The sequence below is a fragment of the Eurosta solidaginis genome, chromosome X, assembly GCF_040869045.1.
Source record: "Eurosta solidaginis isolate ZX-2024a chromosome X, ASM4086904v1, whole genome shotgun sequence".
NCBI classification, from domain to species: Eukaryota; Metazoa; Arthropoda; class Insecta; order Diptera; family Tephritidae; genus Eurosta; species Eurosta solidaginis.
Window position 1 is genome coordinate 76,315,598 of NC_090324.1, and position 72,089 is coordinate 76,387,686.

The 72,089-nt window shown below is 42.5% G+C and overlaps 1 long non-coding RNA gene across 1 annotated transcript; it reads right to left on the bottom strand.

Annotated features, from left to right (window-relative positions):
* Nucleotides 1-33,079: 33,079 nt before the first annotated feature.
* Nucleotides 33,080-40,913, bottom strand: LOC137235411 (uncharacterized). Its single transcript, XR_010947883.1, has 5 exons — nt 40,589-40,913; nt 40,023-40,196; nt 39,720-39,950; nt 34,444-34,624; nt 33,080-34,373 (listed from the first exon to the last, which is right to left on the bottom strand). It is a non-coding gene; the product is annotated as an uncharacterized lncRNA (long non-coding RNA).
* Nucleotides 40,914-72,089: the final 31,176 nt, after the last annotated feature.

Below are 72,089 nucleotides of genomic sequence, written 5' to 3' on the forward strand. Positions count from 1 at the left end.
CTATTTTCAAAAATGTTCATTATTATTCAACTTTGCATCATTTTCTTTTAAATAATTTTCGTGTGAATATTAATTTTAATAAAAATAAAGGATCCTACACTATATACGATTAATAAAAATAGTTTGAAATTACTATTATGTAGCAAACAAGTAGAAGGTGAACACAAAAGCTTAGGTTTCAAACAATTTTCTTCTAATTCGGTACAGCGTCAACAACAAATATCTATTCGCTTCAAAATTAGATACACAACGAAAATTTCGACAGATATTATCTGTCATAATCCAATTTCAAATTCGCTTTTCGATGTTCGATAGCCAGCGAAGATCGAAAATCGAAAAATGCTCATAATAGGGGCCATAGTTAATAAATTCCCTATAAAATTTAAAAAAAAATTTCTAAGGAATTATGCAGTTCAATACTTATCCGGTATTTGTAAACTGATTGCTTCCTATTTCTACTACTAATAACTTTCCAAAATTTGCAAAGAAACAACACAGTTAACGGATGTCAATTCCGTTTGGGAGCAAAATGGCCGCAATTGTCAAAAAATCTGTTTGTCGAGCAAACCTCTTGTGATTGAAACATGATTATATATAACACTGCTAATACGTGTCCAAAAATATCGAGAGAGGCGTCAAAAGACGCGTATTGACCTCGGCAACAAACATTTTATCTCTGTCCGGAGACAATTTCACCGCCGCCGATAATGCACATACTGTCGCCCCAAATGCTAATAATGATACCGTGGCCACTTCAAGTAGCTCTTATGCTGTAAATAATGATAAGCTTCCTTACGCCAATGCTGTGTCTGCTGATAAAGTAGATAATACTAATAATTATGTGAATTCTGGAGTGCAACCTGAGGCCCCCAAAGAGGTGACTGCTGTGCCGCCTCGTAGGTCGATATTTGTGCCGCTTCGTAGGTTGATCGTTGACGGAAGATGACATAATTAACTACATTGTATCCAAGCATGATTCTAAACCTATTAAATTAGGTGTTTACAAATTTTATTTTAAGTATGAAGGGGACATCTCGTCTTTTAAAATATCAGCGCCTGATGCATATTTTGATAAAATTCTTGAGCAGTCTTTTTGGTCGAAGCATTCGGTAGTACATTTGTTCAAAAAAGGGCAAATGTAAGAAATTCAAAAAACTTACCGGACTCGGCAAGAATACAACAGACGTAAATATCGGTTTGTCTTATATATCTATTCATTATCAGAATGTTCGTGGCTTACGATCCAAATTGAGTTCGTTATTTCTAAACAGTTTTTCGTTTCAGAGATTTTCTCGTGTAACTATGTCGTGTATAGGCGCGGTCGTGTATCTAGAGCGGGTGGTGTCCTTATAGCCATTGTGAATGATGACTAAGTGTGATATCTTATGCATAAACTTCAAACTTCCAAATTGATTGGATCACCTGATTTGTATTTGACTATCGCTGTCTCTCTCTGTCTCTCTTTCTATCACCCGCTGAAGATAGGCGCCGCCATATTGAACAGCCTGTCGAAACGCTGAAAAGTAGCCATATTGAACAGCCTGTCAGGCTGTTGACCGATAAGATAACACACTTAGTCATCATTCACAATACTTATAGCCATAGACTCTAGCCTACCTTCAGAATTACTGTCGTTCGACAATGACTTTGGAATTGAATTTATAGCAGTAAAGATCTCATTTCGTAGAGCTAGTCTATTTATTTGCTGCTGCTATATTCCGCCACGTTCGGATATGCATGTTTATACTCAACATAGGTTATCTATATGTATTGGTCACTCTCAGTTGCGACTTCAATTTGCCTACAGTAAGTTGGATTGGCAACAATGAATTAAACTTTTTGACGTCCACCATTCAGCACGATTTTTGTAAAAGCTGCTTGATATACATTTACTACAATTAAGCAATATATTAAATTGCAAAAATAAAATGCTCGATTTGGTATTTGCGGATGACCCTGTGGGTATTGCCCTCAAGCGAATTCCCCCATTATCACTTCCAGAGGATCCACTACATCCTACACTTGAGATAATACTTGATTATGCTCAGCCTGTGTTGTTTGATGCAGCAAAAGTAAAATATAGCTTTCGATCAAGATGTTTTTGTAAGGCAAATTTTAATAAGCCGAATTATCTTATTTCCACCCATGACTGGTCGGATCTATATGCTTGTAATGATGTCGAGTCAGCAACTTCTATTTTTTACAGTTCTCTCGATGGTTTCTTTGAAAGCTGTGTGCCTCTTCGTCATGGCAATGCTGGAACGGTCAAACCCCCGTGGTTCTCAAGACATCTTGTAAGACTATATAATATTATATCTAGGCTATACAAACGATTTAAAATATCAGGATCATGCTCCGATTTTTCTATATATTTAGTTGCTAGATAAAACTTTTATCATCTTAATCAGCAGTGCTATAAATGTTACTTAAACCGGTGTAAGCTTCAATTTTTTAACAACCCGAAACAATTCTTTAGTTTTTTCAATTCTAAGAGAAAAACCTCAGGATTTCCGTCTGCTTTTGCCTATGGATGTAAGAACACAAGCTCGGATGAGATGATGTTGCCAACTTATTTCCTGAATACTTTAAGTCGACCTATTCATCTCACCTTTTTCAATCAGATCTCTATCCGTACACCTTAGAAAGTTCTAATTGTATTCTAAATCCTGTCATAGATATATATACTCTTCTGAAGAGTCTTCTGGAGTTGAAACCAATTTCCTCTCCGGGTCCAGATGGTGTTCCTAATTGTGTTCTAAAGTTTTGCGCTGTCAACTTATCTAAGCCGATCCTTAAATAATTTTTGCTATCTCTTAAATCTTCTGTATTCCCTTCAATTTGGAAGAAATCATTTATTATTCCCTTACATAAGAAAGTTAGTAGGTCCAATATCGAGAACTAGAGGGGCATAGCAAAACTTCCGGCTATTCCTAAAATATTTGAAAGGATCATCACCTGCCAAATTCAATATATATGTATTTATTTATTATCGCCCAGCCAACATGGTTTTGTGCGTAGAAGATCAACCACAACCAACTTGTTTGAGTTCACCTCTCTAGTCATGGATGGAATTTTATCCAATAAGCAAGCCGATGTTATTTATACCGACTTCAGCAAAGCATTTGGTTCTGTTAATCATGAGCTTTTAACTCATAAACTTGACTTACTGGGTTTTCCGAAAAATTTATTACTTTGGCTTCGCAGCTATCTCTTAAATAGAACTCACAGGAGTTATGTTCAAAAACAGTATCTCAGAGTTGACAGAAGTAACTTCTGGTGTGCCTCAGGGTAGCCATTTGGGTCCATTACTTTTTAACCTCATTAAAAATGACTTACCAATGGTTATCTCGTATTCCCGATCTCTAATGTATGCAGATGATGTTAAACTATGCTATACATACTTGCCTTCTAACTCTTCCCGTTTGGATCTACTTCAGGCCGATTTGGACTCATTTCAATTATGGTGTACAGTAAATCTACTAGTTTTGAACTGCTGCAAATGTAAACTAATGACATTTCACAGAGTCAACCCTGTTTCAAAATCCTATATGCTAGATGGTGATGCTCCCTTGGAGCGTATATCTGTGGTATGTGACCTAGGTGTTCTTTTTGATGCGAAATTGAGCTTTAACATGCATATTTCATCTATCGTAAACAAAGCATCGGGTGTACTCGGATTTATTAAAAGATGGGCTAAAGAATTTGATGATACTTATTTAACCAAGACCCTTTACACATCATTGGTACGCCCAGTAATTGAGTATTGTTCCTGTATTTGGTCCCCGGGGTATAAAAATCATATAGATCAAATTGAATCGGTACAGAAGCAGTTTCTAATCTTCGCTTTACGCGGTCTTAACTGGTACGTGGTCGGGGTAACGTTCCTTCATAAACTGATTATCGGTGAGATAGACTCCACTGACCTAGTAAGCAGACTGAATTTTTCTGTTCCTGCGAGAACTACAAAACACTATGTACTCTTTTATTTACCGATTCTCCGTCGTAATTTTGCCAAATATAGCCCTTTTCGCAATTGGTGCTCGCGCTATAATGAACTGTACAACTGTATTAGTTTTGAGTATTCGATTGCTGCTATCCGTAAGGAAATACTCTCACGTCTGGCATGATATTTTTCAAAGATTTTTAAGATGTCAATTTTATTTTAATATTAATTTTAACAAATTTTTAGTTTTGATTTGATTTATGTATTAATTAAAATTTAACTTAATTAATTTGATTGTTTATTATTTAAGTTTTTACACTTATGTTTTGTGTTGATTTTAATAAATAAATAAATAAATAAAATAAATAAATATTTGCAGTTGAAGTTGACGATTTTCATGTGGTTGTTGTAATGTTGTTGTACCCACAAAAAAATTGTGAACATAAGTGTTTTGAGCGGATATAATTTTGGTCTCCAAAGCGGTGTTGGACCCACCCAGGGTAATTTTTTTGGTAAAAGTCTAGTTGAGGGGTCGCTTGCTAATACGCTACCAAAAATATCAAGAGGGGTGTCAAAAGACACGTATTGACCTCGACAACAATAATCCCAAGGCGGAAAAGAAAAATTGTATCTCTGTTCGGAGATATTTGCAGTTGAGTTTGGCGATTTTCATGTGGTTGTTGGAATGTTGTGTTACCCACAAAAAAATTGTGAACATAAAATGTCCTTTGGCACTGGAAAAATTTACATGCGACTCAGGAAAAGAAGTCCCGAGGATAAAAACCCTAACACGCTAGAGGTGGGCGAAGTCGAAAAGGGCCACAAAAGCCTAAGGGAAAAAAGACAGGTGGAGGTCCCCGACGTCACCACGAACGTGCTAGAAGAGGACCAAGCGCTAAATGGTGCTGTGACTCGTACAGAGGAACACCTGGCACAACAGTCACGAGAGGCTGAAGGGGGCCCCGAATACTCTAAACCAAAAGGGCAAGGGGAGGACGACAACGTCAAGACGAAGGTGCTGGAGGGGGACAAACAGCCCAATGGTGCTGCGAGTCCTACAGATAAACCTCCAACACAGTAAAATGGCGTCGAGCGAACTCCTCCTAACCCTTGAAGAGACTTCGTTTGACGTGGCGCTGATCCAGGAGCCGTGGCTCTCATCGAGAGGAAAGGTTTCTGGACTTAGCGCGCGCTGGTTTGGCGTTTACTACGCGCAAAGGGAAGGACGGGTGCGAGCTGTAGTAATGGTAAAGAAACAGCTGCATTAATATATGCTGCCTAATTACACCACTGAGGATCTCTTAGCGGTGGCCGTTGAGCAAAAGAATAAGCAGACATTTATCCTGGCGTCCTGCTACATGGCCAATGGTGCGGAGGTTCCACCGATGGAGTGCAACAAGCTAGTATAGGAGGAAGGGCGCAAAGGGCGGTTGTTTATAGGCGCAGATGCAAATGCGCACCACAATGCGTGGGGAGGAGCATATACGAACGAAAGAGGCGAATCTCTATTTTATTACATCCTGCAAACCAATTTGCAGACAGCCAACAGGGGAAATGTCCCTACATACATTGGTCCAACATCCAGCAATGTTATGGATATTACATTGAGCTCCGAGCGTGATATATCAAGGTATGATTGGATGGTTGTTGATAGACCATCCTTCTCCGACCATGCGTATATCAGCTTCAGCATCCCCCTAAAGAGGGTAGAGAAGGGAGGAACCTTTAGAGACCCTAGGTCAACGAACTGGAATAAATTCCAGAAACATGTAGAAACAAAACTGGGATAACCCAAAGATGTTGCTAATGTAGAGGAACTGGAGGAGTCGAATGAATTCCTAACAAGGACGCTTATGACTGCGTATAACAAAGCTTGCCCTCTAAGAAGATTCAGGGGAAAAGCAAAGCCGCCATGGTGGAGCAATGAGATGAGTCTTCTAAGAAGACAGGTAAAAGAAATGTTTAAGCTCGCAAAGACCGCGGAAAGCGAAGCGTGTCGCGACAAGTACAGGGATCTACTGAGGATCTACAAGCGTGAAATTACCGGGGCGAAGAAAAACTCATGGAAAAGTTTCTGTACGGACATAGAGTGCTCCAGCGAAACAGTACGGTTGAAAAAAGTCCTAGCAAAAGGAAACATAGTCCAGGGACTAATAAAGAAAGAGAACGGGGAATGGTCACGTAATAGTGAGGAATCCCTTGAAGCGCTTCTCGATACACATTTCCCATCGGGAGACGGTTTAGAAGAGCCAGCAGACATCACTCACACTTCGATCATGGAGCTAGTAGTGCCGGGCTTGGTGACCGATACCAAGATCGAGTGGGCAGTGAAGACCTTTACTAAGTTTAAATCCCTGGGCCCAGATGGCACATTCCCGGCCATGCTACAAGTCTCAAGTAGGGCGGTTGTGGAATGGCTTAAAATAATTTTCGATGGGTGCATAAGACTGAATCATGTACCGCACTCTTGGAGAACTGCTCGTGTAGCTTTTCTACCAAAGGCGGGGAAGATCGGTCACGTGTGTCCCAAAGATTATAGACCCATTAGCTTAACATAGTTTCTGCTCAAAGCCTTTGAGAGGCTGATAGATGTGTACATAAAGTCCAACGTGGATGAAAAGCTGCTCTCGTACACCAAAGGCAAGTTGGTAGACACCGCATTGCATAGGGTAGTAATAAGCATAGAGAAATCCCTGGAATATAAGGAGTATGCTCAAGGGGTCTTCTTGGACATTGCCGGCGCTTTAAATAATGTTTCAAAATGGGCGATTATGGATGGTATTAATTACATTAAAGTACATCCTGCCTTAATCAGATGGACCGGCTGCATGTTAAATTGCAGAAATGGGGATGTGTGAGGTCACAAAATCAGTGGACAGGGGCACACCCCAGGGAGGGGTGCTATCACCTCTGCTGTGGACGCTGGTCTTCAACCAACTGCTCAGGCAATTCGATGCGGGACCCGTAAAACTTACGGCTTACGCAGATGACGTTGCAATTATCATAAGTGGAAAGTGCCTTCCAACGATTAGTTTTTTAATGGATCCGGCGCTTCGGGATATTCATACCTGGGCATCTAATGTCGGTTTGAAATACAATGCGGAGAAGACGGATATGATCTTGTTTACAAAGAGGTACATGGTCCCAAATTGGACCAGGCCTAAGTTAGGAGGGGTGACCTCACAGGAGAAACCTTGCACAAAATATCTAGGGATCATCCTAGACAGTAAGCTGTCATGGAAGCGCAACGTGGAGGAGAGGGTCAAGAAGGCCTCAGCGGCACTCTATGCATGTAAAAGAATGCTGGGATGTACGTCGGGCCTATCGCCCTCTCTTTTTCATGCGGTTTTTACAGCGATTGTAAGCCCTATTCTATACTATGGAGTTCTTGTTTTGTGGAAAGCCACCAAAAAACAACATACCTCGAAAAACTAGAGGGGGTATGCAGACTATAGATGCCTAGCATTACGGGAGCCCTGAAAAAAAACCCCAACGGCTGCACTGTATGCCATTCTCCATATTTCACCTGTAGACCTGGTAGCAAAGAACAAAGCATTAACGACCGCAACCAGGCTCGGTGCTTCGGGCAGCTTGAGCGCCGACCATATGGCCATAGTAGTATAGCGTCATCAATCACAAAATGAAAAGACTACCTGATTCCCTATCTGCGCTTCGAGGGAGATCTTAAGGCCACAATAGAGGTGGAAGGTTGGCGCAAAGGTGCGCAAATGGCGGACGAGCCGATACATGTGTACACCGATGGTTCCAAAGTAGTGGAAGGAATAGGGTTTGCGGTATACTGCGCTGATCCAGCAATAAGTAGATCCTACAGGCTGCCGGATAACTGTAGCGTTTTCCAAGCGGAAATATTAGCCGTAACCAAAGCAGTAGAAACCCTGGAAGAGAATAGCTTAAGCTGCAACCGTGTTAACTTTTATATTGACAGTCAAGCAGCAATTAAGGCAATAATCTCGCATATAGCACAGCATCTAAATGCGTGTTAGAGCGTAAGCAGTCTCTGGAGAGAATCGGGACAAGGAGAAGCATACATCTATATTAGGTCCCAGGGCATATGGGAATAGATGGGAATGAAAAAGCGGACGAACTAGCTAAAAAGGGCGCATCCCTTGAAACTTTCTCCGTAGACGTCCCAATTAGATTGGGCGAGATTAAGCGAAGGCGAGAGGTGCACATGATCGACCAAGCGGGAAAGGCGTGGGTTCAAGCGCGGGGCTATAATAAAGTGTCGAAGATTATGTGTAAGTCTTACAACCTTAGACTAACACAGTTTCTTCTATCAATAAAAAGAGAGGACTGTAAACTCATGACGGGTATTCTGACTGGACACTGCGTTCTGGCGTCACATGCCTTTAAGTTAGGCTTGGTCAGTGATAGCAGATGTAGGAAGTGCGGGTTGGAGGAGGAAACGATCGAGCACGTTCTGTGCTCGTGCCCTGCAATTGCCAGGCTAAGACTCCAGCTATTAGGAGTGATACAGCTGTCATATCTAGAAGCAGCAAGTGCCTTAAGTCCAAGGAAGCTTCTCGTATTTGCCAAGAGGACGGTCATAGGCTCTGGTTTTTAATAGGGTTTTTCAGTTTGGTCGGTAAAAACAAACTTCTGGTAACACTATGGACTCAATCAGTCTATGTGAGGTCCTCATGGACAGGTCAGTTCAACCTGACCTAAGTTTTTGCGCGGATATAGTTTTGGTCTTCAAACTGGTGTTGAACCCATCCAGGGTAATTTTTTATAAGCGCGGTTTCGGAGCGCTCCGGGCCATTTTTCGGTTTTTTGGAAATATCTTTTCATATAATTCATTTTCTGCTAAATATTTCGTGAACTGATAAAGTTATGTTGGTTTGGTCGTTCTTTCGGAAATTGTTTGAAGAATGCCGTACGTTAAAATTTTATTCAAAAAAGCACTATCTCAAAATTTGTTTCAAAAACTCCCTATATGAGCATAAGTTCAATGCATTTTGTCATAAGAGGGAGTTAATGAAAAGCGTTCTGAGATAAGGCGTTTTCAATCTAATTCTAATATAGGACGTTTTTGTGACAAATCCTGAAATGGGAAATTTTTGAAAAATATTTTGGGATTGGACGATTTTGAACAGGCAGCCGACATGGGTTGATACTCTACTCAGCAGCCGCAATGAACTGCCAAAAAAATATATATATTCCGGCCCTGACTTTGACCGAAGAGTTAAGCTTTTCTCCGGTCCTGCTACACAGGGATTACTCACCTTTTTATTCTGAAATTTCGGAAAGCTTTTTCCGTTAAATATTCATGGAAGTATTCCGGATAAACCGTTAATTTAGAATATTCGGAATACGTTCATTTGGTACTACCTCACGAGATCCGAATATATCAAATATTCCAAATATAAATTCGGAGACGAATGTTCCGAACATACGGAATTAATAGAACAGAAGGTCGACTTTTAATACACGCCCAGAAATATCGAGAGAAGTGTCAAAATACGCGTATTGACCTCGATAACAATAATTCGAAGGCGGAAAAAAATTTAGCTCGTCAAAAGATATTGACGAAAAACCGAAAAATTACCCCGGGTTGCGTTGGCGACCTTCAGCCGAGCTTATAAAAAATTACCCTGGCCGGTCCACGAATGAGGTGGGATCAAAATTAAATGCGCGCAAAATCCCTTTGTACACAAAATCTTTTTCAATGCACAAAAACATTACAACAATCACATGAAAATTGCCAACTTCAACTGCAAATATCTCCGGACAGATACAATTTTTCTATTCCGCCTTCGGATTATTGTTGTCGAGGTCACCTCTCTCGATACTTTTGAACGCGTATTAGTAGACTCCTGTTCTTGATTTTCACCTGTTACGTCTGCTGGTACAGACGTACAAATATTTCATATATTTATAATTAAATTTAAGCAAAATACAAAAGATATTTAATAGAAAAATATTATACTTCAAAATTCACGTGTGCAGCTCTTGGATAACGCGAAGTGACAGTCATCTGTCGATATGTTAGCAAGATGTCAAACTTTGATCATGTGTTGCCAGATTGCCATAATGTCTCGTCCCAACAACTTCGCTGTTTAGTTAAATGAGCTCGGTGAAAACCTAAGTGGCGGGCGTCGAGAACGATCTGAGCGACGTAGGGATGGAGTCCCTTGGTCTTCGCAATTGTGATTGGTTTCAGCTGAGTCATAATCATTGTGCGCAGTTTCATGATTAGTTTGACCTGAGTTTTCATTCTATGGTCTAGAATATGATCTGCGCGTTCTGATACCTGTTTGGTCTGAGCTCGGCAGGTGATTTGAAATCCACCCAATTTTGATTCGGGTGGAGCGATAACTCATTAAGAATGTTTGTAGGTTTTGGTCGGTTGTACCCTCCTCACTAAGTTTTTTAACGCTCTCTTGAGTGTGTCAACAAATCGTTTCGCCTGACCATTTGACATAGGGTAATACGGACTGGAACAAAGATGTTGGATACCGCGTTCACGGATGAAGTTTTGAAACTCTGTACTCTTGAATTGGATTCCATTGTCTGATACCAACATACTTGGAAAGCCGTGTCTTGAAAAGATTTCATTTAAAATATTGATGGACTGGTGAGTAGAGATTGACTTGGTCATCACTAGTTCTGACAAGTATAGGAGTCCACCACTACTAAAAAATAATATCCATCGACGGGACCTGCGTAGTCGATGTGTAAGCGTTGCCATGGTTCATTAGTTGGAGGCCATTGGCTTAATGTTGTTTTTGTTGGAATTTTGGCCGCGGCTGCGCATTGATGGCAGTCGTTAATAAAATGTATAATGTCTTTATCTATTGCGGGCCAATATACATAGCTACGAGCGATTGCTTTTCTTTGTTGTATACCTTGATGACCCCGGTGAAGTTCTTTTAGAATTCGCTTTTGGTAGATTCTAGGTATAGCAATTCGATTTCCTACCATTATACAGCCCTTGGTGACGGTAATGGAAACTTTTCGCGCAAGATATTGTCGGATGTCTGTATTCCCTGGAAGTTTTACTGGCCAGCCCGTTTTGTAAAACCCGAGAATGTTTTTCAGGATTGGATCTCTCGCAGTTTCGTATTGTAACATTTGTTATGGTCCACTTGGGAGATTCACCCTTAGTGATAGGCGAAAAGGTCAGGATCTACCTCACTCATGTCTGCCTGGGGTGGTCAAAAGAAATTTTCTTTAGTTTCGCGCAGGTGGCATCGCCAAAGAATCCAATGGTGTGGGAAAATTCCCAATAGCGGCAACCACCATGGCGGAACTATACAAGGTGACAGCTGACTTGTAGCTTTTATACGTTTTGACAAATCAACTTTCAGCGCATTACGATTTTGACATTAGTCCATCGGTTCACAAAAACAAAGTATATGGAACTTTTAATGATGGCTGCAGGAATGTCACCGCGACTACCACCTGGTATGGTTCCACCATGGCAACCACAGTTAAATCATACGATTTAACGGCGCCGTTCCACTGCGCAGTCGCAATCATTGTTTACTATATAGTTTGGCAGCTTAATTCGAGGTTATGTTGCGAATAGATTGGAAGGCACTCGCAGGCCGTGAAAATAGGCACTCGAATGGAGTGGAATGAAGAACAGTAGGAAGACCAGAGTTGCATTGGATCAATCATTGTATCAATATTAAAATATAATTAAATACTTGAGTATAAGCAAACATTTTCTTTCAATTACTGCAATTAAGGTGTCCTAGATGCTATATATTCCAAAATTATAACATTTTATTTCTGTTTAAAAATTTAACTTCAATTTCCCTAAGATTTCCGTAATATGGCCATTAGTGATGTTTATGTGTGTGTACAAATTGTGAGCGATCAGCTGTTAGTTGCGCTACTTGGTAAAGTTTACAATGGTCGCAATAATGGAATGGAATTTTGTCTTGCTAACGGCATAACTGCGTGGTGGAGGTTTTTTTCCTCAAAAAGACTAATTAAGTGGATGGCAAGCGTCGGCTAAAGTCTGTTTTCTTTTTCCGCTCGTCGTCAAGTTGCATTGAAAATTTTGCAGCCGAAATTGGCATCAAATCGTGCACAGAAAATAATTTCATTATTTAGTTGACAAAACTATTAAACAAGAAGATACTGAAAAAAGGGTGAGCATAAGAAACCACATTTGCAGTGAAATGCATTTAATTCAAATGTATTTTAGAAAATAATAGTGCAAAGGTATACCGAAAATAATTAGGCTATGCGAAGAGCGGAAATAGATGCATACAAAATATGCAAAGTCCCTAAACAAGCCATATTAAAGTGCTGTGTGAATAAAAATCATATATAAAGGAAATAACAAAAACAACTAACAAAACATCTCCAAGTGAAAAGTGCGCTTCCATCAGTTAGTTTAAGCTCCAAAGTCTATGCACGAATGTCTTAGATTCAACACGGCGTAAAGTACTTGAAAAGTATAAAAATCCATGTGCAAGATTTATAAACGAATCTTTATTACCGATGTGGCAAAAAGAACAAAAAAAAAATGTTACACCGTTTAAAGTGGAAAAAAGTGAAGGAAAAGTTATTGATTTTCCTTTTTGTCTGCTCTCAAATCAGCGTTGTTGTTGTTGTTGTAGCAATGCTCGCCCCACCTAATAGCCGCGACCGATCACAAATTGTCATCAATATCCTCTAACGGGAGTCCAAGGAAACTTGCCATTTCAACAGGGGTGGACCATAAGGAAAGGGGTGTTAGAGGCGTTGGTTCCACATTACAATTGAAGAGATGGTTGGTGTAATGTGGGGACACATTGCAAGCGGGGCATATATTTTGTATGTCAGGGTTGATTCTGGATAGGTAAGAGTTTAACCTGTTACAGTATCCAGAACGAAGTTGAGCAAGAGTGACACGCGTTTCTCTGGGGAGTATGCGTTCCTCTTCCGTAAGTTTTGGATAATTTTCGTTAAGTACTGGATTCTCCGGGCAATTCCCGGCATAAAGGTCCGACGCCTGTTTATGGAGTTCACCAAGGACCTGCTTGTGTTTTTTCACTTCATACGGCTGGGTTCTCAGGTGCCGTATTTCCTCAAAATGCTTACGGAGATGACTCCTTAAGCCCCTAGGCGGTGCTGGTTCATCAATCAGATGTCTGTTGGGATGCCCAGGTTTCTGGGTATTCAACAGGAACTGTTTGGTCAGTATCTCATTTCTCTCCCTGATGGGGAGTATTCTCGCCTCATTATGCAGATGGTGTTCTGGGGATATAAGAAGACAGCCCGTGGCGATTCTGAGAGCAGTATTTTGGCAGGCCTGTAATTTCTTCCAGTAGGTGATTTTTAGACTTGGCGACCATATGGGTGACGCGTAGCACGTAATCGGCTGGCTAATTGCTTTGTATGTAGTCATAAGCGTTTCTTTATCTTTTCCCCAAGTACTTCCAGCGAGGGATTTGAGAATTTTGTTACGGCTCTGAATTCTCGGAACAATTGCGGCTGCGTGCTCACCAAAATGTAGATCCTGATCAAACGTCACACCCAAGATTTTGGGGTGTCGGACAGTCGGTAGCGTGCCAGGTTTCGCGAGGCGAAAAAACTGGAGAGCGCATCGATCTTTGGGCCTGGGCCTGTGGCCATTATTGTGCAGTCATCGGCGTAGGAAACGATTGTGACTCCTTTCGGTGGTGAAGGTAGCTTAGATATGTAGAAATTAAACAAAAGTGGGGATAGGACACCACCCTGTGGCACCCCCTGTTTAATTCTCCTTGGTTTCGATGTTTCGTTTCTAAATTGCACCGATGCCTGCCGACCACCCAGATAATTTGCGGTCCACCTTTTAAGACATGGGGGAAGGGTAGACCCTTCCAGGTCCTGCAGTAACGAGCTATGATTGACCGTATCAAAAGCTTTTGATAGGTCTAGCGCTACGAGTACTGTTCTATGGTGGGGGTATTGATTTAAACCGCAATTTATCTGGGTGCTAATGGCATTCAGCGCGGTGGTAGTGCTATGGAGTTTTCTGAAGCCATGCTGATGAGGGCTAGCTGCAAATGTGCTTGGAAATAAGGGAGCAGAATGGCTTCAAGCGTCTTTGCCACTGGCGATAGGAGAGATATCGGACGATACGACTCACCTATATTAGCTGGTTTCCCAGGCTTTAGTAGCGGGACCACCTTGGCCATTTTCAATTTCTCAGGTATGACAAAGGTGGAAAGAGACAGATTGAAGACATGTGCTAAATATTTGAACCCCTCCTTCCCTAGGTTTTTAAGCATCGGCATGGCTATGCCGTCTGGGCCCACTGCTTTGCATGGTTTAGCACGACCAATGGCGTCCTCAACCTCTTTAGCGGTGATGGTGATTGGTCACGCGCTGAATTTGTGTTTATGTGCGCGTCTATTGGCTCTCCGTCTATCTTTGTCGACCGTAGGATGCATTATATATTGTCGGCAGAAAGCGCTCGCGCATTTTTGCGCGTCCGACAGCACTTTGTCGCCAAAGGCGATGGAAACTTTGTCTTTGTGCTAAGTCGGATTCGATAGAGACTTCACGGTGGACCAAAGTTTACCCACACCGGTAGAGAGGTTACAACCTCTTAGGTGCTCCTGCTATTTCGCCCGCTTGTGTTCATCTACAAGCAATCTGATGCGTTGGTTTATATCCCTTATTAAGGGGTCGCCTGGGTCAAGCTGTCTTATAAGGTCACGTTCTCTCGCTAAGTTTGCGGCCTCCGCCGGGAAGTGGGGCCGGATTTCGGGAATTCTCCCGGCGGGAATGAAATTTGCCGAGGCGGATTTGATGACCTTACGGAAGGCACGCTCCCCTTGGTGGGCATCAGTCGGGATAGGGAGGGCAGCTAGGCGGCGGTCTGTAAAGGATTTATATTCTTCCCACTTTCCTTTTTTGAAGTTTATGAAAGTGCGTTTTTCAGTGGCGATGAAGTCGGCGTTACGCTCAAGCGAAATAAGTATGGGCAGGAGGTCGGATGCCAATGTTACCATCGGCTGCCAGTTGACGCAGTTTACTAGTTCTGCACTCACGATTGAGATATCTGGCGAGCTGTGACAGCTTCCTACCATACGTGTGGGAGCGTCTCCGTTTATTGTGCAGAACGTCGTTTCTTCTATTTGATCCGCCAACATCTCACCCCTACTGTCCGCCCGCAAGTTTGAATGCCATAGATCATTATGGGCATTGAAATCGCCTAAGATAATGCGATTGTTGCCAGTGAGTAAGGCCCTGATATTAGGGCGGTACCCACTGGGGCAACAGGTGGCAGGAGGGATGTAGATGTTGATGATTTCTAGGTTTGCATCGCCTGACCGGACAGATAGGCCTTGCCGTTCTAAGGCATTGTCCCTGCGGTCGATGCCAGGATCAAATACACAATATTGCACAGAGTGGTGTATGATAAACGCGAGACCGCCTCCATTTCCGCTTTCGCGGTCTTTCCTGTGGACGTTATACCCAGAGCAGGTCTGCAATGCAGATCTTGCTGTGAGTTTATTCTCTTGAATCGCAGCAATGCGGATGTTGTGCCGCTTCATGAAATCGACTATCTCCGTAATCTTCCCAGTTAGTCCATTACAGTTTAACTGCAGAATTCTGAAGTGCATAAGGGGAGACGTCGCCACTCTGGGGGTAAGTGACGGGTGACTACGCCTGGGTTGGGGAAGGCCAAGACGCAATTGCTGTTGTGGCCCTAGGACTGGGCGTCCTTGGGCAAGCATTGGGGTACCCGGATGATTTGGGTTTGCGGCCTGGCAACATGGCGCGATGAAACCCGTCGGGGGGTTGCCGTCGCGGAGACCAGAACATCTAGGGAAGTGGCACCACCCAAGGTAGGAGCTGCATTGGGCGGATGTCGCAAACATATATATTCTGTGCTGGCAAACGGTGCAAACGGAGGTAGGGACAAAGAGTCTGTTTCCCTGACCTACACGATTGCTGCCGGAAAAGAGGGGGGGAGAAGACGGGGGCAGGGGCTGCTGCTCAGCATTGCTTCCGACTCTACAACGAAGATTGTAGTTATGAGTGGTAGCAGCTGTTTGAGTTGTTGGCGCCGTGGGGCGCGAGCAGCAGCGGGTACTTGTTGTGGCTTGCTGAGCAGCGGGGCTGCTGGAAGGTAGTGGGGGGGGGGGGGGGGGGGGGCGCTTAGACGTAGACTACGGGACGCCCTTGGGCGTGAACAGCAAGGAGCCACAAAAGATTTATAAAAGTTACGTGGACGTCGGGTTTTGGGATCAAGCCCAGAACAACCTGTCCGATGCAACCATCCCTTGCACGAGACACACTGAACAGAGTATGACCGTCCTAAAAAGATTCTTTTCCGGCAGATGCAGCAAAACCATTTCTCATGACCGGGGTCAGGAGACGGACCCGGATTGGATTCGATGCCTTCCCGGAGTAAGAGAATATGGAGCAGTCCTGCTGCAAGGAGCTGCTGGGAGGATGACAATTTGTGGGAGGGACGAAACAAATTAGATGGGGTCACACTGAAATGACAGTCCTTGGTCGGGAAAAATCCCGAGTCGCTCCGGTACATAGAACCGACTGCCTTGGGAAGCGTATCAAATCAGCTTCATTATCGGTTGTACATTTTTGCTTGAAATTTTCGTTGGAATAAATCAAAACTCTTCTTGTTTATAAATTGGTGCGTGTCAAAGCAGCGAACAAATAATGGACGTTTCATGCGAGTTACCCGTCGCCTCTTGGAAGCATCGGGTATAGTGCATTCAACAAAAATCAGAACTCGCGTTCGTCCATAGGCCATCTACTCAAACCTTATTACGTCGCGCTCGTCTGGCCAGACAAGAACGTAGGTTGAACCATTGCAAAAATAGTGAGTGCGACCATGAATTAGATGGAGAACTGCCAATGAGAAGATCAGTGTATATACTTATATGCATGATACCGCGTAAGGGTGCCAAACCATCATACAAATACCAGCAGTGTACAAACAAGACGCATCTCATGCCATCATGGATATTCTCACCCTTTTAATGGTGTAACTTGGTTAGTTATTGTCCCAAACGTTGGAAAAGCAAGTCCCAGGCACAGCGAAATCCGGAAGACAACCATGATTATATAAGAAAAGTAAAACGCGTATTGCAATACAATATATACTTAGGACTATTCTTGGTTTGCTCAAAGTGCAATTCTTAACAAGTAGTGTGATCAAATTAAGTTGTATGATACAAACGTAAAGCGCGTTATAGACTCAACGTTGGACGTTAAAAGTAAGATGCTAAGAGGCTGTCGTTCACCTATCTACGTTATTCAAAACTACTACAACGAATTCAATTGGCGCCCATAAGCAACGCCACGCTCTGCCTCCACCAATGTTGTACCAGCGACACCACTAACTCGAGCTACTATTATCAATAGCGCAACCAACACTAGTGCACCACAACCACCAACAGTACCAAAACAGCGCGCTATCGCCACTATCGCGCAACCAAAACCAGCAGGGCCGCCGAGCATAGGCCTGCTGCAACACCAGCTTTAACAACAACAGCAGGGCCGCCGAATATAGTCCTGCTGCAACAAAACCAGCCTTATTAACAACAAGGGCAGGGCCGTCGAATAGAGACCTGCTGCAACAGCACCAGTTAAAACAACAACAGCAGGGCCGCCGAACATAGGCCTGCTGCAACAGCACCAGCTACAACAACAACAGCAGGGCCGCCGAACATACACCTGCTGCAACAGCACCAGTTACAACAACAAGAGCAGGACCGCCGAACATAGGCCTGCTGCAACAGCACCAGTTACAACAGCAACAGCAGGGCCGCCGAACATAGGCCTGCTGCCAATATCGATTACAACAAATATCTACGGTTAAAGCGGTGAGTTCGTTCCGAATACGGACAAAATATACGTATTTCTACTCTCAACTTTTTTTCATTTTTGACTCTGCAACAACATCCCTACAAGACGGAGGTAACCAGTTCACCCACACATTCAAAGCTTTTTTCGCTCTCCACTAACATATCGGCGTTTCATGCTGTCATCGAAATGACATTTCATTAATTATTCCGGAAAACATTGAAACGCAAAAAAATATTTTTGTTTACAACGAAAAATATCTAGTGCTTTTAGTTGTGACATGTGACGGAAATTAAAAATTTTGTTGCAGAGAACACCTTTTTGCGTTGGCGGCCTTCGCCCAAAATAATATTAAGGGTAACGTTTTACAAGACGGTGCACCACCTAATTTAAAAATATCAAATAATAATAAAAACGGAGCTTGAGGCGCGTCTTTTGATTCCTCGTTGGATAATTTTTGATAAAAATTAGGTGGTGCACCGTCTTTTAAATCGTTACCATATTAAGTTGTATAGAATCGACGGGATGGCCTACAAGGTTTCATGTCAACTAAATCGCTCCCGATATGGTCGGGCTAGTACCTTAATGGTTCCCGGAACGTACCCGATCTGCTCCCGCCAAGGGCCAACAAATTCGATAACGGGGAGTGTCCTTATCGCTACAACAACAACATTATTTGCTTTCTGATTTTCATTCATACGTATGTGCATTTTTAAATAATAGATAGCATCTCCGCCGGGTTGCGATTCAGCTCAGAATATGCCAAAATCAGAGGAAATCTACAATTAAATGCAGATTTACGTGTCATTTGCCAAGGATACAAGGTACTTTACAAGCAACATGCTTTGGAATACGGTACCAAACTGGTTGGATGTATTTCCCTAAAAAAGGGTGGAACTACGCATCTTGGTTTGCCAGTTTTTGCTTCGGTAATTTTTATTGATTTGTAGTGATTAAAAATTGCAATAGTAGATAATGTAATGAGAATTAAAATGGAATAGGTAGCCGGAGCAAAAAAGGCAACTGATCGGCATGCAACTGTTATTTATGTGGCGCCACCGGGAGCTGCTGCTGCTATTCTAGAAGCATTAGAAGCAGAAATGTCTTTGATTTTTTGCATCACCAAAGGTGTGCCATAACATGATATGGTTCGCGTTAAGCACGCTCTCTTAAGGCAAAAAAAATCGCGTCTAGTCAGGCCGATTGTCCAGGAATCATCGCACCAGAAAGGGTAAGTAAATTGGCTACCATATTAAATATATAAGCAACATGTATGAATTTTTTAGTGATAATTTGTCATGCTTTTGTTGATAATCAACTGAAGAATGCAAATACGACAGAGTTCGAAGTTCATGTGAAAACCAATTAATTTTTTTAATTAGCGTTTGGAGAGAAAAATACATATGTATGTATGCATAGAACTGCATAGAAGGGGAGCAAAAATTAATTATTATCAGTAGATTTGCAAGATTTTTGTCATTTTCCCTGCATCGCAGTTGTCATTACATTACGTTAATAGAGGACATCAACACCTCACTACCCACAGCCAGTTAAAATTTTTGTAAATTTTGCCCTTTTCATCACTGTTTCAAAACGTTGAAAGTTATATATCGAACATTCCATGGAGACTGGTACATTTTAGCAGACTTTCGCATTGCCGGCATTATTAATATTCAATCCCTAGAAGGTTTAATTTAGTCATATCAATAGTTCTCGAGATGGTGGGGCTAGTACCACAATGGTGCTTGTTACCGGAACGTAGATAGATAGATAATTTATTGAGTATTGCACAGTACCGGCGGTCACCGTGGTGTGATGGGTAGCGTGCTCCGCCTATCACACCGTATGCCCTGGGTTCAACTCCCGGGCAAAGCAACATCAAAATTTTAGAAATAAGATTTTTCAATTAGAAGAAAATTTTTCTAAGCGGGGTCGCCCCTCGGCAGTGTTTGGCAAGCACTCCGGGTGTATTTCTGCCATGAAAAGCTCTCAGTGAAAACTCATCTGCTTTGCAGATGCCGTTCGGAGTCGGCATAAAACATGTAGGTCCCGTCCGGCCAATTTGTAGGGAAAATCAAGAGGAGCACGACGCAAATTGGAAGAGAAGCTAGGCCTTAGATCTCTTCGGAGGTTATCGCGCCTTACATTTATTTTTTTTTTTTTTTATTGCACAGTGACTTGCACATCTCCTTCACAGCACCTCATCCTAGCCGACTTCCTTGATGAACCCCAGCAGTGTTCTTTGCTTGAGGGATTAAATGTGGGAATGCTCTGGCCATGGTGAGCCCATAAACTTAGCCCTACGTCTTGAAATTGCCCCGCAATCTAGAAGGATATGGTCCACCGTCTGCTGATCCATCACAAAATCGGTATGTGTTGTTCGATATTATACCCAGCTTTTGCATGTGACTGTTCAGTCTACAGTGTCTTGTAAGAATAGCCGTTAGGGTTTTTAGGTCATCTTTTTGAGAGGCCTATTAATGCCCTGTAACCCTGTAATGTGCTGTAACCCCCTAACAGTAACTTAGATTGACTCAGGCCTGGCATATTGCGCCAGTGTTCTCTCTTTTCCCTCCCTTCTGCTAATAAATGCCCCTGTGGGCCAACTGGCAGGAACGGCTCGAGATCGATGGGTCATGCAGTTGCTGCCTCTCTTTCCGTGTTGTCCGCCTGCTGTTGTTGAAGTAGCAGTGCTTTGCCCCATCCAATAGGTGCGACCGATCACAAATTGTCATCAATGTCTTCTAACGGGAGTCCAAAGAAACTTTCTCTTTCAACAGGGGTGGACCATAATGAGAGGAGTGTTAGAGGCGTTGGTTCCACAATACAGTTAAAGAGATGGTTGGTGACATGTGGGGACACATTACAAGCAGGACAATGTTTTGTATGTCGGGGTTGATTCTGGATAGGTAAGAGTTTAACCTCTTACGTTATCCAGATCGAAGTTGAGCTAGAGTGACTACCCTCGTTTCCCTAGGGAGAGTGCGTTCCTCCTCTGCAAGTTTTACCTCTCTGAAGTTGGCAAGACAACTTTTACGTGGAAAAAAATTACATAGTGGGAAAATTGCCGTGAATTTGCCGTAATTTATCCGTGAAACAAAAAAATTTGCCGTGGCCATATTTTAGAAAATACAGGGTGGCACGCCAACTTCATGTGAAGTTAGCGTGCCACCCTCAGAAAACCACCTTAGAGACCAGCTAGGAAAATAATTCTTGCACACGAATTTGCCGTAAATTTGCCGTAGATAAGTGGCATATTATATAATTTCGAAAAAATAAAATTTAACTTTTTTTATGGTGCACCGCCAACTTCACGTGAAGTTAGCGTGCCACTTTTCGAAAACCACCTTAGACACCAGTTAGGAAAATAATTCTAGCACGTTAATTTGCCGTAAATTTGCCGTGAATTATCCGTGAAACAAAAAAATTTGCCGCGGCCATGTTTTAGAAAATATAGGGTGGCACGCTAACTTCACGTGAAAAAACAGAAAACCACCTTAGAGGCCAGCTAGGAAAACAATTCTTGCACACGAATTTGCCATAAATTTGCCGTAGATAAGTGGCATATTTTATAAATTCGAAAAAAAAATGTCTAATTTTTTTTATGGTGCACCGCAAACTTCACGTGAAGTTAGCGTGCCACCCTCAGAAAACCACCTTAGAGGGCTGCTAGGAAAATAATTCTTGCACACGAATTTGCCGTAGATGAGTGGCATATTTTATAAATTCGAAAAAAAATTTTCAATTTTTTTTATGGTGCACCGCCAACTTCACGTGAAATTAGCGTGCCACCCTCAGAAAACCACCTTAGAGGCCAGCTGGGAAAACAATTCTTGCACACGAATTTGCCGTAAATTTGCCGTAGATAAGTGGCATATTTTATAAATCCGAAAAAAAAAAAATTCAAATTTTTTTTATGGTGCGCCGCCAACTTCACGTGCAGTTAGCGTGCCACCCTCAGAAAACCACCTTAGAGGCCAGCTAGGAAAATAATTCTTGCACACGAATTTGCCGTAAATTTGCCGTAGATAAGTGGCATATTTTATAAATTCGAAAAAAAAAAATTCAAATTTTTTTTATAGTGCACCGCCAACTTCACGTGGCGTGCCACCCTCAGAAAACCACCTTAGAGGCCAGCTAGGAAAATAATTCTTGCCCACGAATTTGCCGTAAATTTGCCGTAGATAAGTTGAATATTTTATAAATTCGAAAATGAAAATTCAAATTTTTTTTACGGTGCACCGCCAACTTCACGTGCCAACGGCCGTCGTAGCAGCGGCGTGACGGATGCAGCAGCTTAACGGCGGTAGGACGGCGAACGACCAACGGTCGTCGTAGCAGCGGCGGGACGGATGCAGCGGCTTAACGGCGGTAGGATGGCAGACGGCCAACCGTCGTCGTAGCAGCGGCGTTGCGGATGCAGCGGCTCAACGGCGGTAGCATGGCAAACGGCCAACGGTCGTCGTAGCAGCGGCGTGACGGATGCAGCAGCTTAACGGCGGAAGGACGGCGAACGACCAACGGTCGTCATAGCAGCGGCGGGACGGATGCAGCGGCTTAACGGCGGTAGGATGGCAAACGGCCAACGGTCGTCGTAGCAGCGGCGTGACGGATGCAGCAGCTTAACGGCGGTAGGACGGCGAACGACCAACGGTCGTCATAGCAGCGGCGGGACGGATGCAGAGGCTTAACGGCGGTAGGATGGCAAACGGCCAACGGTCGGCGTAGCAGCGGCGGCACCAGAGGGGCGACGATGCCACGGCAGCGACGGTGGGCTATGAAGCGTGTACCAGGGCCGTGGTGAGAGGGGAAGTAGGCTGGCGATGGGGTTTACCTGGACAGCGGCGTCTCCTTCCGGGCGGGGTCGGTTGACGGTATCGGCAGTCTTCGGCAGAATCGATAGTAGGCCGGTCGGTCACCTGGGGAAGAGGCTGTGAAGACTCGTTAGTGCTGGTTTCACCGCTGGACACCCCCGCCTCCCTACTTGCACACTAGTAGAAGGTGCGTAAGGGGGCGGAGTTGTACCAGCCGGGGCACCGTGGATCGACCCGTGGCCGGAGGGGAAGTGCACCTTAACGGCACAGCGGTAGCCCCTGTGCGCACGCATCGGCTCACGGCTGAAACCAGAGCTATGGAGAGGGGTCGTGCGGTCGTTCGGGCATCGGGTCATTCCTTACCGGACCAGGGCGACGGAGGGAAAAGTAGCCCGAAGACACCACTCTCGTCGTCCTGGTGCAGCAAGGGGTGACTCGCGCCACGGCCGCACCCTCTTCTCCCTAGCTAACTAGTGGGAGTGGTCCCACCGCTCCGGCCAGCCTATTAAACAAGTGCTGAGGGGGAGGGGTGCTTTGGGTCATTGAGGCGGCGGGCCGCTCAAGCACCAAGGTGGGCAACGGAGGGAAAAGTAGTCCGAAGACACCACTCGCGTCGTCCAGCCCTGGTGGAGGGTGACCCGCGCCATGACGGCGCCCCTGCCACGCAGCCCGAGCTGAGGGGGGAAGGGGGTATTTGGTCATTGAGGCAGCGGGCCGCTCAAGCACCAAGGTGGGCGACGGAGGGAAAAGAAGTCCGAAGACACCACTCGCGTCGTCCAGCCCTGGTGGAGGGTGCCCCGCGCCATGGCGGCGCCCCTGCCGCGCAGCCCGAGCTGAGGGGGAAGGGGCTATTTGGTCATTGAGGCAGCGGGCCGCTCAAGCACCAAGGTAGGCGACGGAGGGAAAAGTAGTCCGAGGACACCACTCGCGTCGTCCAGCCCTGGTGGAGGGTGCCCCGCGCCATGACGGCGCCCCTGCCGCGCAGCCCGAGCTGAGGGGGGAAGGGGGTATTTGGTCATTGAGGCAGCGGGCCGCTCAAGCACCAAGGTGGGCGACGGAGGGAAAAGTAGTCCGAAGCCACCATTCGCGTCGTCCAGCCTTGGTGGAGGGTGACCCGCGCCATGACAGCGCCCCTTCCACTCAGCAAGCTAGCCGAAGTGGCTATTTTGTCTTTAAAAAGACAACAACTCCCGCTGGCTCACCTGTGAGGACTGAATTGCAAAAATGCAAATTTGATGTTTATATGGGTGGTGCCGCAAACTGGTTGAGAAGTCAACACACCATTATTGTGATTTTCATTGATTTGCTATCAGTGGTTGTTGCCTATGCTATAAAAGAATAAGTACAAGTGGTTGTTGGTTATGCTATAGAAAAATAAGTACAGGGAGGTTTAGGTTAAGTGAATAAGGAAATACAGGGGGTTACGTTATTGTAAACTCTAATGGATTTGTCGCAGACCAGTTTGGCAAGAAAACATCCCTTCTATTATACACTGAGACAATTTAATTTTTTTTTGGCGCAAATAAACGTAAAATAGAATAGTTTAATAATTTTATGTTACTTAAATTTTTCAAAAAATTATGAATCCTTCTAAAACAGAAAGCTCTAAAAGATGATTTCAGACATCTTGTGGTTTACACACAAAATTTTCATATTTCGAGATTTTATGATACCTATATAAACGGCTGATGAGATTATGAGAACGTATTAAGTATACTTAAAGAGACAAAAATGATCGCCATCGCTGTCGCCAGGCTTATTTTTATAATAAAACTATGGGAAAATAAAACTTCGTTTGCGTTTTCCCAGAAAATTAAAGCTTTGGACTACTTCTGTTCTGAACAAGCAGAGTAGCAACATCGGATGAGGCTATTATTTGCGCATTTGCGCAAAGTAAGTACAAACAAACGCTCATGCGCTGAATGTTTTCATGGTTTAATGTTAACAATTTATTTTGTTTAAATAATAAAGTAGTATTTGTATGGCATATTTACGAATTAATTTTTGTGTGTTAACAAACATTCGTGCATATGTTCTACCTCATTGATTTTTCATCAACAACTAAACCACTACCAATAAGATGATTTTAGTTTTACTCACACAGCCACAGTTTTCATTTTGGTGACCACTGTACTAATACAACCACAAACATTTCAACAACATAACCCAGGCGGCGCGCCGCGGCGTCGGCGTCTGTTTTTATGGTCTTAATACTTGCACCAAAGGCTGTTCAGCTCTTATCAACTGCGTGGGAATTACCACACATTCCAAGGATTCTGTACGAAGCATATGCATATACATAACAAAACAGACAGACGTTTGTAGAATTAGATAGGGTCACACTGAAATGACAGTCCTTGGTCGTCCCAAATGTCAACCATTTTGTACATCCACGTCGATGGCACTACGCCACCGACTGTCCTACACCCCAAAATCCTGGGTGTGACGTTTGATCAGGACCTACATTTTGGTGAGCACGCAACCGCAATTGTTCCGAGAATTCAGAGCCGTAACAAAATCCTCAAATCCCTCGCTGGCAGTATTTGGGGAAAAGATAAAGAAACGCTCATGACTACATACAAGGCAATTATCCAGCCGATTACGTGCTATGCGTCACCCATATGGTCGCCAAGCCTAAAAATCACCCACTGGAAGAAACTACAGGCCTGCCAAAAACTGCTCTCAGAATCGCCACGGGCTGTCTTCTTATGTCCACAGAACACCATCTGCATAATGAGGCGAGAATACTCCCCATCAGGGAGAGAAATGAGATGCTGACCAAACAGTTCCTGTTGAATACCCAAAAACCTGGGCATCCCAACAGACATCTGATTGATGAACCAGCACCGCCTAGTGGCTTAAGGAGTCATCTCCGTAAGCATTTTGAGGAAATACGGCACCTGAGAACCCAGCCGTATGAAGTGAAAAAACACAAGCAGGTCCTTGGTGAACTCCATAAACAGGCGTCGGACCTTTATGCCGGGAATTGCCCGGTGAATCCAGTACTTAACGAAAATTATCCAAAACTCGCGGAAGAGGAACGCATACTCCCCAGGGAAACGCGTGTCACTCTTGCTCAACTTCGTTTTGGATACTGTAACAGGTTAAACTCTTACCTATCCAGAATCAACCCCGACATACAAAATGTATGCCCCGCTTGCAATGTGTCCCACATGACACCAACCATCTCTTCATTTGTAATGTGGAACCAACGCCTCTAACACCCCTTTCCTTATGGTCCCCCCTGTTGAAACGGCAAGTTTCCTTGGACTCCCGTTAGAGGATATTAGGTGGGGCGAGCATTGCTACGACAACAACAACAACGTTTGTAGAATACAGACAGACGGCACCATAGTGGCTATTCCATGGTAGCGAACACCACAGGCGTTTTTTGTGTCTGTTTAATATTTGTACAAATGTTAAGACATTGGCATCAGCGCTTTTACCCTTAACTGTTGCATCAAAAGATGAAAAGGATCGCTACTGTTTTTTATCTATTTATCTTTGCGTATGGGTGTTTCCCGCGTTACGGATGCTCCATCCTGACACACTCTTTTGAGCATAGAAACCATAGCAGGCATAATGCAGAAAATTTGCATAGCTTTCTACCTAACTCAAATACAAAAATCTTTCGTAAGTGATGCACAGGTCATCATAAAGTTGCTGCTCAGATGTACGTATGTAACTCATATTTTAAGCGGCATTATTGGAATGGTTTATGAAGGAACATGCAAAGGCTATGGCGCATAGTCATAGTCAAAATAAAATAGATTTTATATTTAGCTGCAGATTTTTTGACAGATAGCTCATAGAAAATTATATCAAAAAGCTGTAACTAAATTTAAAACCTATTTTATTTTGACTATGCGCCTATATATTTTTATAAAATATGCCACTTACCATACGGTGCACCATAAAAAAATTTGAATTTTCTTTTTCGAATTTATAAAATATTTCACTTATCTACGGAAAATTTACGGCAAATTTGTGTGCAAGAATTATTTTCTTAGCTGGCCTCTCAGGTGGTTTTCTGAGGTGGCACGCTAACTTCACGTGAAGTTGGCGGTGCACCATAAAAAAAATTTGAAATTTTTTTTTTCGAATTTATAAAATATGCAACTTATCTACGGCAAATTCGTGTGCAAGAATTATTTTCCTAGCTGGCCTCTAAGGTGGTTTTCTGAGGGTGGCACGCTAACTTCAATTGAAGTTGGCGGTGCACCATAAAAAAATTTGAAAATTTTTTTTTTCGAATTTATAAAATATGCCACTTATCTGCGGCAAATTCGTGTGCAAGAATTATTTTCCTAGCTGGCCTCTAAGGTGGTTTTCTGAGGGTGGCACGCTAACTTCACGTGAAGTTGGCGTGCCACCCTGTATTTTCTAAAATATGGCCACGGCAAATTTTTTTGTTTCACGGATAAATTACGGCAAATTCACGGCAATTTTCCCAATAGGTAATTTTTTTCCACGTAAAAGTTGTCTTGCCAACTTCAGAGAGGTGCTAGTTTTGTTCTTTGAGTACAGGAATCACCGGCATAGAGGTCCGACGCCTGTTTGTGGAGTTCACTGAAGACATGCTTGTGTTTTTTAGCTTCATACGGCTGTGTTCTCAGGTGCCGTATTTCCTCATAATGTAATGAGGCCGTGAACAACAAGAGCCACAAAAGATTTATAAAAGTTACGAGGACACTGGATTTTGGAATCTAGCCCAGAGCAACCTGTCCGATGCAACCATCCCTTGCACGTGAAACACTGACAAGGGTATTTATTTTTTTAATTTAATATATTTATTATTACGGCTGTTTAGGCCTAAAACTTAAACTACTAAGTACAGTTCATTGATATAATCACTTATTTCTATTGAATATGCTGTTGGAATGCCATGTGATTCCGATCAGCATATTTAATAGCGTGACAAAGGGGCGAGTCTGGGAGCCACTCATTTAAGGAAGGTTGGAAAGGACGCGTTTCCTATCCTCCAGTGCTCCCAGCTTAAGGCAACAAAATTTGGAACTTATATATTTTCAATTATATGTGCATTTTAAGCTGTCGGAATGTATTAGTCTCTGATCAATGCAGCTAAACATGTCTTTGGATGTTGGAAATTGAAAATAACGTGTATCCAATCACCCCTCAACTTTGTTTAGTAAAGACGCTGTCGGAATGCATGAAGATTCCGATTAGCACAGCTCAACATATAATGGGAGGTTGAAAAGGGCGTGTTTCCAATCCCCCCTGCTCCAACTTTTGTTTGGCCTTATTTTCGTTATTTTTGTTACACATTATATAATTTTATTGTTATATTAGCTGTCGGAATGCGAGTGATTCCGATCAGCAACAGTAAATACCAGCTGGAAATAGCGAATTCCAGCGAAATTAGTTGTTGGAACTGTCTGGAGTTACAGGTGGCGACCGATTTTCTTTTCCTTAAGGCCGGATGCATTGTATTTTGCTGCTACCAATATTGCCATTCCCTTTTCACGCTCCAGTATCGGTATATCATGTAAAAAAATAAAAGAAAAAAAACTTTATCTTATTGGAAGGGTTTTACAATGCTCCAATAAACTTTTTTTAAAAGTATTGAAGTTATTACTACTTTTTATGTGATTAGGAAGTTCATTGAAATATTTCAGGCCCTTATATATATGACCGTCCTAAAAAGATTCTTTTCCGGCAAACGCAGCAAACCCATTTCTCAGTACTGGGGTCAGGAGAAGGACCCGGGTTGGGGTCGATACCTTCCCGGAAGAGGAGAGTATGGCGCAGACCCGCTGCAAGGATCTGCTGGGAGGTTGACAATTTGTGGGAGAGACGCAACAAATTAAACATTGAGTCCGCCTGCTCATTGCCCTCCATTCCCCTGTGGCCTAGGACCCAGGCCAACGGTACTACGTTGTGTGCTCCTAATTGATTCAGCTTTTCTACGCACTGAAGGACCAGTGCTGACTTTATTTCGAACGCCGCAAATGCCTTTAGTGGAACCTGACTGCCTGACTGAGTATGGCAATTGTTTCATTGGGATATCAGCGCTGAAGGTTCAGCTTAGCGCACTAACTTATGGCGAATACTTCCGCTCGAAAATGCTCGGATGTGCTTTTAGAGTTACTGATATTTTGGTTCTGGGTCCGAAAGCTCTGGCTCCAATCCCCTCTGGCGTCTTCGAGCCATCTACGTACCATACGATCTTGAGCAGACTAGTAATACATTGCACCCGCCTATACCTATACAGCCGTACCTAGAGACGGAGCAGCCCATTACATATTGTCACAACCGGAGCACTGCTGGACATCCATCCTATATGAAAGCTATGCATTCAAAAGTGTTTGTACCAGTAGCTGGTGCACACCGAACTGAACCAGTGTATGCTATATTGAGGCCTGCACAAATACCAAGCTATGTTTATGTAAATAATATTACTGCTAATGCCAATTTGCACGGTTGGGCACATACAGTACCTACGTTTATACAAGGTGGAACACCACACTACCTACATGGCGATGTAGTCACCGATTGGAAAGCGCAGAACATGTAATATTTCACTGCCCTCGTTTTCACGGCGAAAGACTGTCTGTAAACAGAGCTTTTGGAGAGGAACCTTCCATTAGAAATTTAGTTCCACGAATTTGCGGACAAATAGATTGTTGGATTGCTGTGAGCAAGATGGCCTTTATAGTAATGAAGAAATTGATGATGCATGCCGAAAGGGAGCGCAGAGAAATGCGCATACGAAGTAGTGGCGACTAAATCGCCTCCCCCCGTAACGTTATGCCTAACGGCGGTCCCACGGGGTGCGAACACGCGAACAGGATTAGCCTGGTTTCATTGGGCCACTTCAGGGTAGGGCGCTACCACAACGTCCAATAAAAAAAGACAAGTTCCGTCGTGCCTGGTGTTGTTGTGTGAGCGGCCAGACAGCAGGGTGCAACAAATGCACCTTTCAGGGGAAAATAAGATGTAGCAAACGAGTATATTCTGTATCATATGATCAACTTGGAGACAACCAAACGTTTATTTTCCTGTCCAAAACAGAACTGGTGCACGGCACTGCTGCTAAAGAAGGATAGGCGTAGTCATATCAATTCGTTCCCGGGTTAGTTGGGGAAAGCAATTTTAGCATTAATTTGTCCTTTTAAATTTGAACATCCATTCAAGAACTTCGCATAATAGATTAAACAGTCATCTGTATTTATTTGTTATTGTAGCACGTCTAATTAATTTACTTCGTAACATCAATCAATTGTCCCTTGTTACAATTTGTTACCCCTGCCAACGGAAGATGCATAGGCATGGTGGAGGTTCATTTGAAGTTACTTTACCAGGTCCTGATTCTAGTTATCTGAAATTTCTCTTGTGCCTTTGGAACAGAGCTATGTGTGGAGCCCTATTTATGGAACACTTTTCGGCTTATATTAAAAACTTTTAATCTATTCTTACTGATATGAGTTTCTTTTTCATTCTAGGTAATTTGATTTTGACGATGTGAGGATAGAAACATCCCAAATATTCCAGCTGTGGCTGTAAGAACATACATTTGCTCAAATTAGAAGAAAACTGCACGGTTGAGCACATCCAGTACCTACGTTTATACAAGGAGGAATACCACACTACTTTCACGGGGATGTAGCCACCGATCACGTTGTTGTAAGAGCTTATTTTAAATATGTTATTCATAAACACTGATTCTAATATTTTGTTTTGGTTTTTACTTTAGAGTCAACCTGTTATATAAGCGATGTCAGCTATGCCTGTAACTTAAGCGCCTTCAGATGTTCTAGTTACCGCGGACGCGGTCACAGGAGTAGTTCACTATGTGGGGATTACACTAATCAAGGACTTTCAATATCGGAAGGTTTTCCAGCACCATAACAACACCAAAAATATGTGCAATCACCCGAATAAATTGTACAACAAACGTTAACACCACATCATCAGCCAGCAACAACAACAACAATCGCAACAAGTTGAAACTTCTAAACAATTAATGACTAGTGAACCACCAACATATCCGCAATATGCGCAAACATCAACACCAACATATGTCGCCTACTTTGCAACACGGTGAAGATGGCCCAGGCCATTCTGATTCTAATACTGATAAAGGCGAACCATTGGCAAATTTAAAAACTCAAACAGACCACGAAAAATGTTGATGATGGTATTAATTCTAGTACGGATAGTAAAGAATTTAAACCTAGGAAAAAAGCTAAACTTGATAAAAACTTAACCGAAGATGACAATGTTTCTAATTCTAATACTAAGGAAGATGAACCTATGATAAATATGAAGCTTAAAACAGAGTTATCAAAAAATGACGATGATGATAATGATGTTGATGCAAAGACCAATGTTGAAATTGATGAAAATTATGAAACAGAATCTGAAAATAGTATGAGTGTGGATTATAACCTGAAGCAAAACTGTCATATCCGGTACGACCAGAATTAGATGTTAAGAAAAGAGCCTACATAAAGAGGCTCAGTATATTTATGGAAAATTTATCATGAGACAATGCCCAATGTATGTATTTCAATTAAATTCAGCACATTGTTGGAAAAAGCATCTAAACTTTATGCATCGTGTAGATAAACCAAAACATTTACAATTTAAATATAACGAACGTGGTGCAAAATGTAAATTTTGTGATATTCAAGCAGCTACACCAAGCTTCAACAAATTATTGGACCATAAGATTTCTCATATGCCTAATAGTAATTATTTAAAATGTAAATTATGATATTGGAAGACGAAAATACATTCAAGTATGAATTTTCATTTACGTTTTACGTGTACAACACGCTGAAACAATTAATGTAACAACGAAAAGTTTAGAATTGACTGTTTGTCCATATTGTAATCACAATGGTATTTACGCAAACACTTAATACAGGAACATGAGAAATCAGTGGATGAAAGAACTTCTTTTCTATGTTTAGAATGTGGTGAACAATTTAGAACAAATACAAGTTTACGTGTACATGTTTATGAAAAGTTTGCTCATTGTACACTACAAGATTTGAACGGAAAGATCTTGAGGGTATGGTTACACCTATGTGGCATCTACAAGCTATTTATAATGACTAGTATGGAATGAATCCGGATATGGAAGAAAACGGAAGTGACGAAATGAATCACCATGCTTCTTTGGATTCTGGTGATACTCCTGACATGCTTCCTAATTTCGCTACGTCTGATGTTACTATACCTACCAAACTAATATGACTCTGCAAACTGATGAGCAACACTACCAGCGCAGGAAATATAAGAACTTCAAAACAAGGTTTCGGAAAGGGCACGACTATGAATAGACGTTAATGTATTTATATAGTTTATAAATATAAAAATTCACATATGTAAAGTTCGCTAGAGTAATAAGGCAATAATTTAAATTGTAAAAAAACATTGTATATATGAATAATTTATAATTAAATATTATCTGAACATAAAGGACGCGTTTCATTCATAGAAAAAGCGATTTGACAGAAGGTAACCGATACGGGTAACCGATAGGACAGTTACCCGTGTTGTTGTTGTTGCATATGTTTTGGTTAGCGATAACGAAGTTCATAACTGATGAAGTAACTTAAAAATGTAAATAACATCGAGCGAGAAGGAATGTCGAAAACACAATAGGTAAGAGCGAGAAAGCGAGTCACACGTACAATATTTTGAGAGAGAGCATGCGTTACCTTTTTCACGACAGCAATGTAAAAGTCATTAAGACGATAATTGGTGAACAAGTTATTGGTGACGATTAAGTAATCGATTAGGGAACGGGTACCTGTCTTGTAGGGTATATCCCTACATTGTAATCACAATATCCCTACAAGACAGGTACCCGTTCCCTAATCGATTACTTAATCGCCACCAATAACTTGTTCACCAATTATCGTCTTAATGACTTTTACATTGCTGTCGTGAAAAAGGTAACGCATGCTCTCTCTCAAAATATTGTACGTGTGACTCGCTTTCTCGCTCTTACCTATTGTGTTTTCGACATTCTTTCTCGCTCGATGTTATTTACATTTTTAAGTTACTTCATCAGTTATGTTTTCGTTATCGCTAACCAAAACATATGCAACAACAACAACACGGGTAACTGTCCTATCGGTTACCCGTATCGGTTACCTTCTGTCAAATCGCTTTTTCTATGAATGAAACGCGTCCTTTATGTTCAGATAATATTTAATTATAAATTATTCATATATACAATGTTTTTTTACAATTTAAATTATTGCCTTATTACTCTAGCGAACTTTACATATGTGAATTTTTATATTTATAAACTATATAAATACATTAACGTCTATTCATAGTCGTGCCCTTTCCGAAACCTTGTTTTGAAGTTCTTATTTTTCCTGCGCTGGTAGTGTTGCTCATCAGTTTGCAGTCATATTAGTTTGGTAGGTATAGTAACATCAGACGTAGGGAAATTAGGAAGCATGTCAGGAGTACCACCAGAATCCAAAGAAGCATGGTGATTCATTTCGTCACCTCCGTTTTCTTCCATATCCGGATTCATTCCATACTAGTCATTATAAATAGCTTGTAGATGCCACATAGGTGTAACCATAACCTCAAGATATTTCCGTTCAAATCTTGTGGTGTACACGTAAACTTGTATTTGTTCTAAATTATTCACCACATTCTAAACATAGAAAAGATGTATTAAGTGTTTGCGTAAATACCATTGTGATTACAATATGGACAAACATTCAATTCTAAACTTTTCGTTGTTACATCAATTGTTTCAGCGTGTTGTACACGTAAATGAAAATTCATACTTGAATGTATTTTCGTCTTCCAATCGCATAATTTACATTTTAAATAATGACTATTAGGCATATGAGAAATCTCATGGTCCAGTAATTTGTTGAAGCTTGGTGTAGCTGCTTGAATATCACAAAATTTACATTTTGCACCACGTTCGTTATATTTAAATTGTAAATGTTCTGGTTTCTCTACACGATGCATAAAGTTTATATGCTTTTTCCAACAATGTGCTGAATTTAATTGAAATACATACATTGGGCATTGTCTCAGGATAAATTTTCCATAAATATACTGAGCCTCTTTATGTAGGCTCTTTTCTTAACATCTAATTCTGGTCGTACCGGATATTACAGTTTTGCTTCAGGTTATAATCCACACTCATACTATTTTCAGATTCTGTTTCATAATTTTCATCATTTTCAACATTGGACTTTGCATCAACATCATTATCATCATCGTCATTTTTTGATAACTCTGTTTTAAGCTTCATATTTATCAAAGGTGCATCTTCCTTTGTATTAGAATTAGAAACATTGTCATCTTCGGTTAAGTTTTTATCAAGTTTAGCTTTTTTCCTAGGTTTAAATTCTTTACTATCCGTACTAGAATTAATACCATCATCAACATTTTTCGTGGTCTGTTTGAGTTTTTAAATTTGCCAATGGTTCGCCTTTATCAGTATTAGAATCAGAATGGCCTTGGCCATCTTCACCGTGTTGCAAAGTAGGCGACACATGTTGGTGTTGATGTTTGCGCATATTGCGGATATGTTGGTGGTTCACTAGTCATTAATTGTTTAGAAGTTTCAACTTGTTGCGTTTGTTGTTGTTGTTGCTGGCTGATGATGTGGTGTTAACGTTTGTTGTACAATTTATTCGGGTGATTGCACATATTGTTGGTGTGTTATAGTGCTGGAAAACCTTCCGATATTGAAAGTCCTTGATTAGTGTAATCCCCACGTAGTGAACTACTCCTGTGACCGCGTCCGCGGTAACTATTACATCTGAAGGCGCTTAAGTTACAGGCATAGCTGACATCGCTTATATAACAGGTTGACTCTAAAGTAAAAACCAAAACAAAATATTAGAATCAGTGTTTATGAATAACATATTTAAAATAAGCTCTTACAACAACGTGATCGGTGCCTACATCCCCGTGAAAGTAGTGTGGTGTTCCTCCTTGTATAAACGTAGATACTGGATGTGCTCAACCGTGCAGTTTTCTTCTAATTTGAGCAAATGTATGTTCTTACAGCCACAGCTGGAATATTTGGGATATTTCTATCCTCACATCGTCAAAATCAAATTACCTAGAATGAAAAAGAAACTCATATCAGTAAGAATAGATTAAAAGTGTTTAATATAAGCCGAAAAGTGTTCCATAAATAGGGCTCCACACATAGCTCTTTTCCAAAGGCACAAGAGAAATTTCAGATAACTAGAATCAGGACCTGGTAAAGTAACTTCAAAGGCGATTTAGTCGCCACTACTTCGTATGCGCATTTCTCTACGCTCCCTTTCGGCATGCATGATCAATTTCGTCATTACTATAAAGGCCATCTTGCTCACAGCAATCCAACAATCTATTTGTCCGCAAATTCGTGGAACTAAATTCCTAATGGAAGGTTCCTCTCCAAAAACTCTGTTTACAGACAGTCTTTCGCCGTGAAAACGAGGGCAGTGAAATATTACATGTTCTGCGCTTTCCAATTCGGACGGACAGCTTGGACAGAAAGGATCCTCCTCTATCCCACGCTTATGTATATATTCCTTTAAGCCACCGTACCCGCTCAATATCTGTGTGAGATGGTAATTTAGTTTGCCGTGTTTTCGCTCGTACCATTCCGCTATATTCCGGACTAGCATGAAGGTTCAGCGCTCTTTTCTCGAATCTTCCCGCCGTTCTTGCCACCTAACTATTGTTCGTGACCTTGCGCTTTTCTTAGCATCTTCAGATGGTCGGCTGAATCCAATGCCATACAGATCGGCCATTTCACCTGAGAGTAGATCTACTGGGATTTTCCTGGATAAAACATGGATCGCGTCGTCGGAACAGCACATGCTATTCGTATAGCAGTAATGCGGTAGGCTCCTAGTATATCTTTTTGGTGGACCATTTTAGATCTGTGCCATACTGGTGCTGCATATAATATTATAGAGCTGGTTACGTTGGATAATCGCTGACGGGTAGCTTCGCTTGGGCCGCCGATGTTGGGCATTATTCGCGTTAGGGTTCCACTAACTCTAGAAACTTTGTCCCCCACCGCCCTGAAGTGCTCCCTAAAAGTTAGTTTTGAGTCAATGATTACTCCTAGATACTTCAAGGAGGGCTTTGAATTTATTTGAAAATCTCCTATGGTTAGGACCAACTCATCCACAGTCCGCTTTGAGCTCATCAGAACCACTTCTGTCTTATTGCTAGCCATCTCCAGCCCCGTGTTCGTCAACCATTCCGTTATTCTTCCCATGGCGTCATTACATAATGCTTGGAGCAGATCAAGTTTCTTGGCCACTGCTACTACGACAATATCATCTGCATAGCCGACAATTTCCGTGCCTCCGGGAAGGTCGATTTGTAGCACCCCGCCATACACCGCATTCCAAAGAGTTGGACCTAGAACAGATCCCTATCTAATCTATCTATCTATCAAATTATTCGGAGCAGGTACAGAACTTGTCTTGGGACACCCAAAGTGCACTCACGCTTCTCATGGCTCCAGCGGGTTAGCGGCTTCCTAGAATTTAAGCCACTTGCTGCTTCTAGATCTGACATCTGTCAGCTGGAGTCTTAGCCCGGCAAGCGCAGGGCACGAGCACAGAATGAAATCGATCGTTTCCTCCTCCAACTCGCACTTCCTACATCTGCTATCACTGACCAAGCCTAATTTAAAGGCATGTGACGCCAGAAGGCAGTGTCCAGTAAGAATACCCGTCATGAGTCTAGTCTACAGTTTAATGATAATACAAATATAAGAATCAGTGTTTATGAATAACATATTTTAATTAATCTCTTACAACAACCTGATCGGTGGCTACATCGCCATGTAGGTAGTGTGGTGTTCCACCTTGTATAAACGTAGGTACTGTATGTGCTCAACCGTGCAAATTGACATTAGCAGTAACAATTTTTACATAAACATAGCTTGGTATTTGTGCAGGCCTCAATATAGCATACATTGGTCCAGTTCGGTGTGCACCAGCCACTGGTACAAACACTTTTGAATGCATAGCTTTCATATAGGATGGATGTCCAGCAGTGCTCCGGTTGTGCCAATATGTAATGGGCTGCTCCGTCTCTGTATAGGTATAGGCGGGTGCAATGTATTACTAGGCTCAAGATCGGAAGGTACATAGATGGCTCGAAGACGCCAGAGGGGATCGGAGCCAGAGTTTTCGGACCCAGAACCAAAATATCAGTAACTCTAAAAGCACATCCGAGCATTTTCGAGCGGAAGTATTCGCCATAAGTTAGTGCGCTTAGCTGAACCTTCAGCGCTGATACCCCAATGAAACAATTGCCATACTCAGTCAGGCAGTCAGGTTCCACTAAAGGCACTTGCGGCGTTCGAAATAAAGTCAGCACTTGTCCTTCAGTGCGTAGAAAATCTGAATCAATTAGGAGCACACAACGTAGTACTGTTGGCGTGGGTCCTAGGCCACAGGGGAGTGGAGGGCAATGAGCAGGCGGACTCCATGTTTAATTTGTTGCGTCTCTCCCACAAATTGTCAAACCCCCCAGCAGATCCTTGCAGCGGGTCTGCGCCATACTCTCCTCTTCCGGGAAGGTATCGACCCCAATCCGGGTCCTTCTCCTGACCCCAGTACTGAGAAATGGGTTTGCTGCGTTTGCCTGAAAAGAATCTTTTTAGGACGGTCATATATATAAGGGCCTGAAATATTTCAATGAACTTCCTAATCAAATAAAAAGTAGTAATAACTTCAATACTTTTAAAAAAAGTTTATTGGAGCATTGTAAAACCCTTCCAATAAGATAGTTTTTTTTTCTTTTATTTTTTTACATGATATACCGATACTGGAGCGCGAAAAGGGAATGGTAATAATGGTAGCAGCAAAATACAATGCATCCGGCCCTAAGGGAAAGAAAATCGGTCGCCACATGTAACTCCAGACAGTTCCAACAACTAATTTCGCAGGAATTCGGTATTTCCAGCTGGTATTTACTGTTGCTGATCGGAATCATTCGCAATCCGACAGCATAAATATAACAATAAAATTATATATTGTGTAACAAAAATAACGAAAATAAGGCCAAATAAAAGTTGGAGCAAGGGGGATTGGAAACACGTCCTTTTCAGCCTCCCATTATATGTTGAGCTGTGCTAATCGGAATCTTCATGCATTCCGACAGCGTCTTTACTAAACAAAGTTGAGGGTTGATTGGATACACGTTATTTTCAATTTCCAACATCCAAAGACATGTTTAGCTGCATTGATCGGAGACTAATACATTCCGAAAGCTTAAAATACACATATAATTGAAATATATAAGTTCCAAATTTTGTTGCCTTAAGCTGGGATCACTGGAGGATTGGAAACGCGTCCTTTCCAACCTTCCTTTAATGAGTGGCTCCCAGACTCGTCCCTCTGTCACGCTAGTAAATATACTGATCGGAATCACATGGCATTCCAACAGCGTATTCCATAGAAATAAGTGATTATAACAATGAATTGTACTTAGTAGTTTATGTTTTGGGCCTAAACAGCCGTAAGAATAAATAAATTAAATTAAAAAAATAAATACTCTTGTCAGTGTTTCACGTGCAAGGGATGGTTGCATCGGACAGATTGCTCTGGGCTAGATTCCGAAATCCAGCGTCCTCATAACTTTTATAAATCTTTTGTGGCTCTTGTTGTTCACGGCCTCATTACATTATGAGGAAATACGGCACCTGAGAACACAGCCGTATGAAGCTAAAAAACACAAGCATGTCTTCAGTGAACTCCACAAACAGGCGTCGGACCTCTATGCCGGTGATTCCTGTACTCAAAGAACAAAACTAGCAGAGGAGGAACGCACTCTCCCTAGGGAAACGAGAGTAGTCACTCTAGCTCAACTTCGAGCTGGATAACGTAACAGGTTAAACTCTTACCTATCCAGAATCAACCCCGACATACAAAACATTGTCCTGCTTGTAATGTGTCCCCACATGTCACCAACCATCTCTTTAACTGTATTGTGCAACCAACGCCTCTAACACTCCTCTCATTATGGCCCACCCCTGTTGAAACAGAAAGTTTCTTTGGACTCCCGTTAGAGGACATTGATGACAATTTGTGATCGGTCGCACCTATTGGATGGGGCGAAGCACTGCTACTACAACAACAGCAGGCGGACAACACGGAAAGAGAGGCAGCAACTGCATGACCCATCGATCCCGAGCCGTTCCTGCCAGTTGGCCCACAGGGGCATTTATTAGCAGAAGGGAGGGAAAAAAGAGAACGCTGGCGCAATATGCCAGGCCTGAGTCAATCTAAGTTACTGTTAGGGGGTTACAGCACAACTCGATATAGGGCATTAATAGACCTCTCAAAAAGATAACCTAAGAACCCCAACGGCTATTCTTACAAGACACTGTAGACTGAACAGTCACATGCAAAAGCTGGGTATAGTATCGAACAACACATACCGATTTTGTGATGGATCAGCAGACGGTGGACCATATCCTTCTAGATTGCGGCGCAATTTCAAGACGTAGGGCTAAGTTTATGGGCTCACCATGGCCAGAGCATTCCCACATTTAATCCCTCAAGCAAAGAACACTGCTGGGGCTCATCAAGGAAGTCGGCTAGGATGAGGTGCTGTGAAGGAGATGTGCAAGTCACTGTGCAATCCTCAATAAATGATCTATCTATCTACGTTCCGGTAACAAGCACCATTGTGGTACTAGCCCCACCATCTCGGGAACTATTGATATGACTACATTAAACCTTCTAGGGATTGAATCTTAATAATGCCGGCAATGCGAAAGTCTGCTAAAATGCACCATTCTCCATGGAATGCTCGATATATAACTTTCCACGTTTTGAAACAGTGATGAAAAGAGCAAAATTTACAATAATTTTAACTGGCTGTGGGTAGTAAGGTGTTGATGTCCTCTCTTAACGCAATGTAATGACAACTGCGATGCAGGGAAAATGACAAAAATCTTGCAAATCTACTGATAGTAATTAATTTTTCCTCCCCTTCTATGCAGTTCTATGTATACATACATATGTATTTTTCTCTCCAAATGCTAATTAAAAAAATTAATTGGTTTTCACATGAACTTCGAACTCTGTCGTATTTGCATTCTTCAGTTGATTATCAACAAAAGCATGTCAAATTATCACTAAAAAATTCATACATGTTGCTTATATATTTAATATGGTAGCCAATTTACTTACCCTTTCTGGTGCGATGATTCCTGGACAATCGGGCCTGACTAGACGCGATTTTTTTTGCCTTAAGAGAGCGTGCTTAACGCGAACCCTATCATGTTATGGCACAACTTTGGTGATGCAAAAAATCAAAGACATTTCTGCTTCTAATGCTTCTAGGATAGCAGCAGCAGCTCCCGGTGGCACCACATAAATAACAGTTGCATGCCGATCAGTTGCCTTTTTTGCTCCGGCTACCTATTCAATTTTAATTCACTATTCATTATCTACTATTGCAATTTTTAATCACTACAAATCAATATAAATTACCGAAGCAAATACTGGCAAACCAAGATGCGTAGTTCCACGCTTTTTTAGGGAAATACATCCAACCAGTTTGGTACCGTATTCCAAAGCATGTTGCTTGTAAAGTACCTTGTTTTTGTAGATTTCCCCTGATTTTGGCATATTCTGAGCTGAATCGCAACCCGGCGGAGATGCTATCTATTAGAATAATATAACATTTTTTTTATTATTTAAAAATGCACATACGTATGAATAAAAATCAGAAAGTAAATAATGTTGTTGTTGTAGCGATAAGGACACTCCCCGTTATCGACTTTGTTGGTCCTTTGCCAGATGCTGATCGGGTACGTTCCGGGAACCATTTAGGTACTAGCCCGACCATATCGGGAGCGATTTAGTTGACATAAAACCTTGTAGGCCATCCCGTCGATTCTATACAACTTAATATGGTAACGATTTAAAAGACGGTGCACCACCCAATTTTTATCAAAAATTATCAAAAGTGGAATCAAAAGGCGCGCCTCGACCTCCGTTTTTATTATTATTTGATATTTTTAAATTAGGTGGTGTACCGTCTTGTAAAACTTTACCCTTAATATTATTTTGGGCGAAGGCCGCCAACGCAAAAAGATGGTCTCTGCAGCAATATTCTTAATTTCCGTCACATGTCACAACTCAAATTAACTTAATGTTATTTTGGGCGAAGGTCGCCAACGCAAAAAGGTGTTCTCTGCAACAAAATTTTTAATTTCCGTCACATGTCACAACTAAAAGCACAAGATATTTTTCGTTGTAAACAATTTATATTTTTTTTGCGTTTCAATGTTTTCCGGAATAATTAATGAACTGTCATTTCGATGACAGCATGAAACGTCGATGTGTTAGTGGAGAGCGAAAAAAGCTTTGAATGTGTGGGTGAACTGGTTACCTCCGTCTTGTAGGGTAGTTATTAATATACAAACGTACTTAACTTAAGGCTACAACACAACTAAACAATTTCCACTTAAGCATAATACATTTGTATTTGCTCCATTCAAATGTCAGCAACCTTTCCTTAGACAACTTATTTCATTATATCCGCACAGAGCTCATTAGTTTAGTTTCTTATTTTTAACTACAAAAAAAAAAAAATTTTAAACTATACACTATGTGCGTTATAAACGTTAACTTGGTTATTAAGTTATCTAGTGAACCGTATAAATAGGTCTGCGTGATTAACGCACTGCCTACTACATAGATACGCATACATAAATGCTAGTTTACATCGTGGATGAATAAGTACTTTAAAGAAGAATGAATTTGTAGGTGCATACAGGCTCTTAACGTTTTGTGAAATTTTGCTAAATTAGCACAAAAACTTCTTGTTAAAATGTAAATTATTGAAATTAGACAAAGAAATTGTTATAGCTCGGAAAATAAAAGGGGAAAATATGTTCAAATGAAAGTAATGGTAAAATTAAATAAAAATGAATATTAAACTAAAATAAAGTTACCTAAAGTAAAATAAATTAATTGAAATAAAATTGACTAAAAGAAAATAACGTAACATGAAATAAAATAGAGAAAAGAAATAAAACTAAAAAAAAAACAGAATAAAATAAAACAAACTACAGTGAAACAAACTAAAATAAAATAGACTAAAATAAAATAAAATACCACAATTTTTTTCTTTTCTAAATATACCCCTCCCCCTGTTACTGGCCTTCCTCTAACTTAGCAAATAATAAATTTTTTTTACGGAGTAGGTACTTCGGCTAGATTCTAGAGAAGTGCAAGGGTCACAGGCACCTGCAGTGTTGTGCAGAACAATAGCAACACAGATATACAATTTAGTTGTGATAAGTAAATTTATATAGCAAGTGAGTACATTTTAAGTATTTGGCAAATTGATTTAACTTTAATTAATGTTCTAGAATTTTTTTTAAACTCCTCGCTTTAACCAGTTGGCAACAAAGTTTCAACTTTCAAATTGTATTTCTGAATCAATATCTATAATCATTTTATTGGCAGTAACATTTAAACACTTTTACACGAAATTCAAAAAAAAAAGGAACCAAAAGAAGAATTTAGTTGATTTTGAAGTTGACCGATGTAAACCAACCGTGCAGCAATCGAAGCGATAGGATCTGTTATTTTCGACTTCAAGTCAACTGTCTTCAGACTATTATTTTAAAAATAAATTTCGAACTAGCATGATCACAGTTGTATCAAGATGACCTCAATTTTAGTTCTATCAATCTGAATTGCGAAACTGATGTATGTAACGTCTGAGTACATAACTCTTTGAATCAATATATCTAGGTTTTATATCAGAACGTTTGTAAGGAATATTATCTTACAAAGTCAATATCAAAACAGACTCAGTTTTATTTTATTATCCCCATTAACAGGAGATACGAATAAGATATAAAGACCAAAATTAACTTTGCAACGTTGCAACAACACCCGCTGCGCCCCCTAAATATATTCGGCCTATTTGTTTCCCTTTCCATTTTCAGCTTTTTTGTTCTTTTGATTCTCAGCGTTAGCAACCGGTCATGTGTAATTTTTTTGCGGTTAGATTTTTTTTTTGAATTTCGCTTTTGAATGTTTAACGGTCTGTCCGTGGCATCCGGTTCGACCGGATGTCGTTTTATTTTGAAATTATAAGCGTTTTGAGTCGTCTCCGCGCTTTTTTGTCAGTTTTTTTAAAGGCATGATAGGAACTTTTTTTCTGTTTATGGCGCAGGACAGCAAAGTTGGCAAGAACCCAACCCAGCCGACATGACTAGCCACTGTGCACCACAAGATAATGCCGACTGCCTTCCTTGCTGCTGCTCTGTAAATGCGTAACCATAACAGATCGCGCCCAACGTGGAACCCGAAGCGCTGGTCGCGAGGGTCATTCCGGGCCGACTTGTGAAGTTGACCATCCCACCAATCCGAGGTGAGCAGCCGCAGGAGCAGCCACCTGCGTTGCTGTGGGATGGTTGGACAGATCAGGTTGTCCGGAGTGGTCATCGGGGGCAGTAGCGGGGGTTCCACGGGACTTAACGTCAAGTCCTCCGGATTTTGGTATTCACCCGGTGAGGCAGTGCTGAACGCACTTAGTTTTTTTTTGATTTGGGGTTTAGTTTTCCGGATGTTGTCCGTTAGTCGGCTCTGGAATACATATGTTCGCTAATTGGGTTTCAATAAATTTTTTTTTGTAATGTTTAAATTTTTATAACTTTTATCTGCCGAATTTGTATTGTTGGTATGAGTGTGTGAATTGTAAGTACCCCAGCTAATCCCCCGTCTCAAGTGGTAGCACCGAATACCACCTGGATTGTGACGGGGTGAGCTATGATCCAAAGCGGCACCCTTTCCTGTCCCATCAGTCTGGGGAGCGGGTATTGAAGCCACTCCACCCATAGCGGTGGAGACGAAGGGAATGCCCAGGGTGGATGGACAGAATGCCCCAACACCCCCAATCAGTCCCAGGGGTGAGCCCCTGGAGACCGCCCCAGCGATGCGGCTGGGTGTGTTGGGACCAAGCTGTGTGTGTCTGGGGCTGACCCTAGTGGCCCCAACCAGTCTCAGATGTGGGCCCTTAAGACCCCCTTGATTGCGGTTGGGAGCACTAGGGACCAGTGTGAGTGAATCTTTTTTTTTATAACAAAATCCTTTTTACCTGGGCCTTCTAATGATGGGATGTCAACATTGCAATCAACACCTGTATTATTCTTCATTGATTACACAACAAGTATATTTAACTAATCACTTTTTTCCAGCTTTCGAATTTTTTTTTATTCGATACGATTATCGAACAAATATTGTTAGTATTTATTCTCGCGAATTTTTCTTATTCCCTCGGGCAATTTTATATATAAATATACATTTTTTTAAAACATTCATCGTCTAGAATATAGGGTGAAGGGGGTGAATTCTGACCTTTTTCCTTAACCCCTAACTGCTTTACGTTTTGTTTTAAACAGAAGTTTTTTTAGAGATACCAATACTAAGATTTAACAATTTACAAATTTTTTCCTGATTATAATGTCGCGTGACCAGTCATTTGAGCAAACGGGCCGAAATACTCCGTGCGGGAGTGCTGGAAACTTTAGAGGGAACCAGCACCGGGGTGGCAATAACAGGGGGCTTTTTCAAAGGCTAAGCGTCCTTTGGTGGTTCATACCCTAGCAGGCTCGGACCTAAACGACCACCGCGAAAAATTGGATATAACTGGAAGCACAAGTAATCTGAACGCGCCCCTGATGAACGCGCATAATATCTCGGGGCTAATGACCAATGTGTCGACATATGCACTGGACGGAGCTAGTGCCTTGCCACTAAATCATGGGAATTTTGGAGAAGCTGCAAACGACAGGGCGAATACCCCAGGGATCCATACCCAAACTCCTCGTGGAGATTCGTGGGTGGAAGTGTTACACCAGCTTTTCCAGACCCCGCAGGAAGAAATGCGGAGCGAGATGGGGACGATCCGAAACAACATGCACCAACTCAACGCAGCTCTCGAGTCTGCCCAACAAACCAAGAATTTGAACAGGAACGCGATTAGAACGGAAAGTAACCCACTTCCAGCGGTAGTAACCCCGATGAACCCTGCTCCGAGCAGCATAGTAGTGAAACCCCAGGAGTGGAAAATATCGTTCGCCGGTTCTGGAAGCGTGGCGGATTTTCTGTTTAAGCTAAACACCCTATGCGAGAATACTCAATGGCTACTTTCCACCTATTCCGTTCTGGGCGGCCCGAAGAGTCGTACTGGTTGTTTACGAAACAAAACCCAAACGCGACATAAGCATTTCATTAAAGAGAGAGTTCGGTACTCTAAAAAGTGACCACGAGATCATGATGGAGATCTCCATGCGTAACCAGAAGCTGCGTGAGTGCTATGACGTGTTCCACACGGACATAGTCTCCTTAAACGCGCGGCTAAGAGAACCAATGTCGGAGGTTTTACTGATTGACATCATAAAAAGGAACGTCAACAGCAGCTTAAACGCGGAAGTGGTGACCCTCCATGATCTACGCGATGTAGCACGCAGAGGAGAACAAGTGCTGAAAGAAAGCAAGTTGTTGGGAGCCACTTACCCAGGACGCCACGATAACCCCGGACATGAGGATGGAAGACGAGGACTGCGAAGCTGACCCATAGTTAGAGTCGTTGGAGTATCGACGCAAAAGGAAATCGGACTATTCAGGAATCTAATGCTTGAATTGTCAGGCAATGGGGCATTCATATTTATACTGCGAGGAACCCATTAGGAATTCGTTTTGTTTTAAATGTGGGTATAAGGGAGTTCTTACTCCTAAATTCCCTAGAGACCATCGCAGGCTGGGAAACCAGTACCCGAGCGAGAAGGCGGGGGAACCTCGTTCGGCGTCATAGCTCCCATACCAGCCATTGCTCGAGGCGTCATCCCGTGCGCTGAACCAGAGGGCGGGTCTCTCGCAGGTACCGGGTTGCATGGAGGTGGTGAGTTTCCGAGCTGCAGTAGTACCCTGGCGAAAGAATACCCAAATGTAATAATAACTTTCCCTGACAGTACGGATAATTGCAATAGTTCTGAATCCGATAGTCGAACGTCCTCATCCGCGATGGGCGAACCGATCAGAATTCTGTAACGCCAGCATAGAGATGCCGCTTGCCAGACGCATTTCTCACTTAATCTAGAAGAAAGGGAACATGGGTATGAACAAATAAGACATGCAATTTTTGAACAACAACCGGTATCAGAAAATATTTTGAAGTGCAGGAAAAGATGTCAGAGGAGAGCATAGGAGCGTAGATCGCTGCAAACCACCACGTTAAAGCTTACGGAGGATGAAAGGCCTCTCGGGAAGGGAAAAATAAAAGATAGTTTTATTGTAGGGTTGTTGTACTCGGGAGCCAACGTCTCCATCTTGGCGAAGAATGGTGTAGAATTCCTAAAAGATAAACGCTTCGATTATCAACCCCTACATGCGTGCATATACACCGCGGATGGCAACAAGCAAAAAATCTTAGGCTCGATATCGTTGCCGGTCATCTTCAAGAATACCACAAAGATTACTCGTTTTTACCTTGTTCCTTCACTTCTCCAAGAAGCTTACTTCGGGGTTGATTTTTGGAGAGCATTTGCGTTAACTTCCGAAATATTCCCAAGTGCAGAGTGTCTAGAGGTTAGCAATGAAAAGGACAAAGATCTTAATCTCCACGATTTGTCACCAACCCGGAGAAGAGATTTACAGAAGGCCATAGAGGCGTTTCCTTCATTCGAAAATCTAGGTCTGGGGCAAACGAAGTTAGTGGAGCATCACATTGACACCGGGGATGCTATTCCTATAAAAAGAAAACATTTCCCTCTTTCGCTACCGAGGCAAGCCGGAGCTTTTAGTGAAATAGACAGGCTACTCGAATTGGGAGTTATAGAAGAATCGAACTCTCCATGGTGTAGTCCTGTGGTACTGGTCCGGAAACCAGGTAAAGTGAGGTTGTGCATAGATTCCAGGAAGGTCAACGCGGTAACTAAGAAAGATTCATACCCGCTGCCTCATATTAACGGCTTATTGAGCAGAATGAAAGATACGCACTTTATTAGTGGCATTGATCTGAAAGACGCGTTCTTCCAGATCAAATTGACGGAGTCCTCTAAGGAAAAAACAACATTAGCGGTTCCGGGGAGGACTCTGTACCACTTCAAGGTAATGCCCTTTGGTGTGTGCAATGGAACGCAGACTATGAGTAGGCTGATGGACAAGGCAATCCTTTCGCGTCTGCGGGAGAATGTCTTCGTCTACGTGGACGACCTGATGGCATAGGATAGGTTAGGTGGTAGCTGCCCTGATAAGGATAGCTCACTTGGACAACACGAAGGTCCGTTGTGATACCACATACACCAAAAATAACGGTGACTTAGATCTAGCTACTTAGAGAATCGTTGGGTAGCAACGATAAAGCTCCGAATGATACCGATCTCAACTTTGGATAAATCCTCGGGAGATCCAAGTGAGTCGATACCGAAGTACTTTCGTCTAGTTCTGGCCAAAGCTGGGCAATCAAGCATAAAGTGATTTGGTGATTCCACCTCATCATCCTCCATACAGCTGCAGCAGGATGGAGTTTCCAGTATATTGAGACGTACCGCATGGATACCCAAGGGACAGTGCCCTGTCAAAACCCCAATGACCATTGATAGGTGAGCCTTAGTGAACCCAATTATTTCAGCAGACCTCCTGCCATCCACTTTTGGCCAGAAAGATCTTGCTACCCTGCAAGACGTGGTATCCGCCCAACGTTTGCTGAGCTGATTCGAGGCCCAGCTATGGAGGAGCAATCCACAGGTGGCCAGCGGGATCGCGAAATCCCTACAGCCATCTTCATCCGGTTCAGTTGTACCGATGCGGGCTAAGAGATCTGCTTGACAGTTACCCGGGATATCACTATGACCCGGGACCCAGATAATCTTAATTGTAAAATAATTCGATGCAATCGCAAGCGAGGTCAGGCACTCCCAGACCATCCTCGACCGCACTGTAGTTGAGCTCAAGGCCTTGATAGCCGCTTGGCTATCAGAGTAGATGTTAAATTCCCTAACCGTGGTAGCACTGGATAGCATTCCATCCACCGCATCCTTAATCGCAACAATTTCCGCTTGGAATACACTGCAGTGATCAGCCAACTTAAACTTGCGGCTTAAATTTAGCTCTTGACAAAAGACCCCCCCACCAACCTTTCCATCCAGCCTTGACCTATCCGTGAACAAGTTAACCGGTCCCATGCCCGAGATAATTCCTCTTCCCCAATCCTCTCTCTGGAATAACTGGGGTGAAGGTTGTATAGGGAGCAGTTATCGGCATACAGTAGTCCGTTCTATCCGGGATGAAGTCGAAACTGGTAAGAAGGCTAGAGTGTCCGCGGTCAGAAAGTCTATATCCCATATCACGAAGCCTGACCAACCGCGGCCGCCTTTCCCGCAATATCTCCTGGGTATATGTTCAGCATGACGTTCAGTGCCAAGGTAGGTGTTGTTCTGAGAGCGCCACTGATACCGATCAGCGCCGTCCGTTGCACTGACACTAACATTTTGGGGGTGCTCGCCGTGTCCAGTGCTTTCCACCAGACCAGCACCCCATATAGCAGAATCGGTTTGACCACCATCTCATAAAGCCAGTGTACTATTCTTGGCGAGAGTCCCCATCTCTTTCCGATAGCTCCTCTGCAGCAGTACAAGGCAATGTCGGCCTTCCTTGCCCGATCTTCCACATTGGGTCTCCAGGAGAGTTTCTTGTTCAAAACAATCCCCAAATATTTAACCCTATCAGAAAGTACCAACGGTACCCCTCCAATCGAGGGAGTTCTGAAATCGCGCATCTTATATCTCCTTGTGAAAAGGACCAATTCCGTTTTTCCCGGGTTGACCGCCAATCCACATGATTCAGCCCACCTAGCCACAGTATACAGGTAGCCCTGCAGAACATCGCGCAGGGTGCCCAGAAATTTGCCTCTGACTAGGATAGCGAGGTCATCTGCATAGGCAACCACCCGACAACCATTGGCTTCCAGCACCACAAGAAGCTCGTTGACTACCACAACCCAGAGGAGAGGGGATAGGACACCCCCCTGTGGCGTGCCTCTGCACACCTTCCTCTTAATTATGGCCCCTCCCAACTCCGCTGCGACAATTCTGCCGCATAGAAGTTTGATAATAAATTCAACCAGAGCCGCCTCGACTCCTAAACCCACCAGAGCTCTTTCGATTGCCCCCGGTAAGACATTATTAAAAGCCCCCTCGATGTCTAGAAAGGCACCCAGAGCATAATTTTTGTGTTCTAAAACCCCTCTATTTGCTTTACAATCGAATGGAGAGCTGTTTCCGTAGATCTGCTCTTGCAGTACGCATGCTGTGAAACCGACAGAAACCCCCGAGGTATCCTTTCCCGTAGGTACAGTTCAATCAGCGGCTCAAACGTCTTAAGAAGAAACGACGAGAGACTGATTGGCCTGAAATGCTTAGGTGATACATGAGAGCTTCTGCCGGCCTTCGGAATTAAAATAACCTTAACCGTGTGCCAAGACTTTGGGATATAGTTAAGCCTGAGGCAGTTTGTATAGATGATGGACAACCAGCGGCAGGAAATCCCCAAAGAAATTTGAAGTTGCGCAGGAATGATTCCATCCGGGCCCGGAGACGTATAGGGCTTGAACGACCCTATAGCCCAGGTTGTTTGACTTTCCCGTATTGGAATGGCAGGCACTTCTGCATGGCCAACGACCGCCGACCATGCAGGCGAAGATCCCTGCGCAATTGGGACATCGGGAAAATGATTGTCCAGTAAAAGCTTTAGGGACTCCTCGCTACTCATCGACCAGACCCCACCATCATCTCGCAGATACCCCAGAGGAGCGGGATTCCTAGAGAATTTTTCTAAGCCTCGCGGATTCATTGCAGCCTTCTACGTTTTCGCCAGACTCACCTTATAGAGCTCCCAGTCAGAGGGTAATATACTCCTCCTGGCTCTGTTGAAGAGCCGCCGACTGGACGCTCTTAGGTCGTCAAGAGAATCCTACCACCAGGGCGGCCTGCCCTTCCCCCTGTAACTTTTCAATGGGCAGGACAGCTGAAAGGCGTTATTGCTTGCCGAGGTAAAGTTTTCCACCAGAACGTCTATCTCAGATTCGGACAGGTCCGAACAAACGGTAGGCGCCGCAGGCAATAACTCTCCCAGCTTCCTACAATGCAGGTCCCAGTTAGTACTTTTAGGGTTCCTAAAAGATGTTTTACCGGGACGTTCTTCGTTCACCGAAAACCGAATATTTCGGTGACCAGAGAAGGAGTGCTCGTTGAGAACCCTCCAGCCAGATATCCGACCTTCCAGTTCTCTACTAACCAGGGTGAGATCCAGGAACTCCTCCCTTACCACAGTAATAAAAGTCGGGTCATTCCCCCTATTACATTTACAAAGTCCCTCATATACAATAAAAGTAAATAAAGACTCAGCTCTAGTGTTGGTATCCGAGATTCCCCAGATGCTATGATGGGCATTAGCATCGGCACCGATGATCACGCCAACACCTCTCTGCCTTGCTTCAGCGGTGATTTCGCCCAGTATCGCAGGTGGTGGTCCCGCTACGTCCCCGTGGCGCATGTACGCTGAGACCACCCACATTTCATTACTTCCTCGCTCGAGGCAGACCGTGGTTACGTCAGCATTGCTGAAATTAGAGAGAATAAAAGCTTTAATCTCTTTTTTAACAAGCACACAGGATCTAGGCCTACTTGACCCCATGCACCAAGGTGTTGAATTTTCCTGTCCTTAATCCAGAAATCTTACTGCCATTACTACTCAGCCACGGCTCCTGGACAAGGACAATATCCACTCCGCCTTTTTCAAGGCAGAGCAACAAATTAGCGGAAGTCGGCTTAGAGTGCTGGAGATTGATTTGACGGATTTCCATCAAAACCGCTCTTCTTCCGCAACCCATCCTTGGCGGATTCGTGTTAGTCGTATCCATTCTAAAAAGTCCCCCCTCAAGGCCGCTATCCGGAGCCGATTGTGTAGTCGCCTTTCAACGGTCTCGCGGTTATCAATGCTACGCAGGGAGGCCACGCGAGGGTTGAGGCATTACCTTATGAGTAATGCGTTCGGAGCCAGACCGGACGCAAAGCAGGTATGCAGTACGAACTTTGAGGACCACCTGAAGTTGCTGGCGGAAGTGGCAAAGTGTTTGACCGACGCAGGTCTGACAGTGGATCCAGGGAAAATAGAAGTGATGCACAACTTTCCGATCCCTAAATCCCCTCGGCAGGTGCGTAGGTTTGTAGGCATGGCGAATTGGTACAGGACATTTATTACCAACTTTGCTGACTTGGCAGGTCCCTTGACCGACTGCCTCCGTAAGTCATCAGGCCGGTTCAAGCTTACCTCTGAAGCTATAGAGGCCTTCGAAAACTTAAAGTAGCCTTGAGTTCCGCTCCTGTCTTGGTCCAACCCGATTTTTACAAGGAGTTTATAATTCAATGCGACGCTTCCAAAATAGGTGTTGGCGGAGTGTTGTTCCAGGTCGATGATGAGGGCGCTGAACATCCAATCACGTTCGTTTCGAAAAAGCTGAATAATGCTCAACGCAATTATACAGCAACCGAGCTGGAATGTCTCGTCGCCATAGTCAGCGTGAAGCGCTTCCGACCCTATGTTGAAGGTTTACCGTTTCGGATTATCACGGACCACTCCAGTCCCAAGTGGTTAATGACGCAAAAGGACTTGAGCGGTAGGTTGGCGAGGTGGCCGCTCCTGCTGCAAAGATACGACTTTAGAATGGAACATCGCAAAGGCACCCTGAATGAGTACCCGATGCGCTGTCGCGGTTTGATGCCGACGAGTTGACTTTCACTACCACACCCGGGGAAATAGATTTAGTCTATCCCGAAATTTAGCAGTAATGAATATCTAGATTTGATTAGGACCGTCACCGAAAACGAGGAGTCTCTCCCTGACTTACGAGTGGTGGATCGTGTAATTTTCAAAAGAGTTAAATTTCGTAAGGGGGTGAAGGGGAAGAAGACTCGCTATGGCGTTTGTGGTTGCCGAAAGGGTTGACTGAGGAAGCAGTGAAATTAGCACATGACGCTAACCGGAGTTACCATGGCGGGTGGCAGAAAACCTTAGAACGTGTCCGTCAAAAGTACTTCTGGCCACAGCAGGCTAAGGACGTCAGGGACTACGTCCAGCGTTGTGACACTTCCAAAGTAGTAAAACCCACTAATCAGCAGCCGAGACCGCCTATAGAGAATACCTTTGCATCCGAGAGGCCATTTCAGCGATTATATTGCGATTTTCTAGGGCCTTATTCGAGATCTAAGCAAAATACGTTTGGCAAAAGCCCATGCAGAGAGCCACAACTGTTAACGTTACAAATTACTTCGCTTCAGAAATTTTTCCAGCTGTAGGGGTCCCTGAGTTTATTCATAGTGACAATGGTAAACAGTTTATTTCGAAGGAAATGAACAAATTTTTAGAAAATTATGGGGTGACACACGTGAGGACGGGGTTATATTCTCCTCATGCGAACGCCTCAGAACGAGTCAATAGAGAAATTGTGTCTAAAATTAGAATTTTCCTGAAGGATAAACCCGACCATAGCGATGGGATAAACATATACCCGAGATTCTATCAGTGTTGAGAAGCGACTTCCATACGGCGATTCAGTGCTCTCCATACTTTGCATTATATGGCCAGAACATGGTTCAACGTACAATACTCGGCAGCCTTAGGGAAGGTCAGGTTACGATAGCAAATAGAGCCGACAAGCTGACTAATATTCGCGAGCAAATTCGTAGGAATTTAGATCTGGCAAAGGATAGGGGGATAAACACCTATATAAGCGCTCTAGACAAGTTAACTACAAGGAAGGTCAGGAAGTTTTCCGGAAAAACTTTGCTTTGAGTAACTTCAAACAGGGCATTAACGCCAAATTCCTGCCAAAATACCTTAAATGTCGAGTGCTCCGCAAAATAGGCAATGCACTGTGAAAACGTGAGCTGGCGGATTCCAGACTAGTTTCTCTCGATGGAGGTTAGGAAAGAAAGGCAGTGGTTAATATTAAAATTTCAATAGACTTTATTTCACAAAATATGCAGTGGAAAATAACAGAAAGAGAGTTTAAAGGTGCAAGCATGCAATTGCTACAATATTACCTTTAATATATCCAGGGACTCTGCGTTCTGGCGGTGTGACGTTTGATGTGGTTTTAACTTGCGGCTTCAAGACGTTCGAGCGTGCGTAAACTGCTGCGGTTTTAATCCAAGTGAACGAGTTCCCTTTCCACGCATTCCGTTTACCCCCAAAGCTAACAGGCCTTTGGCGGGGTAACTTAACGAAACGTCAATTTTGCTTTTAGTATATGTGCTAACGGACGTAATAAATAAGCGGTTCTGTATTAAATTGCATTAGGGTGGCCGGCCCTTAATTTTCCTTTGGGGTTAGCCTGCTGGCCTAAACATGCCGGCCCCCTTGCGGTACGCAAGCTCGCCTTGCCCTGCTGCTAGAGTAGACAATATCTAGAGGGAGGAAGATGAGAAATTTGTGGATGGACAGACTGTACGCATGAGTTCAAAGTATAATATATTCTTTATTACAAAATTCATAATTTAAAGGCAAATTCAAAATTCATTTTTTTTTTGATATTTATCTGCGACCCTTTAGGCTCAGGATACTCCAGAGAGCACGAAGCCGAATATCATGCTTTCCGCCAAGAGCGGGCCGAATGACGCTGGCAGAACTTGATTCAGCATAATGTCGGCATATACGTCTGCCCCGAGAACTAGGCGTACTGGCGACGTGACGTAGAATTTGGGATCGGCGAGACATATACGAGTATCCATATCCGCGATGGCTGGATCCAGGCTGTGACTAGGCGCCACTCGGTGGAAATGTGGCGTGACGACGGCATGGGTCGCAATGCGTTTGTTGTCGCCGTGCTTCCCCCGCAGACACACCACACAGCCTGTCTGGCTACCCACTCGAGTTTCGTCCAGCCGCAGATCCCGGACCAAATCGGCGGACATGACTGTGGATGGCGAACAGACGTCGATCAATGCTCGCACCAGATCTAGTCGTCCTCCAGCTTCTACTTTGACGATAGCGGTCGGCGAAAGCGAGATCATGGGCCGCAGTACCGGTCCAGCGACGGGGTCCAGCCCTGTACGTCCACTGCGGAACGCTAGCGGCGTCCTTAGCTGGCGAGTGGCAATGACTCCTCGAGAATCGGCGGCGGTCGACCTAGAGCGAGGCAGGCTGGTCATGATGGCTTCGTGAAGGCGATTTGTTTTGTTGTTGGCCAGCTGGGGGCGTTGTCGTGGTCGTCGGCGACGGTGAGGGGTTCTGGTTGACTGTTGGCGCTCATGTTGAAGCGGGGGTCGGAAGAGCCGTGGTTCCGATCCCCCTGAGAGTCGGAAGGGCAGTGGTTCCGATGTCTCTGAGAGTCGGAAGGGCAGTGGTTCCGATCTCTCTTTGGCCATGCTGGCTGGTTGGGAATAGATGTCCGTCTCCCTGGTTCCTCGGTCGATCTCCTCCGTCTCAATATCGGAGGCGTAGAGTGACAACGCCCCTTCGAGGTTATCGCGTTCTTCCTCCTCTACCAGTACACTCCATGGCTTGTACGGCTCACGTGAGGCTTTGGTATGCTCATCCACGTGAAGGGTGGTGTGGTGTTTCTCGCCACATCGCCGACATCTCCCGTTGCTTGTGCAACCAGCCGTGCGATGCGCCATGGAGGGGCAATTGCCACAATAATTGCCCAGAAGAGCTTCACGCATCCGTTCCTCATTCGTCTTTGAACGGTAGACTGGGCATAGACGGATCGGATGCCTAGCCGAACACAAATGGCATGGGACCTTGAAATAGCTGGCCTTTTTCTCATATACTTTGCGCAATTGGCCGTAGCGGGTCATGATGCCTGAAATTAGACTCATTAAGTCATATTATATATGTATTGATTATTTTTCAAAAAAACATATCTGGTTGTGGCTCAGTGACGAGATTACCTCAAAACTTTGACTTATAAAATTTTTCAAAATTTGGAGTTATCTTTGTGTCCCCTAGTGTGTTTTATATTGCAGAAACTTGCTATAAATTGTGGTGATGTTTACTATAAACCACCCTGGGCTCCCACCAACAAGGTGCAAAACTTTGCTGGATTATTGTGTGGACTATCCCTACAAAAGATTTGGTCACAAAACTTACCCACGCCCATGCACATGTGAATATGAATATAACCTATAACCGTAAAATGACTAGTCAACTGACGTGGAATGACGGGAGCGTTTTTGCAGGGTAATAGCTGGTAAATGAGATTGTCCCTTAAGCGACGTCGTGCAGATAAAATGTGCGACAGATGTAAAGGGGCCTTTATTCGCTGTCTGGGACACTCTTTGTGTTGATTTGGGCCATGTTGTGTGAGAAGCCCAAATTGTGGTGTGTTTGTTGATTTACTACACTATCGAGTGTGGTAATTTGTAGAGCTGTCAGCTGCTACCTCTTCCAATCATTGGAGTGAGACAGCTGTGCGGTGCTGCCAATTTGGCAGCGTCACGATACCTAATGGTCATGTCGCGAAAGTGTTTGAGGACATTCACGTTTGAGTTCTGACACGATATGAACTTGGATCATCTAATCGAAAAACTCTAATTTTGCCTTGTTTGTAGTCTCTAAAGCATATGGCATTACTTTATTCTTGCTTGCATTCCAAGCTAAAAATACTGACGAATCCCTATCGGAACTTCAAAACACAAAACCAATCTCTATGATGAAAGTGAGACCACTGTTCCCCCAAAAATAAAGGGTTGACATGTTTTGTTTATGTTCTTTTTCATGGTTTCCTTTTTTTTTTGATAAAAGGAACCCCATGATAACGAACCAGAGTGCGCCTTTTTCTTTTATTTTGAAAAATATTTTCAACAGAATGAAAATTTTGACATTCAAAACAGCCAAAATAGTGAAAAAAGCAATAAGGGAAAAGGGCTAAGCTGGTTTTAGCACCCATGCAATCAGTGGAACTGATGCTTTAGTATTTTATTTTGTTTTAAATTAGTCGAATTTGTCGGTCGATGTCGCTGAATCTGGTGCTACATAATTTGTGCCACAAGAAACTGCCACCACACGGAACGGAACGGTTCGCAACTTGGCTGAAATGGTATAGCTGCTGCAGTTGCATTTCCACCATTCAACATTATTTTCGACGTGTGTTGTCGATAATGTTGAGATTTGTGGAATTAAGTATTTTAAATCTCGACCAAATGAATGGCGGTGAACGATGACAGCACACAGAGCGGTAACTATGACACGCAAAATCGTGAAGCGGTAACTATAGTAAGTTTACTTGTAATTTCTCCTCACTATAATTTTCCTTATATATTTCAGGACAAAAAATCTTTTCATTATGATAGAAGTTAATGGCAAATAACCAATCACTTTTTCATTGTGATTAATAATAACCGGACGCTTATCGGGATCGGCATGATGACGTAAAATTTGATTGGTCGGTGTAACCCAGATAACATCCGGCGTTGGACTACCAGAAAACAAGCACTCTAATTTTGCTGTGGAATGAAGTTTAAGCATTTTTGATTCCGAAGATGCCATTTTTCACCGGCTTTAAACAATGTAAACGACGCAAAACATTCACCATATCGCCAGGGTGTCCATGATGGCAAGTCAAACGTATCAATTAATTTATCAATATTATCACCTCTATCTATCGATGATGTAGCATCTGCTAACATAACTGTATCTTCATAGAGAAAACCACGTTGATGCGAACGCAAACGACGTAAGTTAGAACTGCTATTGCTCAACCATTCACCCAACCAGTACATACGACAATCGCATATATAATCATTGTAACGTATATGTATATAACGTAGATTTGGTAAATACCTAACACTCTCTGGTATATATGTAGACTATCTTGTTGTTGCGCACATTCAAACGTTGCAATTGTTTAAGTTGACCAATTTCATTTGGTAATTGCTGCAAGGCATTGCCGGCCAACAGAAGTTCATGCAAATTTGGTGTATTACGGAAGAGCGTACGTGTTAGTTGAGTCAATTGTGTGTGTTATGGTATTGCTTGTCAGTTTCAATACTCTCAAACGTCGCACTGTTTGCGGCAGTGCCCAGCGTTTACATTCCAATTTATTTGCTGTGAGATCTAATGTTTCCAAATATTCAAAATTTGTTTTGTGATTCGTGAAAAACTGCTCCAATTGGTTATCGCGCAAATCGCTATAGGCCCACTTGAAGTGATGCACGCTTTCATATTGTTGTAGCTGTAACGTGAATGCATCGGCATTAGCATAGCAATGTTGCAAAATTATATAACCATAATTAATATACATTTTTGAGAGTAGCTCAGCATTGACATTTGCAAGTGTTGTGTTCTCACAAAAGACCTTAAAAACATTAATATCATCAGTTGCGCCACCTGCCACACCATCATTATCACTGCCATCGCCACCACCCACACCATCATTACGTCCGAAAATGTGGTCTAAATTTGTTGCCACTGCGGCTGCTCCCGCAGCACTTGCATCTGTTGCCGTTGCTGTTTGTAGTACACCGCTACCAATGCCGTCCGTTACAAACGCTGGTATTTGTATTTTATTGCCCAGCACATTGATTTCATGTTCATATTTTTTGTTTGTGTTGTGTGTCGTTGTGGCTCATCCTGCGTTGTAAATGTGGATATGCATGATGCTGATTGTGGTGGCAGCTCTTGCTGTTGTTGTGTATGTGAAAATGCTAGTAGTTGGTCCTTGATTTTATTTGGGGAAATTTTGAGTACCTCATTTTAGCTGGTTTTTTGTAGCGTTTGCGTTTTCTTTGCCGGTGCTTCATTTCATTCGCGTACAGTCTCTATGCTGGCTAATGATGGATTATTAACAATTAATGCTGCCGCGGCTATAGCGCTGCTCAGTGTCGTCTTATATGCATTCTCGTTAAAGTTGTCTGCTGGTGAAACTGCTCGTACATTCAAAACAAAAAAATATGCATAACTGAGGAATAGACTCAATATCAGGGAAATCTGGGATATTGCTTCCATTTTATATTGGAGAATTTATGAACTTTGTATGGTATTATGTATACATTTTCCAGCGGCGTACTATACCAATTCTTTGGTCTCTTCCATTCTTGCTTGGATAATCGTGAATTCACAATGATTGCAATGCCTTGACTGTCAGACGTGGGTCTAGAGATTCTGACGTTTTCTACAATTTTTCACTTCCTGAATGAAAAAGTAATTGATTCAAACACGCGGTGAACGGTGACAGCACGCAGAGCGGTAACTATGACACGCAAAATCGTGAAGCGGTAACTATAGTAAGTTTACTTATAATTTCTCCTCACTATAATTTTCCTTATATATTTCAGGACAAAAAATCGTTTCATTATGATAGAAGTTAATGGCAAATGACCAATCACTTTTTCATTGTGATTAATAATAATCGGACGCTTATCGGGATCGGCATGATGACGTAAAATTTGATTGGTCGGTGTAACCCAGATAACATCCGGCGTTGGATTACCAGAAAAGAAGCACTCTAATTTTGCTGTGGAATGAAGTTTAAGCATTTTTGATTCCGAAAATGCCATTTTTCACCGGCTTTAAACAATGTAAACGACGCAAAACATTCACCATATCGCCAGAATGTCCATGATGGCAAGTCAAACGTATCAATTAATTTATCAATATTATCACCTCTATCTATCGATGATGTAGCATCTGCTAACATAACTGTATCTTCATAGAGAAAACCACGTTGATGCGCACGCAAACGACGAAAGTTAGAACTGCTATTGCTCAACCATTCACCCAACCAGTAGATACGACAATCGCATATATAATCAATGTAACGTATATGTATATAACGTAGATTTGGTAAATACCTAACACTCTCTGGTATATATGTAGACTATCTTGTTGTTGCGCACATTCAAACGTTGCAATTGTTTAAGTTGACCAATTTCATTTGGTAATTGCTGCAAGGCATTGCCGGCCAACAGAAGTTCATGCAAATTTGGTGTATTACGGAAGAGCGTACGTGTTAGTTGAGTCAATTATGTGTTATGGTATTGCTTGTCAGTTTCAATACTCTCAAACGTCGCACTGTTTGCGGCAGTGCCCAGCGTGTACATTCCAATTTATTTGCTGTGAGATCTAATGTTTCCAAATATTCAAAATTTGTTTTGTGATTCGTGAAAAACTGCTCCAATTGGTTATCGCGCAAATCGCTATAGGCCCACTTGAAGTGATGCACGCTTTCATATTGTTGTAGCTGTAACGTGAATGCATCGAAATTAGCATAGCAATGTTGCAAAATTATATAACCATAATTAATATACATTTTTGAGAGTAGCTCAGCATTGACATTTGCAAGTGTTGTGTTCTCACAAAAGACCTTAAAAACATTAATATCATCAGTGGCGCCACCTGCCACACCATCATTATCACTGCCATCACCACCAACCACACCATCATTACGTCCGAAAATGTGGTCTAAATTTGTTGCCACTGCGGCTGCTCCCGCAGCACTTGCATCTGTTGCCGTTGCTGTTTGTTGTACACCGCTACCAATGCCGTCCGTTACAAACGCTGGTATTTGTATTTTATTGCCCAGCATATTGATTTCATGTTCATATTTTTTTTTTGTGTTGTGTGTCGTTGTGGCTCATCCTGCGTTGTAAATGGTGATATGCATGATGCTGATTGTGGTGGCAGCTCTTGCTGTTGTTGTGTATGTGAAAATGCTAGTAGTTGGTCCTTGATTTTGTTTGGGGAAATTTTGAGTTCCTCATTTTAGCTGGTTTTTTGTAGCGTTTGCGTTTTCTTTGCCGGTGCTTCATTTGATCCGCGTACAGTCTCTATGCTGGATAATGATGGATTATTAGCAATTAATGCTGCCACGGCTATATCGCTGCTCAGTGTCGTCTTATATGCATTCTCGTTAAAGTTGTCTGCTGGTGAAACTGCTCGTGTTTCAAGGTTGTATAGGCGCTGAAGGAACTAATCCTGAAATTATAGTTTAAGTCAGACAGGAACTTCATTTTTTAATTGTAGCCGAATATGTCAATACGGTCCACGCCATGTTAGTTTCAATGAAACATTAATTGAACCATTTAAATCACTTGGCCAGATTCTATAGAGACAATATGCTTGTTAGATGTGCAATGCAATTGTTGCTTAAATTGTATTCTGGGGCAGATAGTTTATCTGCGTTAGGGTATGTTCGCCTCGTTCAGGGGAACGAGAGCAGGGTTGCCGGGGTGTTGGCCTCGTTCGGGGTGAACGAGAGCTGGGTTACGGGGTTTGTTATAGCGGTTGGGAGTTACAAGTCTCCCTCACCCTCACTGGAGGGTGGCAGTAGGACCAATAAATTCACAGACATACGCCCACAAATTAGTCACATCCACTCATAGATCAGGTAACTCGTCTGCCAGATCTGTAAAGACTTGTGTGAATGTTTGTGGTTCACATACTTTAGTACGCACTAGATGTACAAATATTGTGGCACATACCTTACGTTGCGCACGTTTTACATTTCTTAGATGTAGATAATCGGAAAGTATGTATGTTAGCAGTGTTTTTTTTTTCTTTTTTAATATTTGAACATGCATTCAAGGCAACTTGATGCTATCGAAAAGTGTTTTTGCTCCGTATGTTTTCGATAAGGTTATCAGTTCACTGGTTGAAATTCCACTTGATTTATAAGTTGGGCGGCTCACGACGTAGACTCATTAGTTTGGTCTTTCGTGAAGTGGAAGACAATAGAAAGGATTTTTAATTGGGTGCCGCAGATTCTTCTGCCTCATCGCGATTGTAGGGCAAGATGATGAGTTTTACCAAGGGTCGGGTAGTCTGGCCTTTCATCGTCATGATATCGACCACTCTGACGCGATCGTCAGGTCCTGGGTGTAATTTGACCACCCGTCCGAGTCTCCATTCATTTGGAGACAGATTATCCTCCTTTATTACGACCAAGTCCCCGATTTTTAGGTTCGTTTTGGGAAATCTCCATTTGTTTCTTTTCTGCAGTTCAGAGAGGTATTCCGATTTCCACCTCTTGCAGAAGGAGTGATGTAGGGATTTTAACTTTTGCCATCGATTTATGATTGAGGCAGAGTTTTCGCTGGCGTCAGCTTCTGGTGGAGATAAGAGATGTCCTCCTACCAGAAAGTGGCCTGGGGTTAGTGGCTCCAGGTCTGATGCATTGTTTGACGCAGGGCTCAATGGTCGGGAGTTGAGGCAGGCTTCGATCCTGCATAGCAAAGTCGCAAACTCCTCAAAGGTGAATTTGCAACTTGAAGCGATTTTTGTGAAGTGGCTTTTAAAACTTTTCACTCCCGCCTCCCACAGTCCCCCCATGTGAGGAGCTGATGCGGGAATGAAGTGCCACGATATGGATTGATGGGAGTACTTGGATAGGGTGTTATCACGGGCATTTTGTAGGAATTCCCTCATTTCCGCTTTAAGTGCTCTAGAAGCCCCGACAAAATTCGTGCTATTGTCGGAAAACATTTTACTAGGGCAGCCTCTTCGCGATACGAACCTCGCAAATGCTGCTAAAAATGATTGGGTGCTGAGGTCGGAGGTGGGTTCCAGGTGAATCTCTTTCGTTGCAAAGCAAACGAACAAGCACACATACCCCTTCGACACTCTACAACCTCGCCCTCGAAAGTTCTTTATATCGAAGGGTCCCGCAAAATCAACTCCTGTGTTTGTGAATGCCCGTGAGTACGTAGTCCTCTCCTTGGGTAAAATTCTCATTAGCTGGGTTTGAACACGTTTTCGGTAAATCGTGCATTCCTTGCAATTGTGGATTGTCGATTTTATCATGTTCTTGACCCGTGGTATCCAATACTGCGTACGGATGAGGCGTAGCATAAGTTGGTTTTCCCCATGGAGTGAGATCCTATGGGTAAACTTTACAATAAGACGCGACAACTGGCAATTATACGGCAAAATGACTGGATGTCGCTCGTTGTACGGGATATCTTCGGAAGCTCCGAGGCGGCCGCCTGCCCTCATAACCCCCCTTTCATCTAAGAATGGGTTCAGTGGTAGTACCTCGCTGTTTGCTCCTATAAGTTTTCTAGATTTTAAAGCCGAATACTCCTCCCCATAATGCCTCTTTTGATAGATAATAGTCAGACGTTGGGTCGTTGCTTTTATTTCGCTCGACGAAATTGAGCAAGACTTCGGTTGAAATGAGGCTCTTGTTTTTGGGTTAGTTCTTTGAAAGAATCTCCAGACGTAGGATAGTACTTTCAAAGCTCTCGAGAGGTCAGAAAATCTTGTGAGGAGATCAGAGTCTGTATCTACTATTGATGAGTGTACCTGGACCCGCTTTTCTTCTGAGTGGTGGTATATTCTGTTTCTTGGGTAGGCCAATTTGAACTAGAAGGGCCCTCCCACCACAGGGCTTTGTTGATAAGATCTTCAGCGGGTATACCTCTACTTGCGAGATCTGCCGGGTTTGATGCCGAGTCGACATGAAGCCAGTTTTCTTTCCCTAATTTGTCGATTATTTTTGTCACCCTATGGGCAACGAAAGTGGATCACGAGCATGGGGGCTTGCGAATCCATGCAAGGACGATTGTCGAATCCGTCCATAGATAGGTGGTAGGGTTGTTAAAATTAAGATTTTTCGCGACTGACTGTACTATTTCTGCTAGCAGGACCCCACCACATAGTTCAAGGCGGGGCAGAGATATAGTCTTCACCGGGGCTACCCGGGTTTTTGCGTAGAGCAGATTTACGAACACATGATTATCAACTTGTACCCTCAGGTATATTGCGGCTGCGTATGCTTTCTCGGAAGCATCGCAGAAGCCATGTAGTTCGCTGCTCGATACCGGGGAAAACTGTACCCAACGTGGTATACGAATGCTTTCAATATGTCTGTAGCTTTCTAAAAAATCATGCCATCTATCTAATATCGCGGGAGACACGGCTTCGTCCCAGCCCGTGCCTTCCAGCCAAATACCTTGCATAATGATTTTCGAGGTAATAATAAATGGCCCTAGCCAACCTAGTGGATCAAATAATTTTGCTATAGCAAATAATATTGTTCTCTTTGTGAACACGACTTGGTTATGGGTTTTGCAGAAAAATAGAAATAGTCAGAGTGGGCATTCCACCTGATCCCTACCGCTTTAACCATGCTAGCATCTTCAAAATTTAAAAAATTTTATAATTTATTTAATAATTTGGGAAAAATTTAAACAACGTGACATCAGGACGGACAAGACGACAGCTGTTTCGATTATACCTTGTAAATCTCTTCAAAGCCTTTTCTCCCGGGAGTGGGAGTCGAACTCGCACTCCTACGATAGTTGAAATGGTTGTCAACGCATTCAACTACGTCATGCCTGTTGTAAAGTTCTTTCCAATTGCCTTCTTTTTTGCATATTTTAATCTTTTACACATTGCATACTTCGTATGCAATTATGTGTTAAAGCTATGCTTGGTACGGCGGTTTTCAAAGAAACTTTGGTTTTTGTTGCTGTTTTCGTTCTATTTATAGAACTACAACGAATTAACCAATTTTGTCTGTTTGTATGATTTTAATAATCGGGGATTGCCCATATTGCTTTTCTAGATGTATGAAAACATTTATTTGAAGCAATTTTTTAATTTTATAATTTATTTAATAATTTGGGAAAAATTTAAACAACGTGACATCAGGACGGACAAGGCGACAGCTGTTTCGATTATACCTTGTAAATCTCTTCAAAGCCTTTTCTCCCGGGAGTGGGAGTCGAACTCGCACTCCTACGATAGTTGAAATGGTTGTAAACGCATTCAGCTACGTCATGCCTGTTGTAAAGTTCTTCCCAATTGCCTTCTTTTTTGCATATTTTAATCTTTTACACATTGCATACTTCGTATGCAATTATGTGTTAAAGCTATGCTTGGTACGGCGGTTTTCAAAGAAACTTTGGTTTTTGTTGCTGTTTTCGTTCTATTTATAGAACTACATTTATTATTTGGAATTAACCAATTTTGTCTGTTTGAATGATTTTAATAATCGGGGATTAAATTTTTCCCAAATTAAAATATGCAAAAAAGAAGGCAATTGGGAAGAACTTTACAACAGGCATGACGTAGCTGAATGCGTTTACAACCATTTCAACTATCGTAGGAGTGCGAGTTCGACTCCCACTCCCGGGAGAAAAGGCTTTGAAGAGATTTACAAGGTATAATCGAAACAGCTGTCGCCTTGTCCGTCCTGATGTCACGTTGTTTAAATTTTTCCCAAATTATTAAATAAATTATAAAATTAAAAAATTGCTTCAAATAAATGTTTTCATACATTTAGAAAAGCAATATGGGCAATCCCCGATTATTAAAATCATACAAACAGACAAAATTGGTTAATTCGTTGTAGTTCTATAAATAAAACGAAAACAGCAACAAAAACCAAAGTTTCTTTGAAAACCGCCGTACCAAGCATAGCTTTAACACATAATTGCATACGAAGTATGCAATGTGTAAAAGATTAAAATATGCAAAAAAGAAGGCAATTGGGAAGAACTTTACAACAGGCATGACGTAGCTGAATGCGTTTACAACCATTTCAACTATCGTAGGAGTGCGAGTTCGACTCCCACTCCCGGGAGAAAAGGCTTTGAAGAGATTTACAAGGTATAATCGAAACAGCTGTCGCCTTGTCCGTCCTGATGTCACGTTGTTTAAATTTTTCCCAAATTATTAAATAAATTATAAAATTAAAAAATTGCTTCAAATAAATGTTTTCATACATTTAGAAAAGCAATATGGGCAATCCCCGATTATTAAAATCATAAAAAATTTTCGTTTAATAAATGCGATCTTGGAATACCTTCCAGTAGTTGGTCGCAATTGGAAGTCCACTTCCTGAGGGAGAAGCCGGCTGATTGTAATGCCGCTTGAATTTCGTCCCTTGCCTTCGTGGCGGTGGCAATGGTGTGTCCGCCCGCTAAAACGTCGTCGACATACATAAACTGTCGTAGGATGTCCGATGCGATGGGAAAGATTTCCTCTACGTCCTCTGCTAGTTGAAGAAGGGTCCTTATGGCCAGGTAGGGCGCGCAGTTTACTCCGAAGGTCACCGTCTTCAATTCGTATATGCTGATGGGTTCGCTGGTGGATGACCTGAAGACGATGCGTTGATACCTGGTGTCCCTGGGCTCTAGCAATATCTGCCGGTACATCTTTTCGATGTCACTGTTGAATACGTATCGGAACAATCTCCAACGGAGTATGAAAATTGTTAGATCACTCTGAAGGACTGGGCCTGAATGAAGGACATCATTTAAACTGATTCCATTAGCAGTGGGACAGGAGGCGTTAAAAACAACTCTCACTTTAGTGGTGGTGCTTTCTTCCTTAATTACTGCGTGATGGGGTAAAAAATAGGTGTCGCACGTATCTGCCGGAACATGCTCTTCTACTCGTGCCATATGAGATAATGTTTCATATTCTGATACGACTCGGTAATATTCCGTCTGCAATTCGGGATTTTTCGCTAACCGGGTTTCATTTCTGAAAAATTGTGAGCACGCGCTCTTTAGCGACGGTCCTAATGAGATACCCTTTTGAAAATCCTGCTTAAAAGGCAAAGACACGATATATTTGCCATCTTTATTTCTTTTGGTGGTTTTTTGATACAACTCCTCGCAGTAATTTTCGTCTTTGGTATAAATATGGTTTTTGGGAATGTCTTCCAGCTCCCAAAAGGACGCTATTTGTTTATCCATTGATATCTCATTAAAAAATGACACACACCTGCCAGCTGGGCTGGCCGTTTCCGTTTGGCCAGTTAATATCCAGCCAAATACTGTTTCCTGCGCAAGGAGGGTGCCTAAAACATCTTTCGGTATACCGCCTAGCATTATCTGCGCGTAAATATCCCCACCCAGAATAAGATCTACTTGTTCATTCACAAAGAACCTCCGATCTGCTAGCACCAAGTCCGGGAAAACTTGGTGTGTTATGGGGTCAATTTGACAGGTTGGCAGATTGCCAGTGAGCTGGGCTAAAACCAATGCTGTGGTGTGTATGCGTACATTCGGGTTTATTGATGACCGCAACTGAATGAAGCATGCCTCTTTCACTTGGGCTGACACGGTGTTGTTTATCCCTGACACTTGTGCATTTAGCTTCCGACTGGGTAGATTTATTCTTCTTTTAAGTCGGTCCGAAATGAACGAGCACTCTGATCCGGAGTCTGTTAGGGCGCGGGCCGAAAAGTTTTCGTTGTTATAAAAGATATTGACTTGCGCAGTACCTAATAGAACCCCCTTGCTTGTATTCGCGAAACAGGAATTGAAGTTGGTTGGTTGATTATTTGCCGTGGCACACTGACGTTGGGCCTGAGCCTGTGCCGAAGTAGATGGTCTTTGATCTAACTGTGTTTGTTGGGTTGTGGTTGGTCTTGCACTCGTGCCCGCATTTTGTTGAATATGCAGGAGAGTATGATGCCTTAGATGGCAAATGCTACAATTAAAGGAGCACGTACATTTGGAAACTGTGTGTTTTGCCGAGAGGCAATTCAGACACCCCCGACTGTCTTTTATAAACGCAACTCTGTCTACGACAGAGAGCCGTTGGAAGCTTTGGCATTGTGACAGCTTGTGGTTGTTTTTCTTGCAGCATCTGCAAGTGTTTCTAGCTACACTTGCTTGGTAGGCACCTACTTTCTTTTGAGACGAATCATTATTATGTTTGGGTGGTGGTTGTTTGGGAGCTTTGGTACTTTTGCTACCTGTTAATCCCGAGACTGTTTCCAAGGTCTGGAACCTATTCGATAAAAATTTATCCATATCTTCCCATTTCGATATTTCAGTTTTATTCTCTATGGTCTGTTCCCATAAAGCTAGCGTGCTTTCGGGTAGTTTGGTGGAGCATAGATATGTGAATATCGCATCCCAATTGCCTATCTCAATTTGATGAGCTTTTAGAGCTGAGATGCAGTTATTTATTTCCCGCTGAAGTGTTTTAATCGCGGTGCCACACTCACTTTCTACGCTTTCAAGATTGAATAATATTTTTAATTAGGTATTGACGAGAATTCGTTTATTCTCATATCTTTCCCCTAAATTCTTCCACGCTGTGTCAAACCCATCGTTTGTAAGGGGGCATTTTTTAACTATATCCCTTGCCTCACCCTGCGTTTTTTGGTTTAGGTGAAATAACTTCTCAACGGGGGTGAGGCGCTTATTTCGTATGTATATTGCCGTGAACATGTCACGGAACGTTGGCCAGGAGAGGTAGTCACCTTTGAATACATCCATATCGCACGGAGGTAGTCACATGCTGTGTTCTGGGTCAGGTGTATCTTCTCCCTCCTTATCGCGTTTATTTAGTTTTGCTATTAATTCAGCCATGGTTGAACTGCCGCGTACATATACGGAATACGTCGCCTGGTATTTCGGTTTGGCCTGCGCTAACACCTTTTTCTCTGCCGGCTCAGAGTACAAGAGATCCTCATAAGCTAGCTTTGCCTTTCTCCAATTATTCTTTAACTCTTCTTGGTGAATGGCTAGAGTGTATTTTGTGTGTTCAGCTTGAGGTCTGTTGTTGAACTCAGCCTCAAACTGTGCCACCTCATCAGCTGCTTTAATGAATTTCTCCATATCGTTTGATATTTAACAGAGAATAGCTATTATGCAGGGCCTAATTAGCAAATTTAAGTTTGATGCTCAGAAGCAAAGGGAAGGGTTTCAATAACCTAACACCACCACTCAAAAACAAATTTTCACGCAAAAGAAATATTTTGGAATCACCTCTTTATGATCTTTTAAAATTTATTATAACCAAATATATATGTATATATATGCAATAAAGTGTTATTTTCAGCTCTTCGCCACTGAATACCAGATTTTATGAAAAATAATTATACGTGTGATATAATATAATAAATATGTGATATAAAGATAAAGTGAAAAAAAATCGAATATAAATGTGAGGATTAAACGACTCAAACCCAAGTTATATTGCTTTTTAAAAAAAGAAGATATTGTACTTAAATTGACAAAACAGTGAGCCTGTATGTGTGACCGGTGTGCAATATGAGGAGTGAGGTTATGTCTCTTCTAATAAAATGTATATTGCTGGTGCTAAGTGTCCAAGGAAAATTTGCTTGCCACAAAATTAACGCTTGTAGCTAGAGCCAATAAATGGTCTTTTGCAATAAAACGTGTGTGTGTGCACGTTTAAATTTTTAAACGAGCAGAAAGCACTGTGATAGCGATTTTTTCTAAATATTCAGATAACGACCAAAATGGTGTTATAGAAATTTGGACAAGCACCTTTTTGTCACGAATAAGCTCAAAATTTGTATAATAATTTATAACCGCGATGGTTGCAAGAACCGAAAGTGCAGTGCAGTGCAACGTTTCAAGGGAAGTTTAAAGCCACTGACTGCTAGCCTTAGGCTGTGTCCAATACCTCTTACCACGGGTGGGGGAGAGTATTGGATAGACAAAAGGCTTTGCAATACCACTGTTTATTCAGTAATTTTTTAATCACCGCATGTGATTAATATGAACAAACAATTTTTTACACTTTTCTCTTGTGTCACTTTTTTTTTGCAAATTTTTTATCACCGCGTGTGATTTATATGAAAAAAACTTAACCACTTTTTTCTTTGTGTCACTTTTAATTTGAGCACATACCTTTTAACCAACGCTTTTATTAGTGTATTGACGCTGAACAAATTCCGTTGTTTTGTCCGGAAGGGCTTTGTAGTCAACGCTTGATGTGATGATTTGATAAATTTAATTGTTTTATTAGTGGACTGTATCTCGATATAATTCTGACTCCTTTACTGGCGCTGATGGACCATGAAAACGTGAGCTGGCGGATTCCAGACTAGTTTCTCTCGATGGAGGTTAGGAAAGAAAGGCAGTGATTAATATTAAAATTTCAATAGACTTTATTTCACAAAATATGCAGTGGAAAATAACAGAAAGAGAGTTTAAAGGTGCAAGCATGCAATTGCTACAATATTACCTTTAGTATATTCAGGGACTCTGCGTTCTGGCGGTGTGACGTTTGATGTGGTTTTAACTTGCGGCTTCAAGACGTTCGAGCGTGCGTAAACTGCTGCGGTTTTAATCCAAGTGAACGAGTTCCCTCTCCACGCATTCCGTTTACCCCCAAAGCTAACAGGCCTTTGGCGGGGTAACTTAACGAAACGTCAATTTTGCTTTTAGTATATGTGCTAACGGACGTAATAAATAAGCGGTTCTGAATTAAATTGCATTAGGGTGGCCGGCCCTTAATTTTCCATTGGGGTAAGCCTGCTGGCCTAAACACACTGTATGATCTCGAGGACCTAAACGGGAAATTGATAGGTCGCTTCCATGCTTCGGATATTCGTCCACAATAAACCAACCAGAATGTTTTTTGCTAAATTTACAAATTGATTTTTTTTTACCTACAAATCTAACTTTTTTTTAACCTGTCTGGGCGTTTTGGCGGTCGGGGATATCTCGCCCAGTATTCTCCCCGAGCAACGATTTCATAGGGTGTTCACACGCGTTCTCACCGAGAACCGTGAACAGCCTGGCAGTCCAAACTTGGGTTGGACTAGCCTTACGGAGTTTGGACGAGTTCTCCTTTATCAAAAGGTCTACCCACATATATGTTTTTTTGGCCTTTCTGTGGGGGCGATAACCACTAGAACCATACGGAGTTTTGACGAGTTCTCCATAACAAATGTCTATTTGCCGCAAAGCCTTTTAAACTAAGAAACAAAATTAATTCACTATTTAATTTAACTTTTTTTTTTTTTGAAGGACCTTTGTTGCCCGGCTAGCTTCGCGGTAGAACTTTGAGACTCTTATCTTAGGGGTGAGTCGTGCCCCACGTTACTTGGCATCGGAGGTTCCTGGAAGTGGCTTCCCACAGGTGAACCGGTTTCCTGTTCGCTTCATCGTCAGGTCTTCAAAGCGAAGCAGGTTTGTTATGGTCCATGGCTAGTGATAGGCGAAAAAGTCAGGATTCACCTAACTCATGTCTGCCTGGGGTGGTCAAAACAAATTTTCTTTAATTTCGCGCAGGTGGCATCGCCAAAGAATCCAATGGTGTAGGAAAATTCCCAATAACGGCAACCACCATGGCGTGACTATACAAAGTGACAGCTGACTTGTAGCTTTTATACGATTTGACACATCAACTTTCAGCGCAGTACGATTTTGACATTAGTCCATCGGTTCACAAAAACAAAGTATATGGAACTTTTAAGGATGGCTGCAGGAATGTCACCGCGACTACCACCTGGTATAGTTCCACCAAGGCAACCACAGTTAAATCATATGATTTAACGGCACCGTTCCACTGCGCAGTCGCCATACTGGAACGGAAATTTGTCTTGCTAACGGCATAGCTGCGTAGTGGAGGTTTTTTTCCTCAACAAGACTAATTAAGTGGATGGCACGCGTCGGCTAAAGTCCGTTTTTTCCGCTCGTACGTCAAGTTGCATTGAAAATTTTGCAGCCGAAATTGGCATCAAATCGTGCACAGAAAATAATTTTATTTAGATGCATACAAAAAATGCAAAGTCCCTAAGCAAGCAATATTAAAGTGCTGTGTGAATAAAAATCATATATAAAGGAAATAACAAAAACAACTAACAAAACATCTCCAAGTGAAATGTGCGCTTCCATCAGTTAGTTTAAGCTCCAAAATCTATGCACGAATGTCTTAGATTCAACACGGCTGAAAGTACTTGAAAAGTATAAAAATCCATGTGCAAGATTTATAAACGAATCTTTATTACCGATGTGGCAAAAAGAACAAAAAAAAAAATGTTACACCCTTTAAAGTGGAAAAAGTGAAGGAAAAGTTATGGATTTTCCTTTTTGTCTGCTCTCAAATCAGCGTCATTTTCGGTTGTACATTTTTGCTTGAAATTTTCGTTGGAATAAATCAAAACTCTTCTTGTTAAAAATTGGTGCGTGTCAAAGCAGCGAGCAAATAATGGACGTTTCATGCGAGTTACCCGTCGCCTCTTGGAAGCATCGGGTTTAGTGCATTCAACAAAAATCAGAGCTCGCGTTCGTCCATAGGCCATCTACTCAAATCTTATTACGTCGCGCTCGTCTGGCCAGACAAAACCGTAGGTGGAACCATTGAAAAAATAGTGAGTGCGACCATTAATTAGGTGGAGAACTGTCTATGAGGAGATCAGTGTATATACTTATATGCAGGATACCGCGTATCGGGGTGCCAAACCATCAGACAAATACCAGCAGTGTACAAGCAAAACGCATCTCACGCTATCATGGATATTCTCACCCTTTTAATGGTGTAACTTGGTTAGTTTTTGTCCTAAACGATGGAAAAGCAAGTCCCAGGCACAGTGAAATCCGGAAGACAACAATGATTATATAAGAAAAGTAAAACGCGTATTGCAATACAGTATATACTTAGGACTATTCTTGGTTTGCTCAAAGTGCAATGCTTAACAAGTAGTGTGATCAAATTAAGTTGTATGATACAAAGGTAAAGCGCGATATAGACTTAACGTTGGACGTTAAAAGTAAGATGCTAAAAGGCTGTCGTTCACCCATCTACGATGTTCAAAACCACTACAACGAATTCAATGGGCGCCCATAAGCAACGCCACGCTCTGCCACGACCAATGTTGTACCAGCGACACCACTAACTCGAGCAACTATTATCAATAGCGCAACCACCACTAGTGCACCACAACCACCAACACTACCAAAACAGCGCGCTATCGCCACTATCGCGCAACCAAAACCAGCAGGGCCGCCGAGCATATGCCTGCTGCAACAGCAGCTACAATAACAACAGCAGGGCCGCCGAATATAGGCCTGCTGCAACAGCTCCATTTACAACAACAACAGCAGGGCCGCCGAAAATAGGCTTGCTGCAACAGCACCAGCTACAACAACAACAGCAGGGCCGCCGAACATAGGGCTGCTGCAACAGCACCAGTTACAACAACAACACCAGGGCCGCCGAACATAGGCCTGCTGCAACAGCACCAGTTACAACAGCAACAGCAGGGCCGCCGAACATAGGCCTGCTGCCAATTCCGGTTACGACAACAAATATCTACGGTTAAAGCGGTGAGTTCGTTCCGAATACCGACAAAATATACGTATTTGTGCTCTCAACTTTTTTTCATTTTTGACTCTGCAACAACATATAGTTATTAATATACAAACGTACTTAACTTAAGACTAGGACACAACTAAACAAATTCCACTTAAACATAATACATTTGCATTTGCTCCATTGAAATGTCAGCAACCTTTCCTTAGACAACTTATTTCATTATATCCGCACAGAGCTCTTTAGTTTAGTTTCTTATTTTTAACTACAAAAAAAAAAAAAAAAATTTTAAACTATACACTATGTGCGTTATAAACGTTAACTTGGTTATTAAGTTATCTAGTGAACCGTATAAATAGGTCTGCGTGATTAACGCACTGCCTACTACATAGATAAGCATACATAAATGTTAGTTTACATCGTGGATGAATAAGTACTTTAGAGAAGAATTAATTTCTAGGTGCATACAGGCTCTTAACGTTTTGTGAAATTTTGCTAAAT